This window comes from Meriones unguiculatus, chromosome 10 (genome assembly GCF_030254825.1).
Source record: "Meriones unguiculatus strain TT.TT164.6M chromosome 10, Bangor_MerUng_6.1, whole genome shotgun sequence".
NCBI lineage: Eukaryota > Metazoa > Chordata > Mammalia > Rodentia > Muridae > Meriones > Meriones unguiculatus.
In genome coordinates, this window is record NC_083358.1 from 90,887,342 (window position 1) to 90,959,430 (window position 72,089).

General features: G+C 37.6%; 1 pseudogene; it reads right to left on the reverse strand.

The window, feature by feature from the left end:
- Window positions 1-933: 933 nt before the first annotated feature.
- LOC110558129 (nucleosome assembly protein 1-like 1) lies at window positions 934-31,678 on the reverse strand (annotated as a pseudogene).
- Window positions 31,679-72,089: the final 40,411 nt, after the last annotated feature.

Here is a 72,089-nt window from a genome sequence, read left to right on the forward strand (position 1 = left end):
TGCAAAGTTCTCCTTTGTGGCCTAGCAAGGTAGCTCCTCCTTCAGGGGGGTGTCAAAGAGCCAGTCATTGAATTCATGTCAGAAATAGTCCCTGTTCCCCTTACTAGGGTACCCACTTGGATACTGAGCTACCATGGGTAACATGTGAGCAGAGGTTCTAGGTTATATCCATACATGGTCCTTGGTTGGAGAAACAGTCTCAGAAAAGACCCCTGTGCCCAGATATATTTGGTCCTTGTGGAGCTCCTGTCCTCTCAGGTCATATTATCTCCCCTTTCTTTCTTATGATTTCCTGCACTCTGCCAAAGGTTTAGTTATGAGTCTTAGTATCTGCTTTGATATATTGCTAGGTAGAGTCTTTCAGAGGCCCTCTGTGGTAGGCTCCTGTCCTGTTACTTGTTTTCTCCTATATCCAATGTTCATCCCATTTGTCTTTCTAAATGAGGAATGATCATCTTGTGGTACTTTTACACAATGGAATACTACTCAGCAATTAAAAACAAGGAAATTATGAACTTTGCAGGCAAATGGTGGACACATGGCATATACTCACTTACATATACTTATAAAATGGGATAAACATACTGACTGAAATCTATACACCAAAAGATAAACAAGAATGAGGACCTGGGGTAATGTTATGTTTTGAACTATTTAGTTCTAGTAAATTGAATTCAACCTTTCTGTTAAAAAAAAGTATCACACATCACGTGCCACTTTTAAAAAAGCACATGCATGCTACCTCCTCCAAAGCTGTTCAGTATAGAAAACTAGGCATCTCTGAACTCATGCTAATTCTCTGCAAGAACCTCAATCAACCTGAGATATCATCCTGTGAGAGCTGAAACTGTTTGACATTTTATTTTGGGCTGTAAAAGCAAAATTAGGAAAACAAACAACAGAAAGCTCAAAATATGTTCAAAGTATATAAATTCATCCTTTGTAGATGTAGGCAGATGTAGGCCAGACATTCTGCTTCACTGCTGCTAGTACTTTGTCAGATTTTGATCTTTCTTTGGAATAGTCTGGAACACTTTCCTCATTTCCTTCTCCTTCTCCTCAGCTTCTTCACCATCATCATCATCATCATCATCATCATCATCATCATCATTTTCAATAGCTTCTCTAGTAGAGTATAACACTGATCTTGGAATTATGCACTCACATGAGAAGTGGCCAGTATAGCTGCAGCACCAGCATCCAGATCTTAGCACGATTCCATTCTTTGGAACTTCAGGAGGAGCAAAAGAAGTGGAAACTTTTAGTCACAGTACGAATTGTCCCACACCCCTGTGTCTCTCCTTCTTTTTAAAGGTTTTTAAAGTAACATTCTTTCCTTTTTTCCAATTTACCTTGCACCCTTCACAACCCATAATTTCTGATCCATCAAAAGAAAAGGAACCATGTGGTTCTGACCTCATTCTATAAGTCTTTCTTAACACTTAATTTGTGAAATATTAGTTGGGTTCAAAGTGATAAAACTCCAGCCTCGGAGAACTGCACTTTAACATCTTTCAAGTGTTTTATAACAGGTTTATCATGTTCCTGAACCATATCACTGAGCAAATCAATGTTCTTAAAAACTCAACCAAAATTTAGGAATGTCTTTACAGTCTTCTTTTCCTTCATCCTTTTTCTCATCTTCAATCTTGGCCTTTTCTTTCAACTCCTCCAAAACTTCATCTTTCTTATTTGTTTTTTTTTTTTCACATTCTTCTTCTGTAGGTTCATAAATTGTATCAACCTTACTTGTCACACAAATATACAAGCAAAAAGAGAAAGGGAGGGAGAGAGAGAGAGAGAGAGAGAGAGAGAGAGAGAGAGAGAGAGAGCCTAATGAAATGAGTGCAGTTTGGAAAATTGTGAGCAACATGGATAAACATTTTAGAGTTACGATTTCATTAACTAATATCACATTAGCTAGTAATCTCCTCAAATTTTACAGATAAATTATTGAATTACATATGTAGAGTATTGGAATAATCATTGAGGAACCAGTCCATACTTTTCTTGTTTTTGTTCTTATTTTTAAATTTAATTTTATTTATGTATTTATTTATTATAATTTATTCATGTTGTATCCCACTACAGCTCCCTCCTTTGTCTCTTCCTAGTCCCACCCACCTTCCCTCTTCTCCCTCTCTGTCCTTTCCCTAGTTTTCTGATAGGGGAGGACCTCCTCCTCTTCTATCTGACCCTAGCTTATCAGTTCCCATCAAGAATTGTTGCATCTTCTTTCTCTGTGAACTGGCAAGGCTGCACCCCCGCCCCCAGGAGGAGGTGATCAAATTGATCAAAGAGCCAGCCACTGAGTTATTATTTTTTATAATTTATATACTTTGTATCCCAGTTTAGCACCTCTTTCATCTCTTCCAGGTGCCACCTTCCCTCCTTCTTCCTCCCCTACTCTTCTTCCCTAGTCCTGATAGGGGAAGTCATCCTCCCCTACCTTCTGACCCTAGCCTATCATTTCCCATCAGGACTGCCTGGATCCTCTTCCTCTGTGGCTGGCTAGGTTGCCCCACCAGGGAGAAGTAATCAAGGAGCAGGCAAGAGAGTTCATGTCTTCTCTCCTTACTGTATTTTTCAATGATTGAAAGCAATTAAACATTTTTTTATTTTTTTTATTTTTTTCAATGCAGTTTATTCAGGAACATTGAACAATCCTCGAACCCCGGGGAAAGCCAGCCCACAGCTTAAATAGCCTCTGGGTAGCCAACCCAGGCGTGCCACGGGGGCAATGCAGATAGGTCCACATACATGGAAGCAAGCCAGATCCTCGGCCTTAGCCAAATGTGGAGTTGTTCGTGACAGAGAGAACTCACCATCGGGAAGGTGGAAGGCAGAAACCAGCTCCATCTTTAAGGCATAGCATTGCGCAGCTCTCTACAGTTCCCCCTTTTTGTTTTAGACGCATCAGGCAAGAGTAGAGGTCTGATCTCTGATATTAGAAATAAATTGGGACTTTGTACAGATTTTAGGTCAGTTGTAAAAGCAATGTCTGACTAAAAAAGTACATGAACAAAATTTGAAGTAAAAAAAAAAATAGTTGTAATGCAGGAGGTATGAATAGGAAGTTCCAGAATATAATAAACAATCAAACAAACTAAACTTATTCGTGGGAACAACTAAGAAATCGAGATTACCATAAACAAGAAAGTGTAGTTGCTCTTCTCAAGTAGAAATTATAATCACACAAAACAACGTTTCACATTCATTTGCATGCAGTTATCTGTACCCAAAATATTGTCAAAGGACAGAGAAAAGTCAGCTCCAGAAAGTAAGAAAGAAGAATAAAAGACAGCGTTGATGCCGGGGTCGTTGTCCTCTGCCTGTCATCCAGCCCTTGGAGACTTCAGCAAAGCAGGAGGGACCAGTAGAAAGACTCAGGCCATTGCTATGTGCTTTGAAGAGAAAGGTGGACGTAAGCCACAGGGAGCATATACTCTCTAGAATAATGACAATGATCTGAGGCTATGTCCAAATAAGAAGTGATTCAGTCTTTCAGAAAGTGTAACATGTAAATGTGCGAGAAGCCTGAACTAAACTGGGTATAGGCTACACTGGAGCCTTCACAAGGGAGACCAGCTTACCATTCCGTTTGTCTAAGGAGTGACAAGTTAAAATGCTAGAGTTAAATAACACCAAAAAAATCAAATGATCCTGATATACATTTACAGAACATTCTACCCAGACACTGAAGAATAAATATTCTTTTCAGCAGCCCATGGAACAGTCTCCAGAATTGATCATATACTATGGAAAAAACAAGTCCCAACAAGTAGAGAAAACTTGAAATAACATCTTGTGTTCTGTCTCAAAAAACCACCTAGATATTAGCACCAACAAGGACTAGACAGTATATAAAATGGAGAATAAACAAAACAGTATTGAATGAAAACATTGTCACAGAAGAAATCATGAAGAAAATAAAAACTTCCTATAATTGAATAAAACTGAAAATGAAACTTATCAAAATCTATGGGGCAAAGTGGAGGATATCATATGATGAAAGTTTATTTTACGAAGTGTCTATATCAAAAAGTTTGAGAGTTCTCAAAGTAACAACCTAATGATGCACAGAACATTCTACCCAGGCCCCTATGAGTAAACATTCTTTCCAGCACCCCAAAAGCCTCAGAAAAAAAGAACCCAAACCATAAGTAGTAAATGGGAAGAAAAAAAACAACAACACAAAATTAGGGATGTAATTCCTGATATAGAAATAAAAAAACAATAAACAAAAATTAGTTCTTTGAAATGATAAACTAGATGAATAAACTCTTAAAAAGTTGACTCAAAGAAAAGGGGAGAATACAGAAATTAATAAAATTAAAATTGCAAGATAGGCATTGCAGTAGATGCTAACAGAACTCTGACTATGGTAAAGACATAATTTCAATGAATATTCTAAGAAATTGGAAAAATTTAGAAAACATGAAAAAATTTCCTAAATGCATACAATATACAAAATTAAATCAATATGAAATGTACAATTTAAACAGATCCATAAACAACAAGATTAAAACAACAATAAAAAGTAAGCCCAAGTAACCAAACTCAAGACAAAATGATTTTTTTGAGAATTCTGCCAAAACATTAAAGAACAACTAACACAAATTCTTCTAAAATTATTTCATGCAACAGAGAAGAAGAGAATGATCAAAATCTTTTTAAATCTAATACTAAATTGCTAGCAAAATAAGATAAAGACAAAACAAAAAATAATTACGTTTTTCTCCTTGATGAACATAGATGTAAAAATTCATAAACACTGGCAAACAGAAATCCAGCTCTTATTTAAAAAATCATTCATCATGAACAAGTCAGTTCCATAATAGAAATGTTTTAATGATAACAATAAATATTACCATTCACAACACTAAACTAAGAGACATCATATAATCATTTTATTAGACACAGAAAAAGGCTTTGACAAAAATACAGTTTTCCTTGATGGCAGAAGTGAGGAAGATACTAGGATTGGAAGGAACATATCTCAATATAATAAAAGCTCTATGTGACAAACATATGTGAAACATCATGCTGAATGGAGAAACCTCAAAGAGCTCCCTTACTATTTGGAAAAAGGCAATGATGGCTACACTGTCCATATATCTCCAATATAGTGTATGAAATCTTAGCTAGAACAATATCACAACAGAAAAAAAATATAAATAAGAAAAGTATCAAAAGCTGCCTCTTTGATCACCTCTCCCTGATGGGGGAGCAGCCTTGCCAGACCACCTAAGAAGACAATGCAGCCAGTCCTGATGAGACCTGATTGAGGAGGGTCAGATGGAAGGGGAGGTTCTCCTCCCCTATCAGGGGACTTGGAGAGGGGCATGGGAGGAGATGAGCGAGCGAGGGTGGAATTGGGAGGGAATGAGAGAGGCGGCTACAACTGGGATACAAAGTGAATGAACTGTAATTAATATAAAAAATAAAAATTAAAAAATGTCCCTGTTTGAAGATGATAGAATTCTGTGTAAGAGATCTTAAAGCTTACACCAAAAGACTCTCTGATCAGTTAAGTAATTAGAGCAAGGTGGTTAAATACCAAAAATATTACACACAAAACCAATAGCCTTCCTATACCAATGGCAAACAGACTGAAAAAAGAAATCAGGGAAATGATCCTATTCACAGTAACCACAACAAAGTAAAATTACAGGAAATAAACCTATCCAATGAATCAGAAGACATAAGACAGGCATCCACTGCTCTCATGGATTGGCAAAACTAATATTCAGAAAATGACTATCCTATCATAATCTATCTACATATTCATTGCAATCACACTCAAAATCTCAAAGCCATTTTTCACCAACACAAAAATATTTCAAAAAAAATAAGTATGGAGGCACAAAAGACCAAGTAGATCCCCAAAAATCTGAGTACAAGGAGTACTGCAGAAACAATCAGCAGATATTATTTCAAATTATATTCCAGCAAGGGTATTAAATCCAGCATAGTACTGGCACAAAAATAGGCACATAAATCAATTGGACAGAACTGAAGGTTGGATATAACAAGCCCACATAAATGAAGTTATTTTTATCTAATTTTTCCAAAATATGTACATTGGAAAAAAGTAGTATATTCACCCAATGGTTCTGGGAAGCTGGATTTCAACATGAATAAAAAATGATACTAGAATCATACCTCTTACTTTTTACAAAACTCCAAATGGACCAAGGACTTTAGCAAATGACCTGATACCCTGAAAGTGCAAAGTGGGGAAAAGGGAGCATGCTTCAATTTCTATGCACGAACAATGGCTTTTTTGAAGAAAATTTTAGCTCTTCCAGAATACAGCACATTAAATTCAACAAGTGGGATATCATGAAACTTAAAAGCATTCTTTATAGTGAGAGAAACTTCAAAGCAAACAGGTATTAAGTGCATAAAATTTAATAAAGTCTTTTCCAGATATTTGTCTGATAAAGGATTGATGTCTAGAGTACACATTGAACTCAGAAAACTAAACACCAAGAAATAAACAACATGATTTTTAAACATGTGTTATAGAACTGAATAGAAAATTCTCAAAAGGAGAAATGTAAATGGCTAAGAAAGACTTTCCAAAGTACTCAACAGCCTTCTCTATCCGGCAAATGCAAATGAAAGCTATTTTAGGATTCCATCTCACCTGCGTCAGAATGATCATCATCAAGAATGCAAATGGCAGTAGATTCTTGTCTAAATGTGGCAAAAGAGGGACTGTGATACACTGTTGGTGAGAGTGTACATTAGTTCAACCACTTTAGAAACCAGTATGAAGGTTTTTCAAACAAACTAGAAACAGCATTTTTACATGAATCAACTATATCATTCCCTGGTATACAACATAAGGGCTTTTAAATCATACTACAAACTTGTGCACCCATATTTATTGCTCTGTTCACAACAGCTTGAGAAAATATTTAACCTAGATGTCCATCAACAGATGAATCCGTAAGAAACAGCACAAATACTCAATGCAATAATACTCAGCTGGAAAGAAAAATAATTTAGGAATTTGTAGAAAAATTTGCATAGAGGACATGGTTAACTAAAAGAAACTTACAGTACAATACATGGGATCACTTTCTATAAGTTGTTTTTCATGGAGGCCCCAGAGGACCTCAAAACAACATTGTCTATTGACATTTGCCTTGCTTATATGCAATAACTAGATGGTAAGACTGTATTCCTGAGCATACCACAACTTTGGCTTCAGGACATAAAAATGCCAACCTCAAAATGACCAGGAAGACTTACCCTCTTTATTGGCTTTGGTGGTGATGAAATATCCTATACAACCTGAAGACATGCTGTTCTTACCCATTACTGGAGCCTACATACTATAATACTGACATGCTAGCTATTGTGATGCAACATGCAAGCTATTGTGATAATCTCTTTCTGATTAGATTGCAAGTGTGTTCTACAGGAGAGATTTCATGTCTGCTATTGTGATTCAAGTCAAAAGTCTATAGATAAGGATGTCATGTCATAGGGACCTAGTCTACAAGCTTCCATTTTCTTTTCACTAAATGGTTATGCTATACAATTGGCTGAAAATGTATGTATATACTCAAATAATTTTTGAGCTGCTCTCAATTTTGGTCAGAGATTTTTTATTTTTTATTTTTTTATTTTTAACAGTGGCCGGTAGCCCATAAAGAGATTTGCAACTGGTGAAAAGCTGAGGACGAAGCTGATTGTCAGCCCTAAATAGGACATGAGAATCAACTCCTCCACTGCTACCACCACCAAATCTCTGAGAATGAATGTAAGAGTCAGAAGACAGAGAGGAGAGCTCTGAAATTCTGTCTTTTGGACACAGGTCATAGCTTTTGCACAAGACCTGTATAAGGTCAAACTATTGCAAAATTTCTGCACAATAGGTAGATGCACACAAGACCCTGTGCTCTATTGAGGAGCTATCAGTGGTAGATAACAGCTTAATGATCCTACAGGCAACATTAACTGAATCTACTTGATTACTATACAAAAAAGTAAAGTTGGAGACAGCGTATTGGTGTAACAGTCTGGGAATTGGAAAGGGAAGAAAGTGAGGTTGGTGTAATCATGTTACATTGTATTCATGAAAGAAATACTAGGAAAAAAAACCCACTCAACAAAATAAAGACCTTTATTTCTTGCACCTTAAAGAAGAGTTTCCAATTAATTTAGAAGATAAAGATAACCATGTCCTACATTGATGTCATTTCAACGAGAAATGTTTGATAGTTCTAAGGACCTGAGACTCACTCAACTTTCATGTGTTGTGGTTTATCCATAGGATATCCTGATGTTCAGATGTAAAGCAATTCCTCTGAAAAATAATTACTTCCTTGAAAATTAATCCCGATTTAGTTGATCAGCTGAAAACTATTCTGCTCATTTAGTGCTATCAGGCGTTTGCTGAACTTGGTTTGGTCGTTTTTTCATTCTCTGTTAATTGCCAAAGATCAGGCTTATATCACAAGTTGTCTTTGCACTGATAGTCTTCAAACAAGTCCAAGAAATATGTTGAGTGATAGATTTAAGAAAGTAGGATGGACTCCTCTCAATCTGTCTCTTTTTTAAGTATTTTGTTGTTGTTGTGATGGTAGTGGTAAGTGGTGGTGTTTGTCTCTGTGGATTTATGAATGTGAGTGCAGGGACCATGGAAACCAAGAATGGGAGTGGTATTCCCTGGAGCTGAAATTACAAGTGTCTGAGCCTTAGGGTATACATGTTGCGTCTTTTGGAAAAGAAGTGAGTGTTTTTAACCTCAAAATCATCTCTCTAGCCTGCATTGTTTTTCTCTAATTGTGAGCAAATTGTTACTGTACATGGTTAGTTCTCCAGCATTCTAACTCTGATCATAAAAGTCATTTAACAAAGAGTAAAAGGAAATTCAATTAGTGTAGAATCTGCCTCTGTCTGTGTCTCTCCATCTCTGTCTCTCTTTGTTTCTGTCTATGTTTCTGTCTGTCTCTCTCTGGTGAGAGGCGATAGATAAATAGATAAATAGATACATAGATAAATTATAGACAGATGAGAGATAGGTAGGTAGAGATATAAAGAGAGAGACATCAACTATATGCTGTTTTGTTTTTGTTTTTTCTTTTTCACGAGAAAATAATTACAGAGCCTAGGTCAAGACAGCAGAGTGAACATGCATATTTACTGCTGTACTCTTTTGATACGTTAAATACACAGACTATGTTGTCCTTTTAAAATAATGTTGTATAATGTAAGGGAAACAGATCTTAAAGGAAAGGAAGAGTCAATAAAGCAAAACAAGGTAAAAAGGTACATAAAAATCTTAAGGGATGAAGGCAGAGGAGAGTGAAAAGTGATCCACTGGCTAGAAGAGGAAAACAGAAACTTTTATGTTAGCTGAGGGAGGTCTTCTTTTCACTCTTGCAGAAGGTAAGACAAGGGGATTAATTAAGCATCTGTGTGGAACATCCAGTTTGCTATTCCTCTCACACAGCCTTGGCTGACTGAGCAAAGGAGCTGGATAATTACACTCAGGATGAAAACACCCACATTCAACAGGGTGCTCTCCTAAACACAGAAGTATCTTGGGAGAAAGAAAGAAGCTAACATGAAGGCTGGCAGAAAAACTAAAGTCTCCACATATATATCAGTGTTTCACACTCAACACACAAACACACACACACACACACACAGAGAGAGAGAGAGAGAGAGAGAGAGAGAGAGGAAAGGGAAGAGAGAGAGAGAGATACCACAACTCTGCCTTCCATGTTATCACTCTAAGGGCCATTACTTGTGTAACTAACTTCCAGTTTTCCCACTTAGTTTGTTGGATAAAATGCATTTATTGCCATAGAATATTATATCAAACTAACAAACATGACACATAAAAATAAGAGTCAGAAAATCCCATCACAGCCACATTAAGTTAGAACATTATGGTCAATGGTTTTTCTTACATCTTGGCCTTTTTTACTGTACAATTCGAAATTTTGTGTTCATGTTTCATTTTTCTCAGATTCCTTGCTGTTTTTCCTGGGAATATGAGCCTATCAGGAATCTTCCATAGCTTACATCACTCAACATATTTTTTGTTACTCTCTTCTTGCTCGTTATTATTTTAGTTTATGAAGTTCATTTATACTTATGGACCATTTTTTGTTAGGTTATTTATCTGATTTATAGTATTGCATACTTCAATATGTCATGTTACTATTAGCCAGGATGAACATTCGTTGAGAGTTTTGATATTCCACCAGTAGTTAATTCTTCTGTATGAGTCCCTGGATATATTTGTGTGACCCAAGGAACATGAGAACACTCATCATATAAGACAAATGACCTTTCCTCTCCCAGAAGCTTTTAAATGCCAGTAGCTCTCCAGCTAGTGGTAGGATTTTATACTGACCTTCTGCTCTCTCTCTCTGGGATATTGTTCTGGTTTGTCCATTTTTTTTGAATACTGAATTTTTTTATTTTTATTAATTACAGTTTATTCACTTTGTGCCGCCCTGAAGCTCTCTCCCTCCTCTTCTCCCAAACGTAACCTCTATTCCTCTTCCACACCTGTGTCCCTCCCCCAGTCCACTGATAAGAGAAGTCCTCCTCTCTTTCCCCCTGATCCTAGTCTATCAGGTCTCATCAGGAGTAGCTGCATTGTCTTCCTCGCTGCTCTCCCCCCCCGACATGTCATGTCAGGCTAGTAGAATGATATTTACAGTGCTGATTGGTAATTTAGAGAAGATATGACATGGAGACTAAGACATAATTTGTGTTTTAATTTTTAAAATAAAATATCATTTGATCATATTATTCTTCCCTTTCCCAACACACTAGATCCTCTCATTTTCTTACCCAACCAATGTTATGTTCTTCTTTCTCTTAAAATAAAACAAAACTAACAAAAAATAAGAAAAAACAAAACAAAAAGAACACAAAAATCCTACCAAACAAACAACAATAACAAAACATGGAATGCATTTTCTATTTGCCAACTACTACTGGGCATGGAATCTGCCCTAGTGTATAGTTGATATACTAAATGAAACTTCACTAGAGAAAATTGTTTTTCTTTTTTTTTTTTTTTTTTTTTGAGAATGCTTATTTCTTTTTTTTTTTTTTTTTTCCAATGCAGTTTATTCAGGAACATTGAACAATCCTCGGACCCCGGGGAAAGCCAGCCCACAGCTTAAATAGCCTCTGGGTAGCCAACCCAGGCGTGCCACGGGGGCAATGCAGATAGGTCCACATACATGGAAGCAAGCCAGATCCTCGGCCTTAGCCAAATGTGGAGTTGTTCGTGACAGAGAGCACTCACCATCGGGAAGGTGGAAGGCAGAAACCAGCTCCATCTTTAAGGCATAGCATTCCGCAGCTCTCTACAGTTCCCCCTTTTTGTTTTAGACGCATCAGGCAAGAGTAGAGGTCTGGTATCAGTTGCAAATAGCTTCTTGGTTAGGAATGAGGCTTTGTGTGTAATTCATGTATTGGTTCTACATCATTGAGTGGGTCTGGAGTCCACTGAGGTGGTGTTTAATTCCAAAACATTTGTGTTGCAGTTGCACCAGTGTATCTTGTAGGCAGGCCATTGTTACAAGTAGCAGGATTTGTAGCTGGATCTTATTGATGACTTTTCTCCTCTGGTAGCCTGCAAGGTAACTTCCAGCACCATCAATGCTAGTCAGAAGGCATGAAATACATAATGAGGCACCAGCATGATTTATCCACATTTGATGACATAAGTTAGTCGTGTCTTAAGCAATAGTGTGAGTAATTACCAAGGAAATGTCATTGTCGTATTTGTCTACAAGGAAACTAGATTGTTCTCCTAATTTTATAGACAATAAATACAAGATACAAAGAAACAAAATGATGAAGGGGCGGAGCCAAGATGGCGACTAGCACACACAGTTTCTGAGCAGTGGGATACCTGATCTTCTGAGTTGGAGAATGGAAGGACCCCCAACCCAGGAAAACCACAGCGAGGCTTTCTGAACACCAGAGAACATCGCAGGAGGTGAAAACTTTGGCCTCCGGTCACCCGGAGACTTGCTTGGGGAAGGAGAGAAATGATCCTTTGTTCTTGCGGCACTCCCTTCCCCCAGACCTCCTTCCTCCTCAGCACAGCGGCACAGCGGACTCATCTTTCTCAGCGCAGACCTAACTTCCTGGGGTATACAGCTGCTGAAACGGAGCCCCAAGCACTTTAGTGGCAGACAAAAGCCAGCAGTACGTGCCCCGGAGTCCCAGATTCGCGCAGCGGCTGCACCATCCTCCCAGGGCGCGAATCTGCTAGACACCATACTAGCTCCACAGGATCCCGATCACTGACAGTACGGCCCGCCCAATCCCACAGTGACAGAGAATACACTGTATACTCACCAAAACCAGGCAGAAACGTCATACAACCTGGACACACCAGGCGCTGGGTCTCCCAAGCTTGGAGAGTACAACGAAGAGACCCCAGGACTTCCCACAAAGCACTGGGACTAGCAACCCAGTCTCCAGTTACAGCAGGACGTGGCAGCGGAGCAGCACTGAACTGGCAGGGCACCACAGCCCTCCAGTTTAAGACTAACCAGGGCCAAACCAGAGAACAGAGAGCCTGGTTACCCCATCCATGCTGAAGTGACCACCCTGAAATCTCCAGCTGCAGCAAGACCTCAGAACCTGGCAGTGACAGCAGCACAGAACTGGCGGAACACATCAAAGAAGCAGGGCCAAACCAGAGAGCAGAGAGACCCAGATACCACGATCTCTGCCAAGTGACCTGCCTGTAAGTGAGTGCACCCTTGAGAATCTGCAGTTCCCCAGATCCTGGGTCCTTCTAAATCAGAAGCCAGGCATCGAACCCCCCTCCCACCCACATACTCACTTTGGGAAACAGAGGGGCACTAGGGACATTGAAGTTCCTGACCTGTGGGCATAATTGAGGAGCTAAGACAGTTAATGCCAGAAATTGTGCTGCGATCATCATTAGCGCCTGCGACATATACAGTGCAGAGCCCCTCCCACACACTCAAGGGTTCAACATTAGCCATCACTCTGTCCCTCGAGAAACTCATCCACGCACACTTACACACACACACACACACACACACACACACACACACGCGCGCGCACACACACACACTTGCATTTGCCCCGTTTGTGCCTGCGTACTTTCCTCCCACAGGTACAGCTAGTCCTCAGCACACGCTGAGAGTGCTCAGCTTCCTGAAGAACTCTCCAGACACCAGAGAGAGACAGCACCAGTCTGATCTGCAGAATCCAAAAACAAACAGGGAAGGTTTCAGATAAGCCAATGGCCAGAGGTAGGCGAAAGAACACTTCCAACATAAATCAGGACATCATGACTTCACCAGCAAACCCCAAAATCAATGGATACACCAATTCAGCAGAAGCACAGGAAAATGATTTTAAAGCCATGCTTGCCCAATTATTTGAAGCTCATAAGGAGGAAATGAACAAGTCTTTCAAAGAGATGGCCAGTCAATTGGAGGCAAAGAAAGAAGAAATAGACAATATCCTTAAAGAAACACAGGCAAACATAGCCAAACAAATAGATACACAAGTAGAGGAAAAATTAGTGGCATATAAGAAGGAAATGAAAAAAAAAAATAGAGGCCATCGTAGAGAGACAGGATCCAAATTCAAACACATGAAAGAAATGGTGCAAGGCATGAAAACAGAATTAGAATCAATAAAGAAAACACAAAATGAGAAAACCCTTGAGCTGGAGAACCTGGAGAAAAGATCAGGAACCACAAAAGTAAGCATCACCAACAGAATACAAGAGATGGAAGAGAGAATCTCTGGAGCTGAAGACACACTTGCAGAAATGGATACTTCTCTCAAAGAAAAAGTAAAATCAGAAAAGTTCCAATCACAAATATCCAAGAAATCAAGGATGCTATGAAAAGACAAAATCTAAGAATAATAGGAATTCACGAAAAAGAAGACTCCAGACTCCAAGGTCCAGAAAATATTTTCAAGAAAATCATAGAAGAAAAATTTCCCAACTTAAAGAAAGAGATGTCCATAAATATACAAGAGGCCTACAGAACTCCAAATAGACTAGACCAGAAAAGAAACACATCATGTCACATCATAGTCAAAACACTAAATCTACAGAACAAAGAAAAGAAATTAAAAGCAGCAAGGGAAAAAGGCCAAGTAACATATGAAGGTAGACCTATCAGAATCACACCGGACTTGTCATCATAAACTATGAAAGCCAGAAGGGCCTGGGCAAGTATCATGGAGACTCTAAGAGATCACAAATGTCAACCCAGACTACTATACCCTGCAAAGCTTTCAATCAACATAGATGGAGAAAACAAAATATTCCATGACAAAACTAAATTTACACAATATCTACACAGCAAACCATCCCTACAGAAGATACTAGAAGGAAAACTCCAATCCAATGAAAACAAATTCACCCAAGAAAACAGGGCATACAGATAATGTCCCAACAAAAATGAAAAGAAAACAAGCAATGAAACAGGGTTAGATCATCGACTCCATTACAAAAGGAACTAACATGCATTGGTCACTATTATCTATCAATATCAATGGACTCAACTCACCAATAAAAAGACACAGGCTAACAGAATGGTTAAGGAAACAGGATCAAACATTCTGTTGCATCCAAGAAACACACCTATGCAACAAAGATAAACACTACCTCAGAATAAAGCGCTGGAAAACTGTTTTTCAAGCAAATGGTTCCAGAAAACAAGCTGGAGTAGCCATCCTAATATCTAATCAAATAGACTTTCAACCCAAGTTAATCAAAAAAGATAAGGAGGGCCACTATATTCTCATCAAAGGAAAAATCCACCAAGAGGACATCACAATCTTGAATATCTATGCCCCAAATACAAGAGCACTGACATTCGTAAATGAAACATTATTAAAGCTTAAATCATACATTGATCCTAATACCTTAATAGTGGGAGACTTCAACACTCCACTCTCACCAAGGGACAGATCAACTAGACAGACACCAAATAGGGAAATAAAAGCACTCACAGAATCCCTAAATCAAATGGACCTAATAGACCTCTACAGATCATTTCACCCAAACTCAAAAGAGTACACCTTCTTTTCAGCACCGCATGGAACCTTTTCCAAAATAGACCATATAGTGGGCCACAAAGCAAGCCTCAACAGATACAAAAGGATTGAAATAATCCCTTGTATACTATCTGACCACCATGGACTAAAGCTCGACCTCAACAACAACAGAAACAACAAAAAGCCGACAAGCACATGGAAACTGAACAACTTACTACTCAATGACAGCTGGGTTAAGGAAGAAATAAAGAAAGAAATTAAAGACTTCCTAGAATTCAATGAAAAGGAAGGCACAACATACCCAAATTTATGGGACACATTGAAAGCAGTGCTCAGAGGAAAATTTATAGCACTAAGTGCCTGCAAGAAGAAATTCGTAACATCACATACAAACAACTTAATGGCCCAACTGAAAACCCTAGAAAAAAAAGAAGCAGATACACCCAAGAGGAGCAGACGGCTGGAAATAATCAAACTAAGGGCTGAAATCAATCAACTAGAAACAAATAAAACTATCCAAAGAATCAATGAAACAAAAAGCTGGTTCTTTGAGAAAATCAACAAGATAGACAAACCCTTAGCCAAACTAACTAAAAAGCAGAGAGAAACTATCCAGATCAGCAAAATCAGAAATGAAAATGGGGACATAACCACAGACATTGAGGAAATCCAAACAATTATTAGGTCATACTACAAAAGCCTATATGCCACAAAATTTGAGAATCTCAATGAAATGGATAATTTTCTTGAAAGATTCCATCTACCAAAACTAAGTCAAGATCAGGTAGAAAGACTGAATAGCCCTATATCTCCCAAGGAAATCGAAGCAGTCATTAACAGTCTCCCCTCCAAAAAAAGCCCTGGACCAGATGGCTTCAGCGCAGAATTCTACAAGACCTTCAAAGAAGTGCTAACTCCAATTCTCCTCAAGCTATTACACAAAATAGAAACAGAAGGAACACTACCAAACTCATTCTATGAAGCCACAGTCACCTTAATACCTAAACCACACAAAGACCCAACAAAAAAAGAGAACTTCAGGCCTATCTCTCTTATGAACATTGACGCAAAAATACTCAATAAAATACTTGCAAACCGAATCCAAGAACACATCAAAGATATCATCCAATATGACCAAGTAGGCTTCATCCCAGGCATGAAAGGGTGGTTCAACATACGGAAATCTATCAATGTAATCCACTACATAAACAAACTGAAGGAGAAAAACCACATGATCATCTCCTTAGACGCTGAAAAAGCATTTGACAAAGTCCAACACCCATTCATGTTTAAAGTCTTGGAGAGATCAGGGATACAAGGCACATACCTAAACATAGTAAAGGCAATATATAGCAAGCCTATAGCTAACATCGAACTCAATGGAGAAAAACTTAAATCAATCCCACTGAAATCAGGGACAAGACAAGGCTGTCCATTGTCCCCATATCGCTTCAACATAGTACTTGAAGTCCTAGCCAGAGCAATAAGACAACTAAAGGAGATCAAGGGGATACAAATCGGAATGGAAGAGGTCAAAGTGTCACTATTTGCAGATGATATGATAGTATACATGAGCGACCCCAAAAATTCAACCAGAGAACTCCTTCAGCTGATAAACACGATCAGCAAAGTGGCAGGATACAAAATCAACTCAAAAAAATCAGAAGCCCTCCTATATACCAAAGACAAAAAGGCTGAGAAAGAAATTAGGGAAACAACACCCTTCACAATAGCCACTAATAACATAAAGTACCTTGGTGTGACCTTAACCAAGCAAGTGAAAGACCTGTTTGAGAAAAACTTCAAGTCTCTGAAGAAAGAAATCGAAGAAGATATCAGAAGATGGAAAGATCTCCCGTGCTCATGGATTGGTAGGATTAACATTGTGAAAATGGCCATACTGCCAAAAGCAATCTACAGATTCAATGCAATTCCCATCAAAATACCAACTCAATTCTTTACAGACCTTGAAAAAAAGATTCTCAGCTTCATATGGAGAAACAAAAAAACCCAGAATCTCCAAAACGATCCTGTACAACAACAGATCATCTGGAGGTATCTCCATTCCTGATCTCAAGCTGTACTACAGGGCAACAGTAATAAAAACTGCATGGTATTGGCATAGAAACAGAAAGGAGGATCAATGGAACCGCATAGAAGACCCAGAAATAAATCCACACACCTATGAATACTCGATATTCGACAAAGAAGCCAATTCCATTCAATGGAAAAAAGACAACATCTTCAACAAATGGTGCTGGACCAACTGGATGTCTACATGCAGAAAAATGAAAATAGATCCATATTTATCACCCTGCACAAAACTAAAGTCAAAGTGGATCAAGGACCTCAACATAAAACCAGATACCCTAAATCAATTGGAAAAAAAAGTGGGGAACAGCCTAGAACTCATTGGCACAGGAGACAACTTCCTGAACAGAACACCAACAGCACAGGCTCTAAGAGCAACAATCAATAAATGGGACCTCATGAAACTGAAAAGTTTCTGTAAAGCAAAGGACACCGTCATCAAAACAAAACGACTGCCTACAGATTGGGAAAGAATCTTCACTAACCCTTTATCTGACAGAGGACTAATATCCAGTATATACAAAGAACTAAAGAAGCTGAAAAGCAGCAATACAAGTAATCCAATTAAAAAATGGGGAACAGAGCTAAACAGAGAATTCTCGACAGAGGAATATCGAATGGCAGAAAAACACTTAAAGAAATGCTCATCCTCATTAGCCATCAGGGAAATGCAAATCAAAACGACCCTGAGATATCACCTTACACCCATCAGAATGGCCAAGATGAAAAACTCAAGCGATAACACATGCTGGAGAGGTTGTGGAGAAACGGGAACCCTCCTCCACTGCTGGTGGGAATGTAAACTGGTACAACCACTCTGGAAAGCTATCTGGCGCTTTCTAAGACAAATAAGAATAGTGCTTCCTCCAGACCCAGCTATACCACTGCTAGGTATATACCCAAAGTTCAAGTACACAAAAAGGACACTTGCTCAACCATGTTTATAGCAGCTCTATTTGTAATAGCCACAACCTGGAAACAACCCAGATGTCCATCAACGGTGGAATGGGTACAGAAATTGTGGTATTTTTATACAATGGAATACTACTCAGCAATCAAAAAGGAGGAAATCATGAAATTTGCAGGCAAATGGTGGAATCTAGAAAAGATCATTCTGAGTGAAATATCCCAGAAGGAGAAAGACAAACATGGGATATACTCATTTATATAGACCTATAAGATATGATAAACATAATGAAATCTATACACCTAAAAAAGATAATCAATTGAGAGGACATGGGGTAAGATGATCAATCCTCATTTAGAAAGACAGATGGGATGTGCATTGAACGTATGACAGGAGTCTACTGAGCACATCTGAAAGACTCTAACTAGCAGTGTTTTCAAAGCAAAGACTCATGACCAAACCTTTGGCAGAGTACAGGGAATCATAAGAAAGAAGGGGAGTTAGTCTGATGGGGAAAGGATAGGAGCTCCACAAGGACAAATATATCTGGGCACAGGGTCTTTTCTGAGACTGACATTCAACCAAGGACCATGTATGGATATAACCTAGAACCTCCACTCAGATGTAGCCTGTGGTAGCTCAGTAACCAATTGGTTTCCCAAAGTGAGGGGAACAGGGACTATTTCTAACAGGAATTCAATGACTGGCTCTTTGGTCTCCCCACCCCCGAAGGGAGGAGCAGTCCTGTTAGGCCACAGAGGAGGGCTTTTCAGCCAGTCCTGAAGATACCTGATAAAACAGGATCAGATGAATGGGGAGGAGGTCCCCCCTATCACTGGACTTGGAAGGGGGCACGGTGGAGATGAGGGAGGGAGGGAGGGAGGGACTGGGAGGGAATGAGGGATCGGGACACGGCTGGGATACAGAGTTAATAAAATGTAACTGATAAAAATAAAAAATAAAAAAAATAAAAAAAAAAAGAAACTAAAAGATGTACTCCCCCAATATAATCATGCTAAATACAGGTCATTGAGACTGGAACGCTAATTCAAAGCCTGTGAGCTATGTTCGAAATTATATTGCATTATCTACCACTAAAACATGTTCTAAAATATGATGCATCATATTTTTGCATGATACAATGTGTCAATTCTATTACAATATCTGTTACCTAGTCACATCTTTATTACTCAGTCACTAAACCATTTTTTTCATTTGATAATGTTCTAAATATTATGCTGAAATAACACTAGGGAAAATGGTTGCTAACATTTTATATTACATTTTAAGAATGAATACAAAATGTTTTGAATGTACTAAACTCTATAAACACATATCAAGATTTTAAGACATATTGTTCTCTCTCTGTATGCGGCCAGTGATAAGGAATTTTGTTATTGGCAGCAAGAAGTCTTTTTCTCCTGTGTCATTAGTTTCATCTGCTCCCTGCCCCTTCCAAGTCCACTGATTGGGGAGGACCTCCTCCCCTTTCATCTGACCCTGTTTTATCAGGTATCTTCAGGACTGGCTGCAAAGTCCTCCTCTGTGGCCCAGCAGGACTGCTCCTCCCTTGGGGGGTGGGGAGGTTAAGAGCTTGCCATTGAGTTCCTGTTAGAAATAGTCCCTGTTCCCCTTACTATGGGAAACCAATTGGTTACTGAGCTACCACGGGCTACATCAGAGCAGAGGTTCTAGGTTATATCCATACATTGTCCTTGGTTGGAGAAACAATCTCAGAAAAGACCCCTGTGCCCAGATAGATTTGGTAATTGTGGAGCTCCTATATTTTCTACATCATACTAACTCCCCCTTCTTTCATATGGTTCCCTGAACTCTGCCGAAGGTTTGGTTATGAGTCTTAGAATATATTTTGATTCATTGCTAGGTAAAGTTTTTCAGAGGCCCTCTATGGTAGGCTCCTGTCCTGTTATTTGTTTTCTCCTATGTCCAATGCACATCCCATTTGTCTTTCTAAGTGAGAATTGATCATCTTACCCCAGGTCCTTTTTCTTGTTTATCTTCTTTAGGTGTATAGATTTCATTATGTTTATCATATCTTATAGGCCCTCTTCTGACCTCCACATGTACTACACACATTACACACACACATAATTAGTTACAGATAGGAATCTCTCTCTCTCTCTTTCTCTCTCTCTCTCTCTCTCTCTCTCTCTCTCTGTGTGTGTGTGTGTGTGTGTGTGTGTATGTGTGTGTGTTCATTTAAGGATTTCATTTCCATGGTGCACTGGTAATCACATGGACTCTTTCTAGTAATTCTAAGCCCTAATAGTTTGTTTCTAAATGTTTGTTGTGTCTAATATTCCCCAGAGTTGAAATAAAAGGGTATCATGAGATAAGATATCTGACATATTAGTGGGGTTACAACTGTGACATCCTCAGCAAAAACCTGTAGCAGCTAACCCATGAAAAACTTTAAAATATATCAAAAAATATTTTTCAGCTAGTCCTAAAGATATCTGATAAAACAGGGTCAGATGAAAGGAGAGGAGGTCCTCCCCAATCAGTGGACTTGGAAAGGAGCAGGGAGGAGATGAAGGAGTGAGGGTGGGATTGGGAGGGAATGAGGGAGCAGGATAGAGCTGTGATACTGAGTTAATAAAATAATAAAATGTAACTAATAATAAAAATAAAATAAATAAATAAAGAAATTAAAAGAAATTAAAGACTTAAAAAAGTGACAGTATTATTAATCATTGAGCCATCTCTCTTGTCCCTGAACTTAACCTTTAAGAGTTTATAAAGTAGTGATATTTTGATAAATATATCTGCTAAAGGGTGTGTGTGTGTTAAATGATAGGCAAAAGAGAAAGAAAATCAATGATCCTTTCTAGTGTGTATCTCTTTTGTTACATAATTTATCCACCTTTTTATTATATGTAAAAATGTTATAACTTCAAGCATATGCTTCTGAACTTGTTTTTGAAATATTTTTTTCCATTCAGAGAATGCTTTAATTCGCTGTTTATCTGATTTTTATAAGACCTGTGGTTCTAATCAATGTATTATCTAGTGTTGTCTCTACCTGTTATCATTCTTAAACTACACGTTTTCCTTATCCATTGTTTTTCTTCAAGGTAAATTGTCTATGTAAAAATACTAAAAGGAAAGCTGAGTGTTGTGCCATACCTTTATAATTCCAGCACTAAGAAGACTGAAATAGGAGGACTACTACAAATTCAAGACCAGTCTTGGTTGCAGGAGATTCTATCTCAAATTATAATAAATAAACAAATAAGTAAATATGGAAGAAGTTAGTTTTTAAATTTCCTGGTGACCTATCCTATAGTCCTTTTATTAGTATTTGTATTCATGGGTACCCTCACTTGAAATAGCAGGAAACATCTACTTTGATGAGTTTTAAAGATGTACATTATTTAAATTAAATGGCATATAAAATCAAACACTCATCAATTTTAATTGGTTTTGGAGCCAAATAAAAACTTGGATATTGGATTGATCAAGTACCATATTGTATAAAGAACATTTTTCTCCTGAAGGGTTGTGTCTTGTTTATTTTTTTAATTACAGTCATTATCTTAGGTATGGTATTTCTCATGCTACTATATTAAGGCAACTAGTAAGTGCCTACTTAAATCTGTATTGAACCAAAATTAATATAATCAGTATAAAGAGTAGAATCCATAATTCTTTATTTCCAGTATAGATTTGAAGGGATACCTCAAGGAAAATTCTGAAAGTAAAAGCTGAAGGCTTATAGACTTACCTGAAAAATCACACAGAACTATAAAGAGACTTTGAAGAAATCCTTTAGAAATTCAGCTTGTGGCTGGCTAAACAAACTTATTACTGTTAACATGAAGCCTTGTCCCAAAACATTTTTTATTGTCCCTTTGTTAAGATGGCACCTTCGTTCTTTCTTTATCCCACTCATGGTTATCTTATTAAGGAGGGAATATTGAATACTCAGCACCTTACCGTATTTGAGCTAATATGTGGGCTGTAATAAACTCAATGTTTTGTTAGAAAAGTTAATATACTGACTTGTGTAGGCAGCTATATATTTTAAGTAATTTTACATAATATGTTTATTTGAATATTTTCATTAAAATTATACAAATATACTTTTGATTATGTATGTTTTAATATATTTCAAAATTGAATCATAGTCAACAGAGATATATGTCACTGTGTAAATTCAGTATGGCAGCTTGTGGTGTTCTAGAGCCATTAAGTATCTTTCATTTGATATGCAATACTTCTGCCTGTGAGGCTTGAGGTTTTGAAGAGGAAATTGAGTTTGGGACTTGACAAGCTAAAATAAACTGTCATCCAGAGAAAAGAATAGCTCATAAATGACAGAATGGAAGGGGACCATGGTCAGTAGAGATTCTGGATTTGTTTTGTGAACTATTCATTTGACAGGCTAAAACTATTTGCATATTAAGAAGTGAAGTTCTCAAAACCTAACATACAATTTCTTATAACAGTCAGTTACAACAGAACAAAACTGATGCTAAATGTTCTTTCTTACTTCCAGTATGTTGGCCTTCTTTCAGTTCTTATTTTCTTTTGTTCATTTTTTTGTTGTTGTTTTCTATAGCACTAATAAAAGAATGTGGATAAAATGATAACTTCTTTTAAATGGGTAAGTGCCAATGTCTACCTAAAAGTTGTTCTCTTTTCCCCTCTTGTATGTCTCTCCTCCCTCTCTCTCTCCCCCTGTCTCCACTTCCAGTTTTCCTTTCAGATATTCTTCCAGTAACCTCCCACAAGAAATTTAAGGCATAGCCTAAAAGTCATAGACAAAGACATATCAAGGATGCATATAGTCAGTGGGTCATTGTCTTACCCCTAATCAGTGTAACATTACAAATGTTCCACAGTGATGTTTTGTAAAAGAGACTATGGTCAGAATCTGTGCCATAAGTCATTGTAAGAAATAAATACCCACTGACCCACCCATTTGCAGGAATGATACCTTCTGCACATTGAGCATGAGTTCACGCAGAGTATTCCATTAAAGAGTGACAAACAACTAAGGGGTCTAACTTGCTTCCTAGGAGCAGTTTACATTCAGTGTTGAAGGAATGGAGGGCAGAAGTTTTGGGGGCTGCTTAAGTGGAGAAGGCAGAATTAGGACACACACACACACACACACACACACACAGAGACAGAGAGAGAGAGAGAGAGAGAGAGAGAGAGAGAGAGAGAGAGAGAGAGAGAGAGAGATCTGTGGAGCCAACTACCAAAGAGGAAGAAGTTGCAGAAGAAAAGTATCCCAGGGCTCCGTTGCAGGTCCTCATGGGAATCTGGTATGAAGCATCTGTCCGATGACTATAAAACTAGCGAAGTTGTTCCTAATAGTCGCACTGTGAGCTCTTCATGATACAGGTCCTTAAACAAACGCAAGTGTCTTAAATCTAGAAACCCATAGGCTGATCTATATACAGTAAAACCACGAAACGCTTTACTGAAGTCTGAGAACAAGCCTAGAAAGGATTCAAGTTGATTCTGAGTAATCTGTGATCCAGAGAAAAACTTATCAATGTTAAAGAAACGTACTAATGACGAATGATAATTTTTTTATGAAATGTGACAAACAAATAAATAATATAGATATACCAAATGGGAAGAATCGCATGTTGGGTTAAATACAGTCAGTACAAACCGATACAGAAATGGGTATGGGACAGAATTAGTAGCTTATAGCAGTTGAACAAATAGTGAAAGTGTGTTTGATATGCTTAGAAATGAAACATGTAAATAAAAGGAGGAAAATAAAGAAAATATATAAAAGATGAAAATGAAATTCCTGGAGGTGAACAAACATAGTATGAAATTAAAAATACATGGTGACATTAAAACAGATTAGATACAACATAAAATTAAGGAATGTGCTGGTACAGTGATTATAATTTAGAATGAAACATAGAGATGAACAATATAAAAATGACAAAACAAATGTCTATCAGTGGATGTAGAACAATAAAAATCTAAGAAGGAATAGGAGATTATCCTGGTTTTGGCACAGGGCTTCTAATACCCAGTTTTGTGCTCAACAAAATCTATCTATCTACTATCGACCTACTATCTATTTATCTATCTATCTATCTATCTATCTATCTATCTATCTATCTATCTATCATCTATCTATCTATGCATCTAGCTATCTATGTATATCTATGTATATGTATATCTATGTATATCTCACCATTAATGTATATACTATCTCTCTATCTATCTGTCTATCTATCTATCTGTCCATTCCTCCATCTCTTTGTGGTAGGGCCTACAAGTATTTGAATTTCTGTGGGAAAAGAGCATGAATCTTCATGCTATAAAGTAAAATGAAATCACATCTTAATCAGAGAATACAACAATCAGAGTCCGGAGGATCAGAGTCAGGAGGTTAGTCTTGGCTATTTAGTGTGACTATTTCTTTAAAAAGAAAAATAAGCAGCAAGTCTTTAGACATTCAAAATAGAACTGGGCATTAAGGGAAAATGGTTATTCAGAGTTAAATGTTATGGGGATTAAATGTTTTCATTCTCTTACTTGATGGGGCACTTGCATGTCTCCTTCAGTCCACAGCAGGTCAGAATGGAAAGACAGTGTGGTTCTGAGCAGGGAAGCCTCACAGATGGACTCACTCTAGGACCTCGTTTTACAACACTAATCTGAATTCCACAGACAGAAAAGGTCATAAGGCACCTCTGATGGAAAACCCTGGGTGAAAAGACCCTAGGGAAGGCTGTTCTCCAGAGCCTCCTAGGATGCATCAGGTGACTCAAATTACTTGATGCAGAGACTTCACACAAGAATATGGTTGAGGGAAGCCTGAAAAACAAGTGGCAACAAAAACACTGCAGAATTTCACTGTCACAAATGTAATATGGAATTACATGCATTTAAATCTCAACTACCAGAAATCTATCTTGAAAGACTTTTATACCTCAAGGGAACCTCTAAAGTGTAGATAAATGTCACCCTGGAGATACTTGAGTTTAATGAGAAGGGATTTCTTTATGTGCAGTGGAACTGGTGGTCATATAAATGGAACTGTGAAGACTGTCACATGGTGTATGAAAATTATATTCACAGAGCAGAATGATTGGGGAAAGCAACATTGGCAGGGCAGACAAGCCTGATTTAGAGAGCTCAAAATTCATGAAACCAGTAACAGCAGTTGAGGAAGCTCCATTAAGATCACCATTTAGAAGAAGCTCATGCAAACCATGAGCAAATCCTGCTAACAGCAAAAAGAGAGTATGTGCAGGGACAGACTGTAAAAGAAACATTCATTAGTTAATCTCTCACATGTCATTCATTTCAGAGTTCTCCATTGGCGTGTTAAATATGAAATGTGAAGTGTCATGGAATCCTACATTTCTTTGCTTTCATAAAACATGCTGGAAACTGGCTGGCTTCTACCCAGTTTATATCCATACTCCAGCTGATGGCAGGTGGTACTTAGAAAACATTTCTTACACACAGACAGTTTAATATGTAGGGGTTATTTTTGCATCATTTTTACTTCCTGCAAGTGGCACTATAATCTTAATTTGGAATTGGTTTTTGAAGCTACATCAATTGATGGGCACTTATTTTCCCGTCACCTTATATTGTTCAAAAATCCTTCCTTTGGCTTTCAGAACCGTAGCAATAATTTTTGAGGCAAAAAATTCCATCCAGTTTTATCTACATTTTTTTTCTCACGCTTCCCCATAAAAGTAACTATCAAATTCCTTTGCTTGGAGAGTCTACATGTTTTGTTACTTTGTGAAAGAGCCATGTTCTTAGGAAATTTCTATTCCTTCTTCCTTCAAAGAATACTGGTGTTCTCTCTCTTTTTCTCTCTTTCTCTCTCTCCTTATTCAAATGTTGAACTCAAAGCAGGCAAGTTTCCAAAGGGGAATGTTTGCCATTGTTCAAATACCCTGAAGTGTCTAGGTAAGAAAATCACTATGAATCAAAAGATAACTCAAGGCATCCAATTTATCTGACCATTTTATCTGCCTTAATTGCTACTATATATAACCCAGCACAGCATTAGCTGTAAGGTTATGGATGGAACTGTTCATCGTATCAATCAACCAGAATATATGCTATAAATCTCTGAGACTGGTTTAAAATCCCTGTGGGAAAGTAAGTGCTTTCTCATAGGCTGCCTTACCATCTTAAAAATGCAGCAACATAGGGATTGTATTTTGTCTGTCTCTCCCACAAGATACAGAAGCCAGCATCAAAACATCTCAATACTCGAGTTGACAGGTTTGTACAAAAGACTCTCCTTTCAAAAGTTTTGTCTTCACATTTTTATTTCATAACTTTTACTGCTCCTGCTTTTGCTGCAACTTTGAATCCTCCAGGAGGAGAGACAAAATGACATAAATGCAGTTAAAATTCAGAGTTTTACAGCCAAGACTCCCATGGTACCAGCGACAGTCTTGATTGCTGAAGAATTAAAACACAGGACTTGCCAATGCTGATTTTCTGGAACTCATAGTGCAACAAAGAATCCGCAAACAGGAATTAAAAATTACAGGGTATTATATGAGTTAGGTTCAAAATTCATTTGGAGTCAGACAATATAGCTTAAGAATGTCATTTGAATTCCTCTTGCTGTGATAAATAACTGACACAGATGACTAGGGGAAGTAAAGTTTTGTTTATAGTTACTTAGACAACCCAGGATTCCCAGCCTAGGGATGGCTCCTCCCACAGTGGGCTGGGACCCACCACATCAATCATTCAACAAGAAATGCTCCACAGCTTACCTACAGGTCAGTCTCATTTTCTCCAAAAGGTTCCCTTTTCTCAGATGACACCAATTTGTGTCAAAGTTGACAAAAGCTTAACCAAAGCACTAATTATAGATGTTTTCCTAGGAACAAAGACATTCATTTGAGTGTTGAAAGTTAAGTTTTAGTTCTATAGATGGAGACAGTTATGAAATCCATACCTTAATGAAAATTCTGTGCTCAGAGACATTTGCTGACAATATGGGAAGATTTTAAAATAATGAATATAAAAACAGGAGGTGGTGGTGCACATCACAGCACTCAGGAGGCAGAGGCAGGTGGATCTCTGAGTTCTAGCTTAGCCTACACAACAAAGTGAATCCCAGAACAGCCAAAGACCCGGTGTCAATAACCAAAATTAAAAAATAAAGTAAATTATATAATAATGCATATAATTTTAAGTTTATATATTGTCTGATTGAAGAGGAATGGGCTTAAAAAATGCTGATCATAAGCGACAGGTGCCTTTGGCCTGACAGTATCATGAGTTAAGACTAGTTAATGAATTGTAAAATACATGAATTAAAGAATTGAATGAATGGGAGAAACCAAAGAAAGGGGCCCAGACAATTATATTTAATATTTATTATTTACAGAAAACAGTTGAACCCTTAGAATATCATATAGGTAGTTATAGCTATATCAAAATGATATATAATAAGGTCAAAGAAACTTTTACACATGCACACACACACACATATTTATCTGTGTGTGGTGTCAAACACTTATAATTTCTACAGATAAAGAGGGAATTAGGTAATGTTAAGCCTGCCTGTGATTGCATGTGGGTTCGAAACCAGCCTGGGCAGTACAGCAAGATTCTGCCTCAAAATATGCCTTTAAAATATCAGAGTTATAGACAGAGGTAATGGCTGAAGAGAGGGAACAAGGTTGGAAAGGGGGCACAGAGAGTTAAGAGACGGGAGATCAGACCTGAGGAGAGCGAGAGCAAGAGGACAGAAGACCTGTAGAGAAAAGAGAAACCGAGGGTGGAGACATCTCTGTGACAAGTTGGGAGCCTAAGTCAAGGTAGGCTTCTGGATATGAGGGGGATTCAAGCAGACACTCCTAGTGGCAGAGGCCATACAGACTGAAGACAACATCTTCTAACTAGACTAGTCTTCTGGTAAAGAGCAGGGAATATCAATCCATCGATAAATCTTCAACCCAACATTTACCCTACCTATGAGATGTGCAGAGATAATGACAGAGAAGATTGTGCAGACCTTGAGGGAATGCCCAACTGATGCTTGGCCCAACCAAAGACCCACCCCATCTGAGAGTGCCAACCACTGACACTATGAAGGATACTCTGCTAAGATTGCCGACAGGAGTCTGTTAGAGTTGTCCTCTGAGAGGCTTTACCCAGTGCCTTAAAACAGATGCTGAGACTCATAGCCAAAGATTGGTCGATGCCTAGGGAGTCTTGGGGATAGTGGGAGGAAAGAGAAAAGGACACGACATGGAAGTGACAGGAGCTTCACAAGAAAAACAACACAGCTAACTAACCAGGGCTCAGAGGGGTTTTCTGAGATGGAAGCTTCAACCAAGGATCTAGGCCCCCTACAAAGATGTGACAGATGGGCAGCTTAGGCTTCAAGTGGCTACTCTAGTAAGGAAAGGGGACTGTATCCAACGAGGACTTACTTGCTAGCTTTTAGATCCCTGGAGGGACTTCCTTGACAGGCCACAGGAGAAGAGGACACTTTCAGTCCTGATGCAACTTGATGAGCTGGGGTGAATGGGAAAAAGAGCTCCCCTTTTCTGAGGAAGAGGGAAGGAGGAGGTAGAGAGGGTGGGCCTGGGAGAAGAGGAGAGAAAGGGCTACAAGGTTGTAAAGTGAATAAAATACATGATAAACAACAACAACAATAAACCAAAATAACATGAATGTTATGTTTTGTTTCCAAAAGCCTTTCTAATTTATAAAATCACAAGTAAGAAACTCATGTTTAGTAATTTTGAAATGTTCATTATATGCATTGTTTATTTATTAAAGCCATTTTCTAGTGATCAAATGTAAAATAGTTCATAATAAAAATCTGGAAATTATATATATATCAGAGTTTAGCTTGAGCCTGAGGTGGTTCCTCTATGCTTTATGTGTAAGCTTCATAATATGTCTGTATATATATATATATATATATATATATATATATATATCCCCCTAGGTTTTCTTATCCTTTTTAAGTGGTATGTTTTAGTAAGGATTGGTTATAAGCAGGTATTCTGGTGAAGATTTTGAGGGAGAACTGCAAAGGATTTCCTCCCTGTTTCAAGGTTGTAAATTTCAAGAGCAACGAGTTAGTAAGGTTGAGTTGTCTGGTGAGGGCTGATATCTCTAGAGCAGTGGTTCTCAAACTTTGGGGGTCAAATGTCTTTCCCAGAGCTGGCGTAGCAGTTTTCCTGTGTATTAGACATTTAATTTACAATTCAAAACAGTAGCAAAAGTACAGTTATGGAGGACAGGGCAGCCAGTCCTGAAGAGACATGATAATCTAGGGTCAGATGGAAGGGGAGAAGGACCTCCCTATCAGTGGACTTAGAGAGGGGCAGGGAGGAGATGAGAGAGGGAGGGTGGGATTGGGAATGAATGAGGCAGGGGGCTACAGCCGGGATACAAAGTAAATACACTGTAATTAACATAAAAATAATAAACATTTAATTAATAAAAAATAAAATTTGAATCACTGCAAGTCTTCAACAGAGAAAAAAATGAAGAAGCAATGAAATAATTTTGTGGTTGGGTTCATCACAACATGAGGAACTGTATTAAAAAGTTGCGGCATTGCATGTTCTTTTTTTTTTTTGAGAGACGTTATTTAGTAAAGGTTTTTTTTTGTTTTTTTTTAGCTTATATCCATAAGATTTGAGTTTTTGTTGTTATTTTCCTTTTATTGTTCAATAAGAAGAACATCTCATTGTAGCAGACAGTGATGGTATCCTTGTGAAGGGATGGAGATGTGGATTAGTTGGTACAGCCCTTGCCTGACAGGTGTGAGGCCATGGGTACAATGCCCATTATCACACATACATACACACACTTGTGGAGCGTTTTAAGAATTAAAATATAAATTGCATTCTACCTCTCAAGCACTTAAGAATATTCAACACTGAGAGATAAGATAAGTGGGATTAATTTCCATACATTCATACATGCTTAGTAACTGTCTAGTTCTTCTCAGTATTCATGGGTAATATGACTTTTAGATTAAAGTATCCTGGCAGCTGGCTTTTAGATTAAAGTGTATTTTCATTCCTTTCAGGTGTCTTTTCTGCATTGTATACTTCAAATTGCAATGATAAATCATTTGGTTTAAAACAGCCTTAGTGCCGATGTTCATTTAGGTGTCATCCACCCAAAGAGCATCAGACCCGTCTGATACCTTTTTCTCAGAGGCGGGACCTGGGGCATCAACCCGCATGCACCAGACATGCTCTTCTCTGGTTCGAAAGCGGCTGACCCTGAGTGCAGTGCTTAGCCTCGCATCCTGAGCGTAACATTTTAGCTTTTTATGGTATCCAACCATGCTTGGGGAGAATGTCCTGCTTCAATGGCTGTAAAGGCCTGAATGATCATGGCTGCATCACACTGTTGTGAGACTCTAATCTTGCATATATACCACAGGCAAACCAAGGAGACCAACACCAGAAGGCCTGCTAACGCTCCCATGCCCGCCCATTCCTTCAGATGATTCATGGCTGCAGCAATCCATGATGATAATCCTGTGGCTAGTCCTGCGTCCACTCTGGTAGAATTTACTGTGACAATGGCCACTCTCAGCTGCTCCATCGTAGTATCTAATTCTCCAGTCCAATTACCCAAAATATAGCTAGACAATTGTTTAGACAGATTTGCAGCACAGGAAAAATTCTCATTTATTTCTAATATCAGAGATCAGACCTCTACTCTTGCCTGATGCGTCTAAAATAAAAAGGGGGAACTGTAGAGAGCTGCGGAATGCTGTGCCTTAAAGATGGAACTGGTTTCCGCCTTCTACCTTCCCGATGGTGAGTGCTCTCTGTCACGAACAATTCCACATTTGGCTAAGGCTGAGGATCTGGCTTGCTTCCATGTATGTGGACCTATCTGCATTGCCCACGTGGCACGCCTGGGTTGGCTACCCAGAGGCTATTTAAGCTGTGGGCTGGCTTTCCCCAGGGTCCGAGGATTGTTCAAGGTTCCTGAATAAACTGCATTGAAAAACAAAAAAACAAAAAAAAAAAAAAAAACAGCCTTAGTGCATACAGCCGCATTTCTTATTTTATTTTTTATTCTTATTATTAGTTATATTTTATTAACTCTGTATCCCAGCTGTATCCCACTCCCTAATTCCCTCCCAATCCCACACTCCCTCCCTCATCTCCTTCCTGCCCATTTCCAAGTCCACTGATAGGGGAGGACCTCCTCCCCTTTTTTCTGACCCTGTTTTATCAGGTATCTTCAGGACTGGCTGCAAAGTCCTCCTATGTGGCCTGGAAAGGCTGCAGCCCCAGGGAGAGGTGATTAGAGAGCCTGACACTGAGTTCAAGACAGAGATAGCCCCTGCTCCCCTTACTAGGGTACCCAGCAGCCACCAAAGTCATGTGTCATAAGACAACGGTTTCACAAACTCAGTTTTGTAGACCTTTGGTCTCTTGTTGCTTTGTTTAGGCATTTCTTGTGTTTTTGGTCTTTATGGTATTATGGTTTCTGATTTTGTGCGTTTTTATTCTGATTTTAATTTCTATATAATTGTTGTACTAACAACTTGCCTCTTTATTGAATTTGTATATAATCTTACAAGATCATCCAGTGCTGCCTGAACTCCAGAATTCCACCGATGGCCATTAATCCCATCGTGGGAATAAATGAGGCAGAGCTGCAATTGGCAAATCTCTTCTTAAATGTCTTAACCATTGCTAGGATCACATTCACAACACTGGGATTTCAGAGGAGACATTCCACCCACAACACTAGGTAATAACATCCATATTTTAAATTTTTTACCCTTAAGTTTACAAACACAATTGAGATATACTGGAGTATTTTGTTTTCTTATACAGAAACAAACATTCCTTTTGCTTTTATAGATAAAATTCCCTTCTATATGACCCTGTCATTTCTCTAAATCTACTCAATTTTGCACCCCAAAATGGACAAAATATGAATGGAAACGATATTTTGCCATTATGTAAACTTAGAATTAATCAAATGCATAGAAGCCCTTAACATCCACACGTATGCACACGCACATGCATGCACACACACACACATACACACTGAACAAGCAGTCACATGTGCAATAATTTAAATATTGCTTTATTCTCTCATAAGTCAAGGCATCAGATTTGATGCCTTTTTAGCCTAGAACCTCAGGCTCAAGCTAACTCTGATGTAGATAGATAGATAGATAGATAGACAGATAGATAGATAGATAGATAGAGATATATATCCTTCTAGATTCTTTTATTATGAACTATTTTACAATTTGATTACTAGAAAACTGCTGTAATAAATGAATACTGCATGTAATGAACATTTCAAAATTGCTAAACATGAGTTTCTTACTTGTGATTTTCCAAATTCAAATATTCAAAGTTGTTCCTTTCTGATAGGATAGAAATTTTGGATCATGTTGCTTCTATGAAAATTTACCAAAATTATTTAAAATGTAATGATATTAGTTCTTCAATATCATGGATAAGAATATGATGAGTGACATAGGTAATAGGTTCAGTATAATAGGCCAAAGTTATTTTCTGTGGTATGTTGTGTACATTTCATGCAATCAGGATAGAGAAAACCATTTGGAGAGGGATGTGTTTGGTTTTTGTCTCTGAAACACTAAGCACAAGCAATCACAAAGGAGCACACACACAGTTTGGTAAAATAACTCTAAAATTTCTAAAGAATATATGTCACTATATAGCTTTCAGTTAATACTTTCAAAAAAAGACATGATTTTAAAAAGATAGTTTGTATTTTTTTAAAATGAAATCAAGCCTTAGTTATTATGTTAATGAATAAATTTCTAGTCCATGTGTAGGATCATATTCAAACCAAATACTACATAATGTTCCATTAGAAGACAGGGGAATAAATGACAAGTTTGTGAAGATACTGGATCATAATGTAAAAGCTATATAGTGTTATCTGGACTCACTTTAGAGACATTCATTTGGACTTCCTTTAAGTAAGGAAACGTATAGTGGGCTTTACTGTGACCCCCCTCCCCAGTGTCTCCATAAGCTCATTAAGGAAGGATTTTGCACTGCCAAGATATTACTTTGTATTACTTAATCACTTAATTCACTTTCAGTCACCGGATATCAACTCATTATCTTTAAGGATTGCTGCCTGTCCATTGCATAGTTGAAAAGAGACCCGCTCTTTCCTTTATTCTTTTCTCTACATTTCTATAATGGTACATTGCAATTAATTATAGAACTTTAATTATTCTTGGTTATGTCTTGAATGCATTAAACTGTCAGGTATCTAATGAAAAGATACCTTTTGGACATGTGTGGTCATGCAATTGTTAATGATTGCCTATGGTCTCCATGTAAGAACAAATAATTGTGTTTTTAAATACCAGTTCTTTCCCAAGTGGTTTGCCTTGAATCCCTCACTTAATTTCCTTATTGTTCATTTCCTTCACGATAGCATTATTGCAGGGATTGTTTTGAAATAGAAACGTGTATTTTTCTCATTTAAATTATTGACTTGCTCATGTCTATTATTTTGACATTTAAATTAATTTTATGAACTAATTAAATCATGTGTTCAAATATATTAACTATGTCCATTTCTGAGTGCTTCCTAAGACTTCTGTTATTACTTTCTTGATTATCTTTTCTTGCTAGGTTACTAAGACAGACTCATTTTTTTTAAATCTTAGATATTTACTTATATAGAGAGAGTTTTGTCAATAGAGGATGATCATGCCAGGGTACATTTCCACACATCTCTTTTTTTTTTTTTTACTGTTTTCTTTATATTTTTATTGAAAAAATTGATACAACATATTTTTATAATAATTTTTTATTTTTAATATTAATTACAGGTTATTTACTTCATATACCAGCTATAGCCCCCTCCCTCATTTCCTCCCAATCCCACCCTTCCTCCCTCATCTCCTCCCATGCCCCTCTCTAAGTCCATGGATAGGGGAAGTCCTCCAACCCTTTCATCTGACCCTAGCTTATCAGGTCTCATCATGACTGGCTGCATTGTCCTCCTCTGTGGCCTAGCAGGACTGCTCCTCCCTCGGGGGGTGGGGAAGGTCATAGAGCCAGCCATTGAGTTCATATCAGAGATAGTCCCTATTCCCCTTACTAGGGAACCTACTTGGATGCTGACTTGCCATGGGCTACGTCTGAGAAGGCGTTCTCACTTATATCCATGCATGATCCTTGGTTAAAGAATCAGTCTCAGGAAAGACCCCTGTGCCCTGATATATTTGGTCCTTGTGGCACTGCCATTCTCTCCAGGTCTTACTATCTCCCCCTTCTTATGATTCCCTGCACTCTGCCCAAGGTTTGGTTATGAGTCTCAGCATCTGCTTTGGTACACTGCTAGTAGAGTCTTTCAGAGGCCCTCTATGATAGGCTCCTATAAGATAGGACAAACATACTAAAATTCTGTATACCTAAAGAAGCTAAACAAGGAGAGGTTCTGGGGTAAGATGATTAATCCTCACTTAGAAAGACAAATGGGATGGACATTGGATGTAAGAGAAAAGAAGAAATAGCACATCTCCTTTTTAATCCCTCCATTCATTTTCCTTAGTGTATCTCTCAGGTTGGTCTTGAACTTGAGAATTCGCACAATAATCCTTCTTCCGTCTCCCCAGAAGCTAGTACTCTGAAGCCAATACCTCTCATCACATTTTGTAAATTGCAGCATTTTATTTTTTTTAACATTGTCTTCAAAATTCTGCAAAATTTGATAGCTTTTTAATTTGCCATCTCCATTAATCTTTTTACATAAAATTTACTCTTATTTATTCACTCTTACATGGCCTAAGCATTACCCCTTTTATTGGTGTATATTTTTGTATTCATTCAGTTCATCAAAACCTACCAGGTTGCACCTTCTACATATTTGCTGTTTATGTTTCTTTAATATCTAGAAGTTCCTAGGTACCATTTCCAATTTGCTCAATATTTTATTTAAAGAGTTGAAATATTGCTGCTTTCTTTATGGGTAATAAACGGCTTCTTACAAAAAAACACTTACAATAAAATAAGCTTTCTTCTGCCAAGACCCTCTTTTTTATTTTCAACCTGGAATTGCATTTTACTCGTACTTAAGGTGGATCTTCTCATATCAGCTTAGGGAAACCAAAAAATTCTTCGGTTGAGGTTACCTAAGTTTTGGCAAGTTGACATTAATACCAACTATCATTACAATGAGCTGTAATATTTACAACACAATTTAATTTAACACTCTAATGCATATTTAAAGATAAAATTGTTTTAACTACTGTGAATAAATTTTAAAAGCAAAGAACATTGTGTCTGTGCAAACAACACTTTTTACACACACACTCACACACACATCCACACACATGCACACACATATAAATTTTATATGACAAATAGTAACTTTATTAGCTGACTGAAATATGCCAAAGAAAAAATATTGTTAGAAAAACCTAATCTTGGAAGGCTATCAAATTAAATACAGGAGAAAATATGTTAGAAAGTCCATTTGACTGTCCATAGAAAGAAAATCTGAAAATTATTTGAAAGCAGGTAACCAAGTTTATGTGTAAATGTATGACTATACGACTTATATGCATGAAGCATCATATTACTTATTCTGTAATCAATCAGATATTTTAACACTTGCTTTATGATATATATTTATACAAATTTTCATACTTTGTCCTCATAATATTTAAGGATTTAGTATTACCCATTATTAATCATAAGAAACTAAGAGAAAGTACACAAAAGACTCCAAAGTCTTATAGACCTGTTTAAAACAGGCTGAGTAGTTTTCATTTTAGCTTGTGATAAAGTAGTCATACTTCATATATGAGTCTCAGTTAATGCTTTGCCTGCATAATGAATTTACCATTTGATTTTTTTTGAATATCCAGCAGGTTATTGAAAATTAATTACTTGCTCTAGGCTCAACTGTAGCCTCAGGGAAAGGTAACTTGAATGCTTTAACTTGGGGAATGAATGATAGCTGTGTGGAACATTTTCTTTTTAACTTTTAATGCTTCCATACTTTTTCTGGCTTAAAAGATTGTCATTTTTCCTTGTAAGTCAATTTGTCATATGTAATCATAAATATAGTTAATATATTTGTAGGTTTTCCTGAAAATATGGTCAATAAAAAGATTTGTATCATCAGAAAAGTCTAACAAAACATGCGTTTGTAACAGCTGTGTATAATAATATGGTAAGGTTAAAACTACTTTTGATTCTTGTGACTCATTTATTCTTTTCTTATGAGAAAAACATATTTTAAAGGATGTCTATAAACATCATCTTGACTGCAAATAACACTCAACTTGCTGTTGCATATCTGCTCACCTCTTCATTCCTCTATCAATCTAGAAGCCCATTTCCCTTGAACTAAACTGTACTAAAATTCTTTTCTCTGTAATGTTCTATTTGGCCATCGTCTAGCTGGTTCAAGTGTGTTATTTTTCCCCTCTTCATCATTCATTTACTTTAATGTGTAGAATCTAAGGGAGAAAAATTGCTTTAAAGTAAAAGGGGTTACTAGGGTTAGGGAATGGAACAAACGGAGTATAGATAAGGGTAAGAATCAGCAATACAAGTGGTGCAAATTATCAAAATAGTTCAGTATGGTCAGGAATGGAAATATAATGAAAGCTTTTCTGTAATTACTATACACAATGAAGATTGAGTTTGCTTGTCTTTCGCATAGTATGCTATGTAGATTATATCATAACTAAATTTCATGTTATAAGATATTTGTATTATGCTCTGTTTTTTATGAGAAAAGTATTATGTGCATGCACAATTGGTCCAATTTACCTGAGGAGACAGTGTTTTTCAGTGAACCTAGAGCACATAGGTTTGGCTCAGCAGCCTGGCCATCAAGCACCAAAAATCCTCATGTGTCTCCTCCAGGCCCCTACTTTCTCACATAAGCATGCTTTTGGGCATGGCCTTTATCTATCTGCTCAAAATTCAAACTCAAGTCCTTATGGTCATACAGTAAGCACTTAGCCAACAGAAGTGTTTCCCTAGACTCCTAGCCTCACTTAAAGCATAATTTGTAAAGATGTCTTTAATTGTGACAAATTTTATTTTAGTCTTTGACTTCACTAGCATTATTTCAGGTTGAACTGATAGCAGGATGTTTTTTAAATTCTTTTTGTTGTTGTTGTTGTTTTTGAGAGTTGGATTTTTGCTTGAAGTCTGTTCTACATGTGTTTCAGCTGTCAATCAAATAGTTGGTTTTTACTCAGTTTTGAGCTTCTGTTCTTTGACTTTCTTTACCAAAGATCTGAATCATCTTTATTTTCTTTTGGCTATGGCTATGATGCCTTGGATCCTGTCCTCTAATATTTCCAGCTAGCATTTTCTTATGTTCTCCATTCATTTTGATTAACCCATAAAATGCAGAGTGAACAGGCCAACATTTTGTTAAATGAGGAGGAAAAAGAGAAACCTTGAGCTCTATTCTCTTCACACATTATTTCTATATTTCTTTAATTCTGATCACATTATTTCTATATTTATCTATGAGAAAAACATTGTTTATTGCTTTCATGAAGTTGAGTCTCCTTCACAAAGTTACTGCATTTTCATTAAAATAGGGTCATACCTTGCCATCCAGAAGGGGAATTCTCATGGTCACTTAAAAATTATTTGTAGAAATACTGTTTTCTAGGCACAGCCCTCTTGAAGGATCTGCTGATTCCCTAGCTGTGGTGTTTTCTCCAAGGAAACTCAGAACCCTCCTCAACTGCTTGTGGGAATGTAAATTTGAACAACCACTCTGGAAATCAATCTAGTGCTTTCTCAGACAATTGGAATAGTGCTTCCTCAAGATCCAGCTATACCACTCCTAGGCATATACCCAAAAGATGCTCAAGTAGACAACAAGAACATTTACTCCACCATGTCTGTAGTAGCTTTGTTAGTAATATCCAGAATCTGGAAACAGCCCCGTTGCTTCTCAGTGGAGGAATGGATACAGAAATTGTGGTACTTCTACACAATGGAATATTATTCAGCAATAAAAACAAAACAAAACAAACACACACACAAACACACACACACGCACACACACACACACACACACACACACACACGGAAATCATGAAATTTGCAGGGAACTGGAAAAGATTATCCTGGGTTAGGTATCCCAGAAGCAGAAAGACACACAGGGTATATACTCATAAGTGGATATTAGATAAATAATATAGGATAAACATACTAAAATCTGTACACCTAAATGAACTACTCAAGAAAGAGGACTCTGGCTAAGATGTTCAATCCCCATTCGGAAAGGCAAAGAGGATGGACATCAGAAGAGGGAGATAACAGGAACAGGACAGGAGCCTGCCACAGAGGGCCTCTGAAAAGCTCTACCCTGCAGGGTATCAATGCAGATGCTGAGACTTATGACCAAACATTGGGCAGAGTGCAGGGAATCTTATGAAAGAAGTGGGAAATAGTAGGATCTGGAGAGAACAGGAACTCCACAAGGAGAGCAACAGAACCAAAACATCTGGGTACAGGGCTCTTTTCTGAGACTGATACTCCAAACAAGGACCATGAATGGAGATAACCTAGAACCCCTGCACAGATGTAGCCCATGGCAGTTCAGTGTCCAAGTGGGTTCCATAGAAATGGGAACAGGGACTGTCTCTGACATGAACTGATTGGCTTGCTCTTTGATCACCTCTCTCTGAGGGAACAGCTGCCTTACCAGGCCATAGAAGAAGACAATGCAGCCAAGCTTGATAAGATCTCATAGACTAGGGTCAGAAGGAAGAGGAGGAAGACATCCCTTATCAGTGGACTGGGGGAGGGTCATGGGTACAGAATGGGGAGGCAGCGTATGATTGGGAGGGGAGAAGAGAGGGAGCTACAGGGGGGATACAAAGTGAATAAATTATAATCAATAAAAAAATAAAAATTAAAAAATTTATTTGTCATACTTTTGTTGAGAATAGATTTCTTCATACAATATTTTATGATTGCAGTTTCACCTTCTTTAACTTCTCCCAGAATTTTTACACATCCTTAAGCACTCAAATGTACAACTTTATGTCTATATTTTTTTAGAAAACAAATGGGCATCTAACATACTCTTTTTCCTCTTCCTCCTACTATTACAAATAAACTAAGTTAAAAATACAATCAAATATATAAGAACAAGACAAAACAAACAAACGAAGAAAAAGAGCCAAAGAAAAAACACAAAAATCACATGTGGAAACACACACACAAACATACACAATCACATCACATATATACAGGTATTTCATAAAAACAAAAAAGTAGAAACCATAATATATAAACAAAATATTAAAAGGGAAAAATGACAAAGTATTATGAGACAAAAAATGGCATTTATTTTGCTTTGTTTTGGCCATCTACTGCTAGGCATGTGGCCTGCTGTGAAAAACTGTTTGTTTGCCCAATCAGAGTCCACTTGAGAAAAATAGGGGTTTTTTGTATGTGATTTTCTTTTTTTTTTTTTAGTGTTCTGTTATTTTATTTTAGATTTACATTACTTTTTCTTTGTTTTATAACTTTTATTTTTGTATAAGTGATTATCAATTAAAGGTAGCTTCTGGCTGAGGCAGGGATGAGGGTTTGTGCCGACTTGCCTCTCAGTGCTGGGACTCCCAAGTGCCTTAGGCCTGTGTAGGCCCTGGACATGTTGCCAGAGTGGTTGAAAGTCCTGCAGTGTTTAGAAGATCTTATATCCCTGGTTTTTTCAATCCACACTAGTTCTTTCTTTTTCTTCTTCTGGGAACTGGGGGCAGAAATTTAGTGGAGACATCCCATTAAGGACTGAGTTTCCCAAGGTCTCTTACTCTCCCAATATTGTGAGGCTCTGTATTTGTTTCCACACCGCAGGAGAAAGCTTCGCAGATGATGACTGAGGAAGACACTGACATCTGACCATTGCACAACATCCATAAGACTTGTTGTGTTGCAACATTCCATTAGCATAATAGCAGAATTGAATTTTCCCAATGTCCACGCTCTATCTAGTCTTGGGTTCTTGACAACTTGAGCAATGTCAGGCATGGGTTCCATCTCATGGAGTAGGCCTTAAATGTAATCACGTAGTCATTGTTTAGTCCTACAACTTTGTGTCGCTATTGCATGAGTGTATCTTGCAGATTACTACTTTAATGCAAAGAGCTTGTAGCTTGTTTGGTGCTTGCTTCTCCCCACTGACAGTGTGCAGAGTACTTTACAGTACTATGAGCACCGGTGAGCAATGGTGAAAGCTCGACTGGCTCTACTTCTTTATGCTCAATGAGTTAAGCAGGTGCTGTCTTCAGCAAAAGAGCATGAGCATCAGTTTGTGGGGAGCAACCAATAGCCTTGGAAACAGTTTGAGCTGTTCAGGAGTTTCTTTGGGAAAACTTTGTGTTAACTGGATTAAATGCAATTCATTGCTGGTCATTTCTTTTGCTGACAAGAGAGTCTAGTTGGGGCTTTGTCTACCCTATGATTTGTTGTTTCCATTTATATTTCTTATACATATGCACATATTTTAAAAAAGCTTCTCCTGTAGTAGGTTTCCATATTGCTCCTCAAATGGGGTTTAAATTTACTTGTCCCTCCACATTTTCCCTCCGTTACCCATCCTTCCCTTCACCTCACCATTTGATCCTCTCCTTCCAGACCACCAGACTCACTATAATTATATAATAAATTTCCCCTTCTAGTCCAGTTCTTGTCTAGTCCCATACTCTAAACTAACTTCTTGGTTATATAGGCTGTAGCTTGCTTATCAAACAACTGAATGTTAATATCTACACATCTGTCTCTGCAGAGCCCCGAGGGCTCAGGTTCATTGGCTCTGTGGGCCTCCTTTTAGAGCTCCTGTCCCTTCAAGGTCTTTATATCTCTGCCTTCTTTCATAAGATTACCTGCACTCTGCCCAAAGTTTGGCTGAGTCTCACACTCTGCCACAAAACCTCAATCAGTAGAGCCTTTCAGAGGCCGACTGTGATAGGGTCCTGTCCTATTCCCTTTCTTCTCCTGCTTTCAATGTCTATTGCATTTGTCCTTTTGAATGAGGATTGAGCATCTTCCCTGTGGTTTTCCTTGTTGTTTAGCTTTTTTAGGAGTATAGATATAGTATGTCAATACTATGTTATATGGCTAATATCCACTTATGAGTAAGTATCTTTCTGTTTCTGGGATTTCACCTTACACCCATCAGAATGGCTAAGATCAAAAACTCAAGAGACAACACATGCTGGAGAGGATGTGGAGGAAGGGGAACCCTTCTCCATTGCTGGTGGGAGTAGAAACTTGTACAACCACTTTGGAAATCAATCTGGTGCTGCCTCAGGAAATTGGGAATGGTGCTTCCTCAAAATCCAGCTATAGCACTCTTGGGCATATATCCAAAATATGCTCAAATACACAACAAGGACATTTGCTCAAACATGCTTGTAGCAGCTTTATTTGCAATAGCCAGAAGCTGGAAATAATCTAGATGTCCCTTAGTTGAGGAATGGATACAGATACTGTGGTACATTTACACAATGGAATATTATTCAACTATTAAAACAAGGAAATCATGAAATTTTTAGACCAATGGTGGAACTAGAAAAGATCATCCTGGGAGGGGAGGAGGGAGGGGCTTATGGGGGGATGCAGAATGAATAAAGTGTAATTGATGAAAAATTAAAAAAAAAGGGAAAAAATAATTTAAGAACCTTAAATGACTTTCAAAAGTGGAGGAAAACATGGAGTTAGTCAATTGGCATGGAGCACGTCTCGCCCCTGGGGGCAATGGTCTCCTGAACCTACTCAGACCTCGGACACCACCACTGCTAGTTCTAGAACTGACGCAGGATGTTCCAACGAGGGGGTTAAGGCTTCTCATAATATTTCCTATAAGCCCACACCTGTTTGTCTATATCCCCCATTTTTATTCATTATTAGCCAGATAGAGCCAAGTAATTGTGGTAATGATACTTGCTTTTTTGCCCAATGCTGGAATGCTAGTAAATTTAGGTATGCCCTGGTTACTCGCATGCCTCACTGGGTGCCTGTGCCCGTTGATGCCCCTCACGCTATGACTCTCTTCAGACAGAAAAGGGATCTTGGAACTACAGCCACCATTGTTACTACCATCTCATTGGCGGCATCTCATTGGCGGCTACCACCGGGGCATTAGCCATGAGTCATACTGGGCAGACTGCTCAGACCCTGAACAATCATTTAGCCAATGTAGCTCATGCCTTAGTTGTACATAAAGGAATTAATGCTCAACTAAAAGGAAGCTTGATGGTGTTCAATCAGAGGATTGACCTCGTGCAGGAGCAAACTGATACCCTATGGCAAATCGCTCAACTTGGCTGTCAATGAAAATATGCTGGACTTTGAGTCACTAGCATATAACATGAGAATTTTTCCTGTGCTGCAAATCTGTCTAAACAATTGTCGAGCTATATTTTAGGTAATTGGACTGGAGAATTCGATACTACGATGGAGCAGCTGAGAGTGGCCATGGTCACAGTAAATTCTACCAGAGTGGACGCAGGACTAGCCACAGGATTATCATCATGGATTGCTGCAGCCATGAATCATCTGAAGGAATGGGCGGGCATGGGAGCGTTAGCAGGCCTTCTGGTGTTGGTCTCCTTGGTTTGCCTGTGGTATATATGCAAGATTAGAGTCTCACAACAGTGTGATGCAGCCATGATCATTCAGGCCTTTACAGCCATTGAAGCAGGACATTCGCCCCAAGATGCTTTTTCTATCTCAATCAATTTTCCTGAAAATTTTATGGTTTCATAAAATAATAATATTCCATTGTGTAATATACCACATCATCCAATTTATCTACTTTTTATTGATTTTGGCTATTCTGACTCGTGTAAGATGAAATTTCAATGTAGTTTTAATTACTTTAATTTAATTAATCAGGCATTTCCCTGATGACCAAAAATGTTGAACATTTCTTTTAGTGTTCTTCAGCCACTTGCGTTTTATCTTTTGAAAAATCACTGCATGAATTTGTAACCTATTTAAACGGATTATTTGTTTCTGATACCCAGGTCTTTTTTTTTTTTTTTGAGTTCTTTATATATTTTATACATTAGCCCTCAATTAGATGTGTAGTTGGTCTAAATCGTTTGCCATTCTGTAGCCTTCAGCCCTCCCTGTCCAAATATGGTGTCCTTTGCCATATAGACGCTTTTCATAGCTATTTTTTAACCTGTGCTCTCTTAAGGAGCTTAGACTCTTTTAATTAACATGATATAAATATTAAATATCTTTAAAATATAGCTTATTATAAGTAATACTTATCTGTTTGTTTTCTTTCTTAATCTATGCTTGCAGTAATGAAAACATTTGCCCGAACCTTGAAATAGGCAATGTGAATTCAAGGATATCCGAATATTTCATCTAAAGTTTCCAGAAAATGTCAACCAAAGAATTCTTGGAAGAGCAAAAGTAAACTCATATAGTTTATAACAAAAATGACATTGTACATGAATGTGTGAGGATTTCAAAGAATGCATTGCTGTAATATGAGTGATAATGTCAGAAAAAGAAAAATTTACGGCTCTAACTTGCAGCTTTTCTCTATATCACATTCTTTCATAGTGTAATAAAAATATAAACATTCTAACCATCAGGGAATCCTTAATAAGCGCAGTACTGTACCACAATATATACATTTACACCAAAAGGGCAATTTATTGGTTTGTTGACATTTATCCAAAATCCCAACCTATTGTAGTGAGACTACTGTTTCTCTGCCTCCCATGTTGGTGATTGTTTTCTATATAACATTACAAACACAACAAAGTTATGGAGCAGAAAAAGCAGATGCTGAAAATGTGTAGGTTGGCTCACTGTTATTTTTCAGCCAGAATCGGAAAGCGAGTCTGTCCAGACATTAAAATTAAGCCACCTCCTCGTGAAATCCCATTGAAGAAGTGTTTTATTTCTCCAGCACAGTACTAATTGTGTACTTTTGTCTTGTTTTATTTTATAATACCAATCCAATATTCAGTAAAAAAAAATATTTGCAAATTACTGAAAACACATTATCTCTGCTGGTATACCAGGTGGAAACACATATAGGTATTTTTCCTGAGAACAGCAATAGGCTTTTCCAAAGAGCATCTTCATGGATATTGGAAAACCAGTTCACAGGTGTGTTTTTTGATTATTACAAGTCTGAGTCACAAGTTAACAGTCACATTTTCTGCATGGTGAAACCTATACTGAAGGAAACAATTCCCGTGTTGTCAAAAGTTCACTAATCAAATGTCAGTCATTTCTCAAGATCTCGTGTCTGATAAGCTATGATGTAAATGAATTGCAACAGCAAATTTCTGTTGTATTGAACATCTGCTTGTATCGGTCCAATGAGTGGTTGGCAGATTGCTATTCTAATCTCACAGTCCTGTTGAATGTTTTCTTATATGTCCTTATTTTCATTTGGGAAACAATGTGGGCTCTTGCCAAAATTCTTTTCTCCTTAAATATGGTTTTCTTTCAGCCTTGGAAGTAGTAGTAAATGTCAGAATTCAAGTGTTTCTCGGGGTAGAGCTGATGTTTAGCAATGTATAAAGCCCTGAGCTTAATTACATCACTTCAACCTAATGTATCATATACTGTTATTTTTTCTACACAGCCATAAATTATAGTTTTGATTTCACTGAAAATTGACCAGTTTATACTACACAATTTTATATATCTATATCTATATCTATATCTATATATATATATATACACACACACATATATTCAAACATTAGGAGTCCTTGAAAGGCATTTTTACAATGAAATTTTATGTGATGCTTAAAGTGCACACAGTGAGGACATACGCATTTTCCTACATGAAGAGAGCTGCTGGGTGGATTTAACAGAGTGATGATTTTTGAAACATACTCTTCTGTGATATTCTTTATATCAAAATCAGTATCATGTATTTCCTTCAGTTGCATAAAATTAACATTATTCTTCATAAATATTTAGAATGTGCTGTTGCATAAAAAGTTGGTAGCTTGAAATATGTTTTATTTTAATGATTATAATTAAAATACAATAAAATAGTTTCTGAATGCATTACTCATTTTCTTTGTAAATTAATTAAACACTTAAATATTCTGAGCTCCACCTTCACAAACATCTAAGAAAATATGGAAAGTTATGCATTTTTATTTTGGTAAAAGGAAATGGAGGCAAAGAACTCAGGATGTGGGTCATGCAGTGTTTATTTCAAGCCAATTGTCTGGGTTACTGTATGTTCTATTTGGAAACAGTATAGAAATAACAGAGCATAGTAATAGAAGTTTCTGCTTGTATATTTCACAGTTGATGTGGAATTTGCTACAAACCATAACAATTCTGCAGAGAAGGTATTGTGCTCTTAAATCATATAAATTTTTCATTGCATGTCTTACTTAATATTTCTTTTGCTCTCAAAACACTATCAGATTAAAAACAAGAAAAGAAGCCTTTTGAACATTTTTGCCACTGTCAAAATTGAACCTGATTTCCACTAAGGCCTATAACTGTGTCTGTTCATATTCCAAACTAATTCATTTAATAACTATCTTTGAAAGAAGTGACATAAAAAAAGTAATTTTAAAAGAAGCATCTTTTAGAACCACAATTAACTAGATTGGCTATGGGAGACACAATTCAGGTAAATAAAATTAACATCAGCATAGAGTAGAGGAGATAGGAAATGAAACTCTTCCAATCAAAAAGATAAATACCCTTGGCTATGTTGTTATGTTAATAAACCTGCATTTATCCCAGCTTGCTCTTGACACATTTTAGTACAACGGAGAACAACTAAGGAGCAAGTAATTGAAAACTCCACGTTTTTGATGACCAGCTTGGTTGACTTTCTCATGTAGAGTGCCTACATAGGTATTTATTTATCTTTGCTCTGGAAAATTTTGTTTTTAAATTTTTATGGTTACTGGATGCTTAAACTACATTAAAATGAAGGTAAGAACATAAAGATAGTTCATACAAGACATTCAGAGTAACTCACTTTTTGAAATCTTCAAAAGGAATCTGGGGTAAATGTGATCAAAATACGTAGTACAAAATATTTGAATAATCAATAAAGGTATTCCTTTTAAAAAGCATACCATATTTTTTTATTAATCTATTTTAATTAAATTTTTATTTTTATATTAATTGCAGTTTATTCACTTTGCATCCAAGCTGTAGCCCCCGTTCTTCATTCCCTCTTAATCCCTCCCTTCCTCCCTTATCTCCTCCCATGCCCCTCTCTAAGTCCACTGATGGGGGTGGTCCTCCAACCCTTCCATCTGACTCTAGCTTATCAAATCTCATCAGGACTGGCTGCATCGTCCTCCTCTGTGGCCTTGCAAGGCTGCTCTCCCATTGGGAGGGTGGTGGTCAAAGAGCCAGTCACTGAATTCATATCAGAGACAGTCCTTGTTCCCCTTACTAGGGAAACCACTTGGAGACAAAAGCTGTGGTTCTTAGCTTTGTTTTCCTAGAAAATTTACTCTTAAAATCAAAAGCTGTGGTTCTTAGCTTTGTTTTCCTAGAAAATTTACTCTTAAAATCGCTGGTGTATACTTATATGATTGTATATAACTATACATATGATTTCAAATAAAATCAAGCATGCAAATTATATTTATTGGATAATATTTATTTATGGACAAAATGGCATGACTTATTATTTCTTATTTTCAAGCCATTGTCATAAAATCCTCATTCTATTATTAAGAGCACCAGTGGTCCTTAAATTGTCCATTTTAAGAATGTTGATTCTAAACATCTATTACTAAACAGGTGGTTTTATCTTACACCTTCCACGCAAAGTATTTCCACTGGGTGAAGGATGGTCACTTTTACTTCAAAAAAAACTATTTCCCTAACGTCAAAGGAGTGTGGAATATGGAAGGGTCATTATTTCAGACTGTGGTAGTTCAAATGCTATATCCATATTTCATTTATGATTTTATATTAAACAGGCTCATTATTATAGAAATTTGTTAAACATATATCTTGTTATTGGCCATCTACCTACTGTCACAGAAATGATAGAATGTCATAGAATGAAGTTACTGCCTTGATGATAAAACCATTATTTTATATACAAATTGTGAACAGCTGCCAATATATAGCTGTAGCATGCATGCATGTGTTGTTACTAATATATATTTTGTTATAAATATATAAATTTATAGATATTTAGTATATTTGTACACTAAATGTATTCACTTTACCATATGTATATATAATTATTTATATTAAATATATATGATCAAATCTGTATATATGTATTTATATATACATATATAAGTGTATTTTATAAGCATATACAATAAAGTCATACTATTACAAAATATGTAATAGTACTTTGGTATTTCATTTTGGTGTTTATTGCTTGCTTCTCTTCTAAAGTGCTTTGCTTATAAAATGCTGTATTGACTGTCCAGGAAAAAAAGTTATTATTGCTCTTTTTAAAGCACTCAATGAAATACCCATGTGACACACATGATAGGAGCTACCCTAACAAAAAAATGTAAGTAACAGTATAAACTTCCTGTCATTAAAAACCTCCTTCTCATTAATTCAATTTTCTTTTGTAAAAATCTTTCCACTACTGCTAGACTAATAAGCCTTTCTCATTTATGAGCTATTTTTATGTGAGCATTGTCTTAAAAGATAAAGCACTTTGACCAATTGCCAGGAAACTCATCCAGTCTTCTTTCAGCACCCCCTTAATCCAGCATACTAAATTATTTCTAATTAAGTAATTATGTTATCATGAATCTCTTTTTCAAGAAATAAAGAAAAATATGATATCTCCTGGAAGTATAGAAAACTGGAAATTCTAAGAGGTGCAAGTTATGCAGGGACTGGTTCTATTGAGATATGAGAGCAACAGTAAATAGAAGTTTGAAATAATATCTTAGTTTTGAAACAGTTTACATCTGTGCAGCGTGGCTTATGGTGGTCCTTTCTGAGGGTTAGAATATGTTTTCACTAGGCTCAAACAGAAACTACTAAACAAGGAAAGTATAAGTTTGGCTTCTGAGAGAAATAATACCATCTAGTCTCTAATTTTAAATGGTATGTAATCAATCTCTGATTAAAATGTAGGTTGGGGCAAGTGAAGTCAGACAAACAATAAACTCTTACTTTGATTATTTGCAATCATTAGGATAATTTTGAGTGCTATTACATTACTACAAATAGAAATCTAGGATAATAAAATAATACAAAAACCAGACTATATTAAAATAGTCTAGGTAAAGTATTAAAAGTAAAAACAAGAAAAAAATTATAGTTTTACTTTTTCGTATGTTAGATGTGACTCTTGTTCTTAGGGAAAGTGAGAAATTAATAATAATAAAAAGAAGCCATGAATTTGTAAGAAAGCGAGGAGGACTATGTGAGAAGTCTTGGAGGGAAGAAAATATAGGTGCAACCGTGTAATTATATATTATAATTCCAGAAAGAAGAAATACTAGAAAATAAACTATTATCAGCAGCCTTGGAGAGTGAAAACAACTTGCTACAATTTTTCAATAAACTTAAGGAAAGTCTTCAACTATCTTAGATGTTCCAATAGTTATGACTATAAAATGTTAGCTAAAACTTAGCAATCAAGCTAACTAGTAAAAGGCATGCCTTAACTACAATACAGAAGGAAAGGAAAAGCTAACTCAAACATCTCTATACATACACATTAGAGTTACTTGCTAACATTTACATTTCTATCTGACAGAGATGCAGATGTTTGCCCAGCGTGTGTGTGTGTGTGTGTGTGTGTGTGTGTGTGTAGAGAGAGTTGGTTAGTTAGTCAGTTAGTTAGTTGGTTAGTTAGTTAAAAAAAAAAGGCCAAAATTTTGAGAGAGAGTGGGGAGGGACATACAGTGTAGTTGAGGGAGAAAGGAGAAGATAAAATATTATAATTAAAACATATCCTCAAAATTAAAAAAGAACCTTAAAAATATATTCATTAATAGGGACACACTGCAAGACAAAGAATTTCTAGAATACAAAACTATTTATTTAGTCATTTTTGTTCATAAAAATATGGACTAAGAGCCAAATTTCAGACATGATACATTCTCAGTGTTTGACTGTAGAATGAAAATAAAACATTGTAATTTAAATTATACTACATGAAGAGTTTAGTCAATAGCATCAAAAGTGAATATGAGCTGTACCTCATGGCTGACATCTCTAATCCCAGCATGTTTTACTACCAAAGATCAGCTTCGACATAATCAGGGGAAACTGAATTGGGGCATAGATCTGGCAGCTGCCTGGTCACCCAACGGATTTTCTCTGAGGGCAGCTCTCCAGGCTGGAACTGATAGTTGCTGACTGTGGCTTCCCCTGATCCTGGCAAAATGAGGGGCCAGAATGAAATTGCTGATACCAACCAGTGCTGGTAGCTTCCTGGCCTGAGCTTACACCTATTATGGTAACTGTTGGCTATAGCTGTTGGCTCTAGTTTGGGCTTTCAACTAATAGTGGCAAACAGGATCCAGCAGGTAGGTTCCAACAAGCTTCTTCTTTCAAAATTTTCATACTTTACAATTACACACACATACATACATTCATTCATACATATATACATACATACATTCATACATTGGGTGGATGGAAATGGATTTCAACCCGACCTTACACACATACATATACACGTATACACATCTTGGTGGATGGAACAAACTCTGAAGAGCAAATCTCAACAACTTTATTTTTTCCCTGCATATTATGTATCCCAGCAAGATCTTTCAAGTAAGACAGAAATCACAATGCGGTTATATTCTATTTTTTCTTAAGTGAACAATTACAATGAGTACACATAAGAAAAACATGTTCCCCAATACTCTCACATGATTAAATGTTTTACACATTATGGGTGAGAAACAAATATGAAAAACAAATTACTCCCAAGGACCTATATGCATTTGTAACTAAGCAACTTCTTATATATGAACAGAATATGAGCAAGCAAGGCAATTTCTCAGCCAGCTTTTCTTTACATCAGGCAGAAATTTGCAGTTACAAAGAAAGACTCAATTAATCTTAAGAGGTAATCTTATAAAAATCTTAAAGGAATCACAAATCTAAACTTTGATACAAAAAAAACAATCAACCATTTATTCTGATGACAGTGTCCTTTGCTTTACAGAAGCTTTTCAGTTTCATGAGGTCGCATTTATTGATTATTGCTCTTAGAATGTTCTGTTCAGGAAGTTCTCTCCTGTGCCAATGAGTTTAAGGCTCTTCCCCACTTTTTCTTCTAACAGGTTTAGTGTGTCTGGTTTCATATTGAGGCCTTTGATTCACTTGGACTTTAGTTTTGTTCAGGGTGATAAGTATGGATCTATTTTCATTTTTTTTACATGTAGATATCCAGTTAGACCAGCACCATTTGTTAAAGATACTATCTTTTTCCATTGTATGGTTTTGGCATCTTTGTCAAAAATCAGGTGTCCATAAGTGTGTGGGTTTATTTCTGGGTCTTCTGTTCTGTTTCTATGCCAGTACCATGCAGTTTTTATTACTGTTGCTCTATAGTACAGCTTGCGATCAGGAATGGAGATACCTCCAGAAGATCTTTTATTGTACAGGATCGTTTTAGCAATTCTCGGTTTCTTGTTATTCCATATGAAGTTGAGAATTTTTCTTTCCAGGTCTGTAAAGAATTGTGTTGGCAGGGTCTTTTCTGAGACTGACATTCAACCAAGGACCATGTATGAATATAACCTAGAACCTCCACTCAGATGTAGCCTGTGGTAGCTCAGTAACCAATTGGTTTCCCAAAGTGAGGGAAACAAGGACTATTTCTAACAGGAACTCAATGACTGGCTCTTTGGTCTCCCCACCCCCGAAGGGAGGAGCAGTCCTGTTAGGCCACAGAGGAGGGCTTTGCAGCCAGTCCTGAAGATACCTGATAAAACAGGATCAGATGAATGGGGAGGAGGTCTCCCCTATCAGTGGACTTGGAAAGGGGCACGGTGGAGATGAGGGAGGAAGGGAGGGACTGGGAGGGAATGAGGGATCGGGACACGGCTGGGATACAGAGTTAATAAAATGTAACTGATAAAAAAAAAACAAAAATAAAAAAAAAGAATTGTGTTGGTGAGTTGATGGTAATTGCATTGAATTTGTAGATTGCTTTTGGTAAGATGGCCATTTTTATTATGTTAATCCTGCAAAGCCATGAGCATGGGAGATCTTTCCATCTTCTCATATCTTCTTTTAATTCTTTCTTCAGAGACTGGAAATTTTTCTCATACAAGTCTTTGACTTGCTTGGTTAGGCTCACACCAAGGTACTTTATGTCCTTTGTGGTTATTGTGAAGGGTATTGTTTCCCTAATTTCTTTCTCAGCCCTTTTGTCTTTTGTACACAGGAGGGCTACTGATTTTTTTTTTTTTTTTTTTTTTTTTTTTTAGTTAATTTTGCATCCAGTCACTTTGCTGAAGGTGTTTATCAGCTGTAGGAGTTTCAAGTTTCCTGGTAGAATTTTTGGAGTCACTCAGGTATCCTATCATATCATCTGCAAATAGTGAAACTTTGACGTCTTCCTTTACAATCTGTATCCCCTTGATCTCCTTTCATTGTCTTATTGATCTAGCAAGGACTTCCAGAACTATGTTGAAGAGATATGGAGAGAGTGTACAGCCTTGCCTTTTCCCTGATTTCAGTGGGCTTGTTGAAGTTTCTCTCCTTTTAGTTTGATATTGGCTATAGGCTTTCTGTATATATGGCAGTTCAGTGTCCAAGTGGGTTCCATAGTTATGGGAACAGGACTGTCTCTGACATGAACTGATTGGCCTGCTCTTCGATCACCTCCCCTGAGAGGGGAGCAGACTTACCATAGCCACAGAGGAAGACAAAGCAGCCATTCCTGATGAAACCTGATAGACTAGGATCAGAAGGAAGGGGAGGAAGACCTTCCCTATCAGTGGACTTGGGGAGGGGCATGTGTAGAGAAGGGGGAGGGAGGGTGATATTTGGAGGAGAGGAGGGAGGGAGCTACAGGGGGGATACAAAGTGAATAAACTGTTAATAAATAATAAAAAAACAATCAACCATTTCTACTTTAAATCTTCAAAGTGTGCATCTACTCAATAATGTTTTATATCATATCAGGAAGCTGAGGTCAAAAACTAGTATAAGAGAATTAATTGCCATCTCAGTCTCCAGCCCAGCTTGAGTGTGACACCTCATCTAGTGCTCTTCTGAGCTATTCCTGTTCACCAGCCTCAACACGTCCTTGGCTTCATTACTAAGAGTTCATTTTCCTGAACTTCAAATTGTTCCCTAAGATTTCAAAATCAGAGTCACTAGCAAAAGCATCTTTAACTAACCTCGATAAACAATCTATTTTTCCAAATTCTTTGTAAGGGTAGGGTCATTGCTAGCAATATACATCTGCAGGCTCTTTTTAAGAGTGGTGGTTGAATCATTAATCTGCTCCAGCAGCAATACCTGAAACAGACCAAACATTCTTCTTGTAGATACCAGTGATACTGTCTAGTGAAGGGCTAAAATCCCCCTAAAATGCTCACACAATTCACATAGAAGGAGAACTACAAGGACCACAAGTGTAACAAGCAGAGCTCTGCTCCTCATGAAGTCCTCAAGATATGTAGCCCTAGGGGTTATTCCTCTCCAAGACACTCATCTTGGTTGTGCTAACAAGTGGGCCCTATCCCATGAGTTCTAGAGCTATTTGTTGTTCCTTGTGTACAGCCCACAACACTGTACAGTCTCAGTGGAATGAATATGATTAAGACCAGCCTCAGCTACAACACAGCAAGACATTGTCTCAAGAAAAGGAATGCACAATTGGCTTTATTTGATTTCTAACACATTGTCAAATTTACCTGACTTCAATACACCACAGTAAACAAAAACATGTTATATTCTAAGGGGAGTTAAATTGGAGGTACAAAGCACTACTTAAAGCGCCAGTACAAAAAGGTGGTATGGAAATGATGGGCACAGGAACAAAAAATGCACAATTAATACTGAAATAGACATTTCTAATGTTAAGAGGAAACAATAGTTCATTTTACTGGCTTTTTCATTATTCCAAAGAGACTGTTCCAAAAAATTTTCTTCCCTAACACTACTCTCAAACAAAGCAAAAATGATAGAAACAAACCCTAGTTATTGGAGCTTCACATGGCCATTTCATTAAAATTTACCTTGTACAAAGCAGAAACATTACCAAACATAAGAATTCTTTTTTGCACACAATTCAATTGGAGGCAAATCCAGAAAGAAATATGGTGACTACACTTACTACCCTAGCCATTTAAATGTTGAAAGCATAATTACATTTAAAATAGCATTGCTTTCACTCAAAAAGATTAAAGTGTGTTTCTGTGTGGTTTGTGTGGTGTGTAGTGCTTTTACAGCTTGCTAAGTCTGAATACTGTTACTTGCATATGTGTTTTCAGGGATGACCATTAATATTGGAGATCCAAATGATGTGCTTTTCTCTGGAGAAGACATCTCCTACCTTCAGGACTTCATAGTTGCCTGTACTTCTTTGTGTAGGGTTGGGGCCAAGAGGTCTTTCCCCATCCACGTTGGCATGACTGTTACTGTTGACCTTGTTCTACTCACGATTAGGCAGTCATGTTGGTGAGAATTGATAGGTATAGCTTCCGACATTCTTTGGAGACACAGTCTCACAGCAAACTCCCATCCTCCACTTCTATCTGACCTTAGCCCATTAGGTCTCATCAGGACTGGCTGCATTGCCTTCCTCTGTGGCCTGGCAAAGCTGCTCTCCTCTCTCTAGGGGAGGTGATCAAAGAGCCAGCCACTGAGTACATGTCAGAGACAGCCCCTGTTCACCTTACTAGGGAACCCACTTGGAGACTGAACTGCAGTGTGGTACATCTGTGCAAGGGTTCTAGGTTAATGGGCTTCCATGTGGCTGTTCCTTTACTGGTTGCATTCAGCACAAACTCAGAACTGAAGAATATGGTCTCATCTGGACATAAATCTAAAAGTTATTATGACTTATTTGTGTGTTTGTTTATCTTAGTATAGCAAATCTAGGGCTTTACACATGTAGGTGAGTACTCTATCACTAAACTACATTCCCTGCCTAGCTTGTGTGACATTTAAAATCATGAGATGAACTGTCTCACATATAAAATATAGATGAGCAAAGGAACAATAAACAAAAAAAATCAAAGGACTAAGCAAGGAGGAATGCTATTCAGGAGGAAATGAAAGAAGTGCTTCCATCAGAAGACATTGTTTATGATTAATTTACTTAAATGATGCCAAGGGGAAGAATAATTGTATATCATATTTGGCAATGTGTAGTTTGTGGATGACATTGTGTGGAGCAGGAAAACAATGGGTATAGTCTTGACTGAAGTGTTTTTTAAGAGAAATGAAACAGCTCTCAAAAATGAAGTATTAATATATGATAAACCTATGAGAAAATATCAAACCTCACTAGCCATGAAAGACATAGAAATTGTCTTTGTTGCTCCTTCAACAGATCATATGGATACAGAGAAGCTAAGCCAAAGAACTGATTGAATTTTTTGAAGAAGTTCTCCAGTTTGAAGACTAACCGCACGATCAGGGAGTTTCCAGATGGAGCGTACAAATTAGAACATCACCTTCCAGCTTTCACCTATTATTGTGATTTTCTGGAGAATTGATGGGAGTTGGAGGTAATCAGAAAGACTCCTGTGAGGCTTTACCGTGAGGCTGGTGAAAACTACATTTTATGAGAATACACTTTGTGAGAGAGCAAAATTTCTAATTTGCATCTTCCCCCTTCACAGAAGCTAATGAAATACCAGTGTTTACCAATCAAGGAGGCAGTTTGTTCACAAGTACTGTTTCCAGAAAAAACTGAGGGCAACCCTGAAGGTTCACAAGAAAGTACACCTACGGAGTAGAATGTGACACAGTATATTCGCCATGTGTACATATGACTTGGTATATTGGGTTTTGTAGTGGGTATTTTTTTTTATGAGAATCAATATCCTTTCTCAGGTGCTCTGTTTCCTCAAAGTGAAATGAGATCGTCGTAGGCAAGTTCAATTCTTTCTTTCAATTTCACTCAAGAGTTATATATTCTGAAGATTTGGGTTCCTGAATTATCACAGAATGTGGCCACAGCAGCAGTGAGGAGTATGTGTCTCGTGACATAGACGTGAGCTGCATTCACTATGAACCACCGTTTTCCACATGAAAAAGCTGACTTGTAAGTTCCGTTACCGAGCCCTGATGCCTTGTGACTTTGATAAACCTGCATGTGTTGGCTTTGAGTTTACAGTGTGTATTTGCACTTCTAGAGTATTATTTATGTCACTTAGAATTTTAGTCTTGTAAAATTATTACTTATTTGGAATTTCTAGGCAGCATCACATTGTATATTTTTATGTAATATGTATTTATTTCATTTTATTTTTTAAAATTAATTAATTATTTATTTATTTTTTTATTACAATTTATTCATTTTGTATCCTAGCTCATCTCCTCCCAGTCCTACCCACTCTCCCTCTTCTCCCCCCATGCACCTCCCCTAGTCCACTGATAGGGGAGATCCTCCTCCCCTTCTATCTGAACCTAGCCTATCTAGTCTCATTAGAGCTGGCTGCATCATCTTCCTCTGTGGCCTAGCAAGGCTGTACTCTCCAGGAGGAGGTGATTGAAGATCAGAACATTGAGTTCATGTCAGAGACAGTCCCTGATCCCCTTACTAGGAAACCCACCTGGAAACTGAGGAGCCTATGGGTTTATCTGGGCAGAAGATCTCAGTCCTCTCCATGCATGGTTCTTGGAGTATAGGTTTCTGCAGGCCTCCCTGGGCCTAGGTTTTCTGGCTCTGTTGGTCTCCTTTTGAAGCTCCTACCCCCTCCTGATCTTTCTATCTCTTTGTTATTCCATAAGGTTCACTGCACTCTGACCTCATTGACACAGGAGACAACTTTCTGAACAGAACAGAAATTAAATATGATATTGTCCTACAAAACTAGAAAGGAAACTGTACATAAAAGAAACTATTTAAAAGGAGGGGAAAGAACAATGGATATAGGAGGAATATGCAGAACACAGTTCTTATTCTTGTATGAAAATACCTTTACAGAACCCAGACTGTAAATAATAAATATACATTAATAGGAAAAAATAGAACAGAGAAACACAGAAGAGAAAAAGGAAGGAGTGATAGACGGAAAAGGAGAGGATAAGGCAGAGAAGGGGAAGGATAAGGAGGGGAAAGGGTGAGTTGGGAAAAGCAAGACAGGAACAGAGAAGGAGACAGGAAGAGAGAGACAGAGACAGAGACAGAGACAGAGGAAGAAAGGAAAAGCAAGAGAATATAATGTCTAGACATCTCCTTTGAAGTCAATAGACTGCTTCTTTTTTATTTTATTATTATTTTTTTTTATCAGTTACATTTTATTAACTCTGTATCCCCGCCGTGTCCCGATCCCTCATTCCCTCCCAGTCCCTCCCTCCCTCCCTCATCTCCACCGTGCCCCTTTCCAAGTCCACTGATAGGGGGGACCTCCTCCCCATTCATCTGATCCTGTTTTATCAGGTATCTTCAGGACTGGCTGCAAAGCCCTCTTCTGTGTCCTAACAGGACTGCTCCTCCCTTCGGGGGTGGGGAGACCAAAGAGCCAGTCATTGAGTTCCTGTTAGAAATAGTCCTTGTTTCCCTTACTTTGAGAAACCAATTGGTTACTGAGCTACCACAGGCTACATCTGAGTGGAGGTTCTAGGTTATATCCATACATGGTCCTTGGTTGAATGTCAGTCTCAGAAAAGACCCTGTGCCCAGATATATTTGGTCCTTGTGGAGCTCCTATTCTTTCCCCATCAGACTAACTCCCCTTCTTTCTTATGATTCCCTGTACTCTGCCAAAGGTTTGGTCATGAGTCTTTGCTTTGAAAACACTGCTAGTTAGAGTCTTTCAGATGCGCTCAGTAGACTCCTGTCATACGTTCAATGCACATCCCATCTGTCTTTCTAAACGAGGATTGATCATCTTACCCCATGTCCGCTCAATTGATTATCTTTTTTAGGTGTATAGATTTCATTATGTTTATCATATGTCCATCAACGGAGGAATGGGTACAGAAATTGTGGTATTTTTACACAATGGAATACTACTCAGCAATCAAAAAGGAGGAAATCATGAAATTTGCAGGCAAATGGTGGTATCTAGAAAAGATCATTCTGAGTGAAATATTCCAGAAGGAGAAAGACAAACATGGGATATACTCATTTATATAGACCTATAAGATATAATAGACTGCTTCTTGAGGGAGGATTCTGCTTGCATCCTTTACTTTCGCTCCCAGCCTCTAGAAAACGATGACATTTCTCCTTTTAGAAAACATCAATCATGGTTTTTGACTAGAAATGTAATCAGTTCCCTTTGGTTGTACTTCCTCCATCGATGTGTTTGTAGATTCCCTGGTGATATTCTATACTTTTTGCTCTAACCCTGCTATTTTATTTAGCTGCCATCTCTAAAAGCTCTTTTACTTTTCAAAGACATCTCTGGTAGTATCAATAGTTACAAAAGAAAAACAATGCTTCTCCCAATAGTTTTGCACATATTTCTATTCCCTAAAAGAAGTTTTTAAACCATATTGCTAAGATTTTTTTTTTATACATTGTATCCTTGGCATTGTCAAATGCATATCTTTTGAGTCTTATACTTAGCATTTGTGTAATATACACACACATATAACAACTCTCCACAGTATTTCATGCTTTTCCTGTTACACCAACATCACAATCCCTTTGTTCTTTATGTTGGTAGTTGTACCTGAGCTTGAGTTATGTCTCAGATGCTTGTCTCACTTGATGTCATCTCCTATGTATATTTTAGCTGAAGATTTTCTGCAGTTTTCCTCCCATCAACTACATCCATTGTTTTGGTTAGTTTATTAATGTTGCACACATACACACAAAACCATAAAACAGTAAAAGGAGGGAAGATCTATTTGGTTTAAGAGAGAAATTTCGTTAGGTGTACAGATTTCAGTATGTTTATCTTATATATCTAATATACACTTACAAGTGAGTTGAGCTAAGCAAGAAGGAGGATCCCAGATAAGATAATCAATCCTCACTCAGAAAGGCAAATGGGACAGACAACAGAAGAGGGAGAAAACAGGGAACAGGACAGGAGCCTACCATAGAGGGCCACTGAAAGACACTACCCAGTAGGGTATCAAAGCAAATGCTGAGGCCCATAGCTAAACTTTGGGCAGAGTGCAGGGAATCGTATGAAAAAAGGGGGAGATAGAAAGACCTGGAAGGGACAGGAGCTCCACAAGGAGAGCAACAGAACCAAGAAATCTGGGCACGGTGATCTTTTCTGAGACAGATATTACAACCAAGGACAATGAATGGAGATAACATAGAACCCCTGCACAGATATAGCCCATGGCAGCTTAATGTTCAAGTGGTTTCCCTCGTAAGGGGAATAGGAACTGTCTCTGACATGAACTCCGTGTTTGGCTCTTTGATAACTTCCCCCTGATGGGGGAACAGCCTTACCAGGCCACAGTGGAAGACAATGCAGCCAGTCCTGGTGAGACCTGATAGGGTAGGGTCAGATGGAAGGGGAGGAGAACCTTCCTTATCAATTGACTAGAAGAGGGACATGAGAGGAGATGAAGGGAGGGTGGGATTGGAGGGAATGAGGGAAGGGGCTATAGCTGGAACACAAAATGAAGAAAATGTAATTAATATTAAAAATTAAAATTAAAAAAGAGAGATTTCTTTTCAGTTCACCATGGTTCAGAAGGCCTGGAGATAAGACTTGAATATAAGACTGCTCCACCCCGCTGGGTTTCGGCACAGGCTGGCAGAGGAAACTCAGAGGCAGCTACAGTGGAGTATGATACAACTTTAAACTCTCATCCTTCCTGACTGAGTGAAACATGCCAGACTTTGTATCCGTACAGGCTCTACATAATTTCAAAAATGACCATGAAGCTGGGTAGCTAAAATTCAAATCATAAGCCTATGGAAGGGCATATTCATAATCGAGACATACCTGTACTTTCTGCATTCATAGAACTACTTCAAAGGAATTTAATGAAATTATTATTTTCTAAGAGTATTCCTACTTTAAATGTGTTTTATTATTATTTTTTCAGAGTTGGAGCTAATTTGACCATGTGACATAATTACTTCTTAACCCATCAGAATGGCCAAGATGAAAAACTCAAATGACAACGCATGCTGGAGAGGTTGTGGAGGAAGGGGAACCCTCCTCCATTGCTGGTGGGAATGTAAACTGGTACAACCATTTTGGAAGTCAATCTGGCACTTACTCAGACAATTAGGAATAATGCTTACTCAAGACCCAGCTATAACACTGCTAGGTATATACCCAAAATTTGCTCAAGTACATAACAAGGACATTTGTTCAACCATATTTGTAGCAGCTTCATTCGTAATAGCCAGAACCTGGAAACAACCCAGATGTCTATCAACAGAGGAATGGATACAGAAATTGTGGTGTGTTTACACAATGGAATACTACTCAGCAATCAAAAAAGAGGAAATCATGAAATTTGCAGGCAAATGGTGGGATCTAGAAAAGATCATTCTGAGTGAAGTATCCCAGAAGGAGAAAGACAAACATAGTATATACTCACTTATATAGACCTACAAGATATGACAAACATAATGAAGTCTATACACCTAAAGAAGATAAACAAGAAAGCAGACACGGGGTAAGATGATCATTCCTCACTTAGAAAGACAAATGAGATGTGCATAGGACACATGACAGGAGTCTACCACAGAAGGCATCTGAAAGACCCTACCAAGCAGCGTTTCAAAACAGATACTAAGACTCATAACCAAACCTGGCAGAAGGGGAGTTATATGACAGGGAAAGGATAGGAGCCCCACAAGGACCAAATATATCTGGGCACAGTGTTTTTTTTTCTGAAACTGTTTCTCCAACCAAGGACCATGTATGGATATAACCTATAACCTTTACTTGGACGAAGCTCGTGTTAGCTCAGTAACCAATTGGTTTCCCATAGTAAGGGGAACAGGGACTATCTCTGACAGGAACTCAATGGCAGGCTCTTTGACCTCCCCACCTCCCAAGGGAGGAGCAGTCCTGTTAGGCCACAGAGGAGGACTTTGCAGCCAGTCCTGAAAATACCTGTTAAAACAAGGCCAGACGAAAGGGGAAAAAGTCCTTCCCAATCCATGGACTTGGAAAGGGGCAGGGAGAAGCTGAGGAAGGGAGGGTGGGATTGGGAGGGAATAAGGGAACAGGATACAGCTGGGATACAGAGTTAATAAAATGTAACTAATAATAATAAACAATAATAAATAAATAAAAAATGTCAAATCTACTATTACTGTTTCAATAAATCTATTTCTTCTTTTTTCTTCTTCTTTTCTCCCTTCTTTTCCTTTTTCTCATCTTCTTCCTCCTTCCCCTTCTTTCTCCCCCTCCATTTTCATTTTGTAAACCAGGCTGGCCTTGAGCTCACAGAGATCCATCTGCTTCTGCTTCCTCAAGTACTGGGATTACAGGCTTTGAACTTATAAAACAATTAAGTTCTGAACTCTCAAATACTGCTGCCTTAGCCCTTCTCCCCAAATATTAGGATTATAGGTGTGAATTGCCATGATAATCCTCTAAATTTCAACCTGTGCAATAGAGGTAATATGCAAGCCACAGTAGCTACAGATACGGAATTGAAACTGTGGGCCTTTGCTTCACTGGGTCAGAGATGATAGAATGATTCATGCCCACTATTTTTTATTTCATCATTTTAAGTAACATGTTTTATATCAAAAACAGAAAAAGATATTACATAATGTGTTGAAGGAGAGAATTGTATCATTTATGATTTGTTCATGTGTCTTGATTTTAATGATTGATATGCCTCAGTGATCAGATAGCTTCTTACTGTGGGCATGGTAGAACTTGAGGAAGCAAATGGAAAAAAGAGAGAGAAGAGAGAGATAATTGTGAGCCAGAATATGAGCTGTTTTCCTGCTCCTTTCAAGGAAGAAACAACAAACTACATTGTGTATATGAGAAAACTGCATCTGAGTTTGAACTAGAAGCACAACCAAAGCAGGAAAACCCAACATTCATGAGGCGTCAGTATAGATTAATTATAAAAAAATATGTCAACTATTTTTAAACATTTTATTTGCATTCAGTACTGTTGCCAGGTGGGTAGGAAAAGGTTGCCTTATTATTCAGATGTTTTGAAATTCATGAAATATTTAACAAAAAACTCATATGTTTGCAAATATCTGGTGTGCATTAAAAAAAGCGGTGGCCTGATTAAGATTTGTTTAGTGTAGTTGCATTTAATTACAAATACGTATTTAAACTGTTTCATTTTTATAGTGTGTCTTTCTTATTTGGTGTATTAATAAATAAGGAGGTCCCAGTTTTATTGAAGTATTTTTTCATTTGAAGAGGTTTCTTTTGTTTATCTACAGAACAAGTAGACTTCCTAGGGAAATGTATTCAATGAGTTACAGAAACCCATAATCTAACCTAGTTCATTAAACAACCAGTTCTGTGTCTTTCTACAACAAATATGTAGGATGTTGGAGGCGGTGCTAGTAAGCCCCACTGAGGAAGCCAAGAGGCTGCAGCAGGAGGTCCTGTACTCAGGTAGTACTAATTTGTCTTCCAAGGTTTAGGCTCCAGTCGGGGAAACTTCTGAGAGTCAGAAAGCAGTGGCTTTCTGGTGTTCAGGTAAAAATTGCATTGGATACTTGAGAACTGGCTGCTGTGTGGTGTGGCTAACAGATGGGGGATGGAGTGACAGTGAGCACAGCAAGTGCTCCTCACTGGAGCACTCTGGCTGCAGGAAGCAAATCAAGTGCCTGAATCAGTTCCCCCCTCAAACAAAGGCCTGTTTGTTCCTCTTTCTAAATAGAAATTTAAACTACTGTTTTGTCTTTCTTTTTTTTTTTTCAATGCAGTTTATTCAGGAACCTTGAACAATCATCTGACCCTGGGGAAAGCCAGCCCACAGCTTAAATGGCCTCTGGGTAGCCAACCCAGGCGTGCCACGTGGACAATGCAGATAGGTCCACATACATGGAAGCAAGCCAGATCCTCAGCCTTAGCCAAATGTGGAATTGTTCGTGACAGAGAGCACTCACCATCGGGAAGGTGGAAGGCGGAAACCAGCTCCATCTTTAAGGCACAGCATTCCGCAGCTCTCTACAGTTCCCCCTTTTTGTTTTAGACGCATCAGGCAAGAGTAGAGGTCTGATCTCTGATATTAGAAATAAATTGGGACTTGGTACCGATGTTCATTTAGGTGTCATCCACCCAAAGAGCATCAGACCCATCCGATACCTTTTTCTCAGAGGCGGGACCTGGGGTATCAACCCGCATGCAATCAGACATGCTCTTCTCTGGGTCCAAAGCGGCTGACCCTGAGTGCAGTGCTTAGCCTCGCATCCTGAGCATAACATTTTAGCTTTTTATGGTATCCAACCATGCTTGGGGCGAATGTCCTGAAACATTTTCAGTTCTTGGGCTTCTATGTTCTAAGCCATGAACTCACATTTATTTCCCTTGTTGTCCCCCTTAGTATTTCAGAAAATAAGAGCTCAGACTAGTTTCCCTCAACTAACTTTCTTCTGATTATTAATTACTCTGGCTTTAAGGAGAGCAACAGAACCAAAATATCTGGGTACAGGGGTCTTTTCTGAGACTGATACTCTAACCAAGGATCATGAATGGAGATAACTTAGAACCTCTGCTCACATGTAGTCCATGGCAGCTCAGTCTCCAAGTGGGTTTCCTAGTAAGGGGAACAGGGAATGTGTCTGACATGAACTCAGTGGCTAGCATTTTGACTGTCTTCCCCTGATGGGGTGGGGGTGAGGAGACAGCCTTGCCAGGCCACAGAGGAGGACAATGCAGCCAGTCCTCTTGAGACCTGATAAGCTAGGGTCAGATGGAACGGAAGGACCTCCCCTATCAGTGGACTTGGAGAGGGAAATGGGAGGAGATGAGGGAGGGAGGGTAGGATTAGAAGAGAATGAGGGAGGGGGCTATAGCTGGCATACAAAGTGAATAAACTGTAATTGATATAAAAAATTTAATTTAAAAAAGGACTATCAGCAAGACCTGAGAAAAGACAGTTTACTTGCGTGTTCTCTGAAGTGAATATTACAGTAACATGCAGCTACTATTTTTATGTCTTAAAAATAGTTTGTTCCCTGGTAAATTCTTGAAACCATTTTAAACCGATCAATCCTTGATTTTAGCACTGTCGTGACCCCAGTCAAATCTGTGGTCTCCAGGGCAAGGAATTTGTACTGTAGTATTTGGTTATAGAAACAATAGAAAATGCTATAGCTTTGCTACTTACCATTGCCTGGAAACAAAGATTTAGAAAATTTGAAAATATTGCAGGTCTTTTGTTTCTTTTGATTTCACATAATTTCCCCTTGACATTGTCACAGAAGTTTCAGCATTAGCACGAGAGTAGAATGTGCAGTTTGACTGTGGACACCTGCAGCTTTTCATTAAATTCAGATGGAAGCTCCCATAAAGGCAAGAACCCATTGTCCCTATCTTTAAACATGTGATTTAATATTTTCCAGCATCAAAGAGATTGTTTCGAGATAAAACTTCACATTTACTAATGTGGTTTAGATGGGGGAGGGAGAAGAATTTCCAATAAAACAATCTATTCAAAAATGATTACAGTGTTTAATACACTGCATGTTGATTTAAAATAAAATAAAACATTTAAAAATCATTGTCAGCAAATCTTCTCCTATGTGTTTGGAGAAACTATACCTGGTTTCTTATTCATAAAGGCAAGAAAAATGGCTTAATATGCTACTGTCTTGCTATAACATGTTGATTCCTAAATCCATAAAGATATGGCATGGGCTTTGTTATCTATGTGTCCTCATATCTGGCTTCCCATTGCGGTCTGATCTGTAGGGAAGCCTCTTTTAAAACCCCATGTGTCAGACATGTTCTCTTAGACAAATGAAGGTTTTACCCTAGGGATTTCCTCAGAGTGCTTCTGCACTATATAAAATGGATTCTAGCTCATCTCTGCATCTACTGTCTTTACACTCTAGTTATAGTGAGTAAGCTTAAATTTCTCAGATTTTCCATTGCTAATTCTTAATTATTAGCTTTTATTTTTTTGTTATTCCTACTTCTAAAATACTAAACCAAGTCTTAGAATCTTGTTGGATATATATATATATATATATATATATATATATATATATTCTCTTTCTTGTCGATATATTCTGGGTATCATTAAGAAATGCTTACATAGTATGGGATATTGTTTGATTTCAATCTCATTTGCTTTTGTTCATTTTTTAATTAAATTTTTATTTTTTATATTAATTACATTTTATTCACTTTGTATCCCAACTGTAGCCCCCTCCCTTATTCCCTCTTAATCCCATCCTTCCTCCCTTGTCTCCTCCCATGCCCTTCTCCAACTTCACTGATGGGGAGGTCCTCCTCCCTTTCCATCTGACCCTAACTTATAGGTCTCATCAGGAGTGGCTGCATTGTCCTTCTCTGTGGCCTTAACTTTAAATAAAATTTTCACCCTCTTTATACAGGCATAGTTTTGTCATTTAAATATCTACAGTATTTTTATACCAGTTTCTCTTTATAATAAATAGATATTTTTGCTTATAATTTTAGGTATCACTGATACATTTTCTTAGTTAATAAAGTCAATAGAAAAAATTGATAAAGAATGTGAAGAAAAATGGATGCCACCAATGAAGGTAAAGAACATTTTTGTCCCTTGCAAAAACAGAAATCAACCTGATGCTCTCTTTCATTATTAGAGTCCAGGCTTGATTAATTTCATATGTAGAAATAGTATAAACCAAATTTACATAATAGTATATAACAAGTTTAGATTAAAAAAGAACAGGCCTTTGCCTAATTTTTATAGTATTTTTTAAAAATTACAAGTTAGCCTATATCACAGAAATATCAGACACTGTGGTTACTAGAAATAAGCATATTAATTAGGAGAATGGTGCATTGCTCTTAACTGTCTTACCTTCCACTTAGCTATCCAACTACTAGTTACTTTGTATTTGCATAGGAGAAAGTTGTGAGGCTGAACAATTGTTCTAGTAGCTGGAGTTCAACTCAATGCTAAATTATTAATTTTAAGTTTACTTAAGGTTGATTGAAGATCCAACATCATTTCTGTAACAATTGTCCATGAAAAGAAATCTTAGAGGTCAGCTAAAAGCTAACACTTAGAGCTGATGTTAACTTAAAATAGATATGCCAGCCATATATCATCATATTTACAACATTGTGTAAAACCTCGGGAAATTTGTGAGGCAGCTTCAAAGCAGGCAGATGGGAGGGCATGTAGTGCACATTTGTGAAATCATAACCAGTAGATACAATTTTATAAATGAACATAAACAAAAAACAAGGCAAAATAAAAAGAGCTGAATTTCCTGGGGTTAACTATTTCAATGAAGGTTCTAACTTCTCTCTCGGGTATTATGGGATCATATCCTTTTTCTAGTCAAAATGAATTCTAGGAAATGAAAGCTTATTGTAACACTTTTGGTGGTACAGGTGGTGTGGATGTACAGGTCCTTTGAATACACACTGAACATGTTAGAATACTTCTAATATCTAACAATGAGTGTCAGTCATCTCTGGAGTACCCTCTTTTATGTAAGGAATATAATCAAGTGTCTGATACACAATAAAGACACAAAGACATGGGAACCACTTGTATGAGCTCCTTCATTTTCCTACCAGTGTATGTACCCCTGGTAATTTCACTGTGTCTCTTCTCCACCATTGGTCACCACCTTCTCAACTCAGCTCCTGGACCATTTCAGTGCAGAATTTCAGAACATGAGACTGAGATTTCATGTGCTTTTTTTCTTTATTTTGTCCACCCTACTTCTTTCTATGAAGATGTCTCTAAGAATAATTCCAGAGTCCCAAACCAGAAATTGATATTCAAATCTTCTTCTAAGGCATATAAAAGATCCCTAATTGGAAAAGGGGACTTCTAAGCCTACAGACATTTGAATGTCAGAAAAATTACTGCATAATAAAAGCAATTTGCGGAAGTTCTCTTGGTGATATGGATATGTATGAGAAAGTTGAACTATTGTGAATTGACTGCGTTTAGATTAAAAAATGTTGCTCAGCTATCTAATTCTAAGCTATTTCTCAGATTAGACTCCATTACCTCCTCCGAAAACAATCATCGACTCTAATCAAGAAGGTCAGAAAGCATCTTTCAAGTCAGCAATCAACCCCAGCTGGAGAAGTATAGAGAAAAACCTGATTTGTGAATTTTTCTCATTCAGATTTGAGCCTGGGGACATGAGTTTCATATCACGGACACTCAAGTCTTAAAATGAATGTATTTGACCTAGTGAGGACAGCAAAGGGGACATTTGACTCTAAACACTGTAGAAATGTCACTTGAGAAATGACAATTTAAAGAACTCAAATAATTACTTTGTATGCTCAAAAAAGACGTGTTTTTAAACAGTAGTAAATTTAGAATTTCTTTCAAAAAGCAGCTGCGATGGTGTTTATTATATATTTTTTATTTTATTTATTTTTCTCCCTTACAATGCATCCCAGACTCAGCCTCCCTTCCCTCTTATCCTGCCTGTTGCCCCACACACCTTCTGCTTACCCCAGATTCACTGCTCCTCCATTTCCTTTCAGAAAAGAGCAGCCCTCCCACTGGTAACAACCAAACATTGCTTAACAAGATGCAGTAAGACTAGGCACAAATACTCTTATCAAGGCTGGACTAGGCAACCTAGTAGGAGGAAAAGAGCCCCACAAGTAAGCAAAGGAGTCAGGCAAACTCCTACTCTCACTATCCAGAGTCCTACAAGAACATCAAGCTAAACAACCACAACATATATGCTGAGGATCTAATGCAGACCCATGCAGGCTCGGTGATTGCAGCTTCAGTCCATGTGAGCCCATAGGAGTCCTTCTTAGTTGATTCTGTAGGATGTTTTTCTCCTGGTATCCACTAGGCCTCTGGCTTCTACACCCTTTCCCTCCCTTCTTTTGAGAAGCTCCCCAAGCTCAGCCTAATGACTGGTAGTAGATCTGTGTATTTGCCTCCATCAGCTTCTGGAGAAAGCCTCTCTGATGAGTAGTGGGCTAGGCACTGATCTAAGTATAGGAGAATATCATTAGGAATAATTTCAACTGAAAAGCTTCTGTAAGGCAAAGGGCACTGTCAATAGGTCAAAACGGCAGCCCAGAGAATGGAAATACACTTTCACCAACTCCATATCAGAGTGTTAACATACAAAATGAACAAAAAACTTAATAGATTAAATATCAGCAAACCAAACAGTCCAATTAAAAGAGAATGGGGTACATATTTAAACAGAGAATTATCAGTAGAGTAATTTTTGTTTTGTTTTTGTTTTTTTGAGACAGGATTTCTCTGTTTAGCCTTGGCTGACCCTGGACTCACTTTGTAGACCAGGCTGGCCTTGAAGTCACAGTGATCAACCTGCTTCTGCCTCCCTGAATGCTGGGACTAAAGGCATGTACCACCAAGCTTGGCTGCAGAGGAATCTTAAATGGCCGAGAAACATTTAAAGAAATGTTGAATATCTTTAGAGGAAATGCAAATCAAAACTACTTTGAGATTCCACCTTAAACCTGTCAGAATGGTTACGATCAATAACACAAATCACAGCTCATGCTGGTGAAGATGTTGAGCAAGGGGGGCCCTTTCCTATGAGAGTGAAAACTCTTAGAGACACTCTTGAAACCAATATGGTAATCTCTCAGAAAACTGAGAATTGATCTGCCTCAAGACACAGCTGTGCCACTCTTGGACATATACCCAAGAGACACTCCATCCTACCACAAAGACATCCACTCAACTACGTTCATAGCAGCTTTACTTATAATAGCCAGAAACTAGAAACAACCTGGATTTCCTTCAGCTAAAGAATGGATAAGGAAACTGTGGTACATTTACACAATGGGTTATCAATCAGCTATTAAAAACAAAGACCATGAAATTTACAAAACACTATCCTGAGTGATGAAATCCAGACCCATAAAGACAAACTGGTGTGTACTCACTTTCAAGTGGGCATTAGCTATAAAGTAAAGGATACTCACACTAATCCACAGACCTAGAGAGGCCAAGTAACAAGGATGGCTTTGGAGGGATGAGTGGATCTCCCTGGGAAGGGGAAATAGAATAGATTTTATAGTTGGGCTGTGGGCAGGTGAGGATGGGATCAAGAGGGATAGGTTGAGGAGGGAGGGATGGAGGGAGAGAGTACTGGGATAAATAACTGGAGTTGAGGCACATTTTTAGAGGATGATGTGGAAACCTAGTGCAACGAAAACTTCCTGGAACCTATGAATGTGACCCTAGGGAGGACTCCTAGTAATCAGGGATTTAGAGCCATCATCTGTAACCAGGTAAGGCTTCCAGTGGTAGAACTGGGACACAAACCCAGACACAAAACCTTGGATCCACAACCTGTCCTGCCTGAAAGATATGCTAGGACAATGATGGTTTAGAGCTTGTGGAAGCAGCCAATCAATGACTGCTCTAACTTGAGAACTGTCGGGAGAGGTAGCCTGTGCTCAACACTGCCTAGATGGCAAAGAACCAGAAAGTGGGTGGCTCAGAGACCTAGGGTAGAACCAAACATGATTGACCAGAAGGACAAAAACGTTCAATATTTTGAAACAAAGTTTTGTCATTCACGAGATATTATATAAATATTGGTACCATAGACTTCTTTGCCTTTCTAGACTTCTACTGGTGATTTCACATATCAGACTGTGTAAGTCATGGGAGAGTATTTTCAAGGTCACACTTCTGATAAAATAAGAATCAAATGTTCTCGTCTTTGCAATCATTAGAGGATTAAAGACCATCATAACAATATAAGCAATTTTACACAATATCTGCAAAGGTAGTAAACTTTTACGGTATGGGATAGCTATAAGAATTGGCATTTTTGAATAAAAAGAGATTAGGGATATAGCTCAGTGGGTAGAGTGCTTATCTTGAATGCATGGACCTTGATTGTATTGAGTTACAAGTCACAAACTGCAAGTCAAAAACACTAAATCAATAAATAAAATATCTGTAGTATTTTTCATCAAAAACCTAACAAAGTAATAATAGTCTAGATTAATCCATAGTAATTGTGGATAGAAAAGCCATTGAGACACTTACAAACATTTAGAACATAAAAACGCGGAAAAATTGTACTATCAGACATCCTTTTTATACTGGGGAGACAAAGAACTAGATCTGGCCAGGCATTATGCATATTCAGTGGTTTTCACTGTAACATGGACTGTCCATGAGTACACACGTTGGTGTGCATGTGTGCAAGTTTGTGTGTGTTTGAGTGTGTAAAGTAACAAATAAAGAAACAGAGGCTAGAGACCATAAATTTGAGAGAGAGCAAGCAATGTGTTAGGGTCTGGATGGTTGTGGCTGAAATGAGGAAACAGAAAGAAGAAAAAGAAGCAATTACATTTTAATTTTAAAAATTAAAAAATATAGAAACTCTGTCTTAAGAGCAAAAAATATTTTGAAAATTCAAATGTGAAAATGACTGATTAACTAATAAAAATAGTCAGATTTATAGTATTTTTTATATATGCACAGGTGTCTCATCAAAAGAATGTAGCTAACAGATAATACTAAAAGATACACCTGAAGCACATTATTATTATACGTGGCTTATATGTTAGTGTAATGTAAGTCATTATTTATTGTAAATCATTTTTTGTTTCCTAACCTTGGTATTAGTAATTGACCTGCTCAAGTAATTGAATTATGACATTCTCAAATATATGTAACAATGAATATCTAACATATTCAATATCTACATACATTTCTTTCAATAAATACATTATAAAGATAAAGTGTTGAACCAAAATATTCTAACTTCCTACCAATAAACCCATTAAAAGCAATGTCCTTTGTCAGTTTGCAAATTATACAAATGAAACATTTTTTATTCATAGTACATTGAGTTTGGTTTTCAATTTAACTATTAGAAATTCTAGTTATCATTAGCAAGGTCTGAGTGATAGATAATACCTGACATCATATATCCTAAAACATCAGATATACAATAATGTCATTCAAAACATTCTGTTATATGTTTTCTTTTCAGGGCTTAAGAATGGAAGTTGTTTCTCTAAATTTAGGCCTAAGAAAAAGGACCACCAAGAAGGTACAGACCCTTGAAGCCTGACTGTAAGTTTGTGTAAGTGCTTATTGAGTCTGCAATACAATACAATCCCTCGATGAATATTATATACTCATCAGGTGATGAGTTCTTGTGAATGCTAAAAAAAAATTTCAAAAATTATACTCTATGTGGACCTATCTGCATTGCCCACGTGGCACGCCTGGGTTGGCTACCCAGAGACTATTTAAACTGTGGGCTGGCTTTCCCCAGGGTCCGAGGATTCTTCAAGGTTCCTGAATAAACTGCATTGAAAAATAAATAAATAAATAAATAAATAAATAAATAAATAAAAAGGAAAAAAATTATACTCTAAATAAGACTATAATATATGACTTGAATAATATATGTCACAAAACACTCAAAGAATAGAGTCCTTTTCTATGGGCAACATTTTTATATTACTTCAATTATTTTTGTCTTTGAAGTAGCAATTGCAAGCCCTTGTAGTTGTAGATTATAGTTATGACATTGAGATACCAAACCTATTTCTGACATAATATTTGTAGTTCATAGAGACACGAAACATTTGACACTGAAAGCGTGATGTAGGCTAAAAGTCATGTAATGTTTTGCTTTTGAGAGGAGAAAGGATGTGAAAATAACACCATGGCAACAGGAGTTAATTGAAACTAGATTTAAAAATAAAATCAAGAACACTAAAGAATATATGCAACTTATTTCTTTTAATTTGTCACATTATTTGTGTATCTTGCAAGAAAAGCTGTGGCTTCTGACCCACAACTGAGTTTCTGTAAGTCCCATCACCATATTCAGCATGGAGTTTACAAATGATGTGAAATGAAATGAGTTATGTACCAACAATTTTTCTCTTTATTATTTTATTTTTTTAATGTGTTTGGGTATTTTGCCTGCATGTTTACATGTGCACTGCATGTATTCATTATCCTTGGAGGCAATAAGAGGGCGTTTGATCCCCTGGAACTGAAGGTATAGTCAGTTATGAACTGCTACGTGTTGGCAGAATAGAAGTCATGTCTTCTGGAAAGCATCACGTGCTCTTAACTGAAGAGCCATCTCTTCAGACCCCAAAGAACTTTCAGAATATTTCTATGTGTAGGTGTGTGTATGCATGTGAGAGTATGTAGCTGTAGATGTATAGGGAGGTGTGTGTGTGTGTAGGAATGTATGTATGTGTGTTTCTGTGTGTAGGTGTGTATATGTATGTATATGTGTCTCTGTGTGGGTGTACGTATGTGTAAAAGTATTTGGTTTTGTAATGTGTGTATATGTAGGAAAGTGTGAGTGTAGGTGTACATTTGGGTGTAGGTGTGAGTTGTAAGTGTATTTATGCGTATATGTGTATGTGTTTAGGGTATGTGTGAGTGTTTAGGGTTACATCTGTAGGGGTGTGTGTGTTGAATGTATGTATGTGTGTGCATTTGTGCTTTCTGTGCACATTTACAGGCCAGAGAAATATATCTGCTGCTGTGCTATATCACTTACCTATGTGCTTTGTTCTCTGGAGACAAGGTTTCTAAATGAATTTAAAAAGTGATCTGGCACCCACTCTGTCCCCAGAATGCTCCCATATTTGTCTTGCCTGATGCTGACATCAGGGAAATAGTAGAAGTCAGCTTTTTCTTTGGGTGCTGGAACCAGAACTCAAGTTCTCATGTTTGCTTAGAAAACTCTCTCACTCGTTGCACCATCTTTCATTCTACTGAAAATATTTTATTGTATAAAAATTTATTGTATTTTCAAGGTCAATGTTTGGCTTTACTCATATCAAAAGGAGCATACAATATAGCAAAATCTGCTATAT